This window comes from Lithobates pipiens, unplaced genomic scaffold (genome assembly GCF_037356315.1).
Source record: "Lithobates pipiens isolate NorthernLeopardFrog02 unplaced genomic scaffold, aLitPip1_a1.2 Scaffold_27, whole genome shotgun sequence".
NCBI classification, from domain to species: domain Eukaryota; kingdom Metazoa; phylum Chordata; class Amphibia; order Anura; family Ranidae; genus Lithobates; species Lithobates pipiens.
Window position 1 is genome coordinate 95,975,777 of NW_027507788.1, and position 72,089 is coordinate 96,047,865.

Below are 72,089 nucleotides of genomic sequence, written 5' to 3' on the forward strand. Positions count from 1 at the left end.
CGTCATCGCGCAAGTTTTGAGCGGACTGTCTGTTCATCGTGTGTGGTCAAGTCCGTTCATTCAAAATTTGGACGGACTGTCTGTCGGATTGTCTGACGAACTTAGTTGGGCAGACAATCCCCCCGTGTGTACGCGGCCTTAGAGTTAGGCTCTAAAATATAAAACCCATGTCTATTTAAAATATCCTAAATAAGCCCCTTCTTATTATGAACACGTGTATGTATCCTTATAACAGAAAACCACGGGGCTTTGCAAACCCCAGGACATTTATTCATTTAGAGAGAAATAAAAAAAACGTTCAGAACTTTATTTGTAACAATATATTGTCCTGCTCTTTTTTTCTTATGTTCTGTTGCTACATGCCAGGTCCTGCACTGCCATCTTCTTACCTCATCAGGAGCTGGCTGTCTCTAATGGGTTCTTGCAGCCAGCCCCCTGATGAGGCAAGTGTGCTTTTTTTTTTAAGGAAAAAACGAGTTTATTGGTAAATGGCACAGTATAAAAAAAAGGGTTACAGTTTTGGTACAGTCGGCAGCAAAGAGTAATAACAAGCAGAAGCAGCTCCTCCACATCGAAAAACACAAGACAGGTCTATTAAAACTATGTCATTATACATGTATAAGCACTGCAACTGTGCTGCATAGTAAACAGAGAAGCAGAAGAAAAACCAATATCACATGAAAACACGTCAATCACATAGGTCACCCAGGAAGGTCGCAACATGTCAGTAGATCTAGTCCACACAAGTGTCTGGGTCATTGAGCCAACGATCCCAGATCTTATTGAATTTGTTTGGGCAACCCCTGTGTGCATAAATGACTTTCTTTATCGGCAAAGTTAGATTAACCTCAGCAACCCAAGCCCTGAACGTCGGGGTTTCTGGCCGCATCCACAACCGGGCAATTAGCTTCCTAGCACTGAACAATGTTTCTTGGATGAAAATAGCACTTGAGGGTTCCGCCGGGACGTCCAGCTCCAGGCCTAGTAAACAAGTTTTGGGGTCCACCTGAAGGGGGGAGCCCATATGGTCGTGGAGGAATTGAACCACTTGCAGCCAGAAGGCCCGAACGTCCGGACAAGACCATATCAAATGGTAAAAGGAACATGGGAGACTCCCACAATGTGGACACCCCGGTTCCAGGGAGGGTTTGTATCTGCGAATTCTGGCAGGAGTAAGATAGGATTTATGTAGGATGTACAGTTGAGTCAGTCTGTCGGTTATCCTAGGGGAAACTTGCTTAACCTTATCCAAGATCTCCTCCCATTCCTCACTCTCAAGCGGGCCCACATCCTCCTCCCACCTGTATCTTGCTACCTCTGTAAGTCTGGCTACAGCACGTCTTCTAAGGGAGTCATATAGAGTAGATATTAGTTTCGTGGGCTCCTCACCAACTATAGTACCCACTACTGACAGTTCTTGGGGATCAGGGAATCCCCCCTCAAATGGAGCCCGAAGGGCATGGGATAACTGCGAAAAACGAAAAATCATATGCGGGGGGATCTTGAACTCTCTCTGTAGCGTCTGAAAACTACGTACCCCCAACGGGGTGACGACCTGATACAGGTGCACCCGGCAGCCCCCGAAGTTCCCTCAGCTGAGAGTTGTACCACAGGGGTGTATGGGAGTGCACCCAGTCCGCCCCCAACATCTTTTGTGCGATGCCCCATACCCGCCTATGCTAAATCAGCAAAGAGGCATAACTCTTCACTCTCCTATTAGACTCCCTCCCCCTAAATAGAACCTGAAGGGTAGAATGGGCACAGCTATTAGGCATTCCGCAGAGTAGTGCTTGGTACCTAGAAGCGTCTGCTTTGTGTAGGTGAAAGAAGTGGGAGAGCTGGGCAGCAATGTAATAGGCGTGGAAGTCGGGGAGTGCAGCTCCCCCCATATTGGTAGGATTCTTAAGTGTATTCCAAGCCAGCTTATGTCTGCCGGAGCCCCAGACAAAGGAATTAAGGATAGTATCTATGGTTTTAAAATATTTAAGGGGGATAAGAGTAGAAGCCTGCCAGAATTTGTATAGGAACTTGGGCAGGAGAATCATTTTGATTAAGTTTATCCTTCCCATTACACCAAGGGGGAGTCTGGCCCAGGATTGAGTCCTAGTTTTCAAATATGAGATCAGGGGTTCAATATTATGAACTATGTAATCGGAGGGATCCCTAGTAATCTGGACTCCCAGGTACTGAATGGAAGACACTCTGCACAAGGGGAGGGAGGCCGCGTCACGCTCCAGCGGAGAGAGGTCGATGGGGAGAATTAACGACTTTGCCCAGTTAATAGTAAGGCCCGAGTGTTTACCAAAGTCTTCGATGGTACTAAGAGCAGCTCTCAAGGAGGGCCCCTCATCCTCAAGATACAGGAGCATATCATCTGCGTACATGCTCACCGTCTCCGTTATGGACCCACGCTCTAAGGCCCCTAATGAGTGTATTGGACCTGAGGGATATAGCCAGCGGTTCCACCGCCAGGGCGTATAAGAGCGGGGACAGGGGGCACCCCTGCCTGGTCCCCCGCCCCAAGGGAAGAGGACCTGACAGGCAACTGTTTACCGCCACACGCGCCTCCGGAGAGAAATATAGTATCCGGACCCACTTTAAAAAATTTGGCCCAAACCCAAATCGTCTAAGGCAGTCCCACAAATATCCCCACTCCACTGAATCAAATGCCTTAGCCGCGTCCAACGCCACCACGGACCTCTCTTAGCAAGTTTAGCTTAGTTTTTAACCACTTCCCGACCGGCTCCTGTACATATACAGCGGCAGGATGGCTCTCCTGCACAAATCGCTGTGTATATATAAGGCAGCTCCTTTTAAGAGCCATAGTAGGCACGTGTGTGCACTCGCTGCACAGCGCGGGGTGGAGGGGGAACGATGTGTGTGGCCGGCAGGTGCAATCGTGGGAGCAAGAGACAGAACGAGGATTTGTTTGTGTGAACACACAAATCCCTGTTCTGATAGGGGAGGAGAAAGAGATTGTCTATTCCTACTAAGTTGGAACAACTATCTGGCTCCTCCTCTAGTCAAAAGTGAACTAAAAGGTAGGCTGAGTGCTAACACACTATTGCGCAAGATCACAACTACAACTGGCAATCAATCAAGAACTGGTAGAAAACTGAAAACAATATAAATGGTTGAAATACAAAAATGGTTCAAGTCTGTGTGTTGATACAAGTTGGCGACTTCTCCAATATATCTTATCATTAAGGCCAATCCAATAAACAATCTGTATCAGCTGTGAGGGGTTAGCTCGGCAGCGGGTGTGTGTGACCCCCTGGATGGGTTCACAACACAAAATCAGGCACAGCAGACAGCGTTGTAGGTGCAAAAAAACAAAAGATGCGGTTTATTTATGCTACATGCAGTGATACATATAAAAGCCAAACAAAAATAAAATATGAAAATAAATCCTGGTCAGCTTGACCTCTAACTACACACTTAGATTCCCTGTCTAACAACTGAGTGCAGCCCTGTGCTGCACCAGTTCCTGTCTCTGTTGTAGAGGTTTGCCACACAGGCGTTAACTCACCGCACAGAACAGATATCACACTCCCCCAGTCTATACAACACAAAACTGGTTCCAGGATGGAGCATCTCCCTAAGCATGCTGGGGTTTTTTGTAGAGGTCTTAATGAGCCCACTTACTTCAGCTGGGCTCATTAACTCTTCCCCTCTAATTGTACAAGTCTGCATAAAGCCTGAATCTAGGGCACACATATTTCCCATCCTGGATACAACCAGGTGATTTTACCTGCGTGTTGCCACATACCCCCCCTCTTGTTTCAACCTTGGGGTTGTAACACAAGCAGTCAGACACGCATGTATCCGAGACAAAGCATCCACATTCCCCATTTTAACACCAGGGCGATGCTTAACTGTAAAGTTAAATTCCTGTAGGGCCAGGAACCACCTATTTACCCTTCTATTGGTCTCCTTGTTCTGAGCCATCCACTTTAAAGGAGCGTGATCAGTCACCAGGTCAAAGTGCCTACCTAGCAGATAGTACCGAAGGGAATCTAGAGCCCACTTCACTGCTAAACATTCCTTCTCAATCATGGCGTAATTTACCTCATGGGACTTCAACTTCCTGCTGAGGTAAATGACTGGGTGCTCTTCCCCGTTCCAGACCTGGGATAACACTGCTCCTAACCCAACGTCTGATGCATCAGTTTGTACAACAAAGTCCTTAGAGAAGTCTGGTGAGTACAACACTGGCTGGCTACATAAGGCTGTTTTTAAGGACTGAAATGCTTCTTCAGCCTCTGGGGACCATTTAACCATGACAGACTCTTTCCCTTTTGTCAGGTTGGTGAGGGGCACAGCCTGAGAAGCAAAATGGGGAATGAATCGTCGATAATAGCCAGCGATTCCCAGAAAGGCTCGTACCTGTTTCTTGCTGTTGGGACGTGGCCAACTCTGTATGGCCTCGACTTTATTGACTTGGGGTTTTATCACCCCCCTCCCAATAGTGTACCCAAGATATTTGGCCTCCTCCTGTCCAATGGTACACTTCTTTGGATTGGCCGTAAACCCAGCTTCCCGGATAGAGTCTAGGACTGCTTGTACTTTCGGCAAATGTGAGACCCAGTCTGTGCTATGGATAATCACATCATCCAGGTAAGCTGCAGCATATTTCTGATGGGGCCTCAGAATCTTATCCATTTTCCGCTGGAATGTTGCCGGTGCATTCTGTAACCCAAACGGCATTCTCTTATATTGGAATGCCCCATCTGGGGTTACAAACGCAGTTTTCTCCTTGGCCGACTCGGCCAGGGGAATTTGCCAATAGCCTTTGGTGAGATCAAGAGTTGTCATATATCGGGCTGTTCCCAGCCGGTCAATCAACTCATCTATACGCGGCATGGGGTAGGTGTCAAATTTTGTAACTTTATTTAAGTGTCGAAAATCGTTACAAAACCGCCAGCTCCCATCAGGTTTGGGCACTAGTACGATAGGACTGGACCAGTCACTCTGGGACTCCTCTATCACACCCAATTCCAACATCCTTTGAACCTCCCCACGTATTGCCTCCCGTCGGGCCTCTGGTATTCTATAAGGTTTTAGTTTTACCCTTTCTCCTGGCGGGGTGATAATGTCATGCTCTACGCCAGATGTTTGTCCCGGAAGCTCAGAGAAAATCTCTTTGTTACGAAGTACAAACTCTTTAACCTCCTGTTGTTGGGGTTTCGATAAGGTGTCTGCTATTCCAACCTCAGGAACTAAGCAATCAGGCTGTACTTGTGACAAAGTCTCTGCGACTAGGGATTCCCTATCCCTCCAGGCTTTCAGCAGATTGACGTGATAGATCTGCTCCGGCTTTCGCCTTCCTGGCTGTTTAACCCTGTAGTTCACCTCACTAATTTTTTCAATTACTTCATATGGACCTTGCCATTTGGCCAGAAATTTGCTTTCAACCGTAGGGACTAGCACCAAGACCCTATCCCCCGGGGAAAAAGTACGGGTCTTGGCCCCACGGTTGTACACTCTCTGCTGTGCTAACTGGGCTTGGGTTAAATGTTCCTTTACAATTGGCATTACCTGTGCAATTCTATCTTGCATCAGGGCGACATGCTCAATCACGCTCCTGTGAGGAGAACTCTCATTTTCCCAAGTTTCCTTGGCGATATCCAGCAGCCCTCTTGGGTGTCTCCCATAGAGCAACTCGAAGGGTGAGAAACCCGTAGAGGATTGGGGTACCTCCCTAATGGCAAACATTAGATAGGGTATTAGACAGTCCCAATTCTTTCCATCTCTATCCACCACCTTCTTTAACATTTGTTTAAGGGTTTTGTTGAATCTTTCAACCAACCCATCTGTTTGGGGGTGATACACAGATGTACGCAATTGCGTCACTTTGTACAACTTGCATAATTCTTTCATAACCCGGGACATAAAGGGTGTACCTTGGTCCGTAAGCAGTTCCTTACAAATACCCACACGGCTAAAAACAAGAGATAGCTCTTTGGCTATGGTTTTGGCCGAGGTATTTCGGAGAGGAATTGCTTCCGGATAACGGGTGGCATAGTCCAATATAACCAAAATGTACTGATGCCCCCTGGCGGACTTAATTATTGGACCTACCAAATCCATTGCGATCCTTTCAAAGGGGACCTCAATGATAGGAAGAGGTACCAGCGGGTTACGGAAATGTGGCATAGGTGCCGACTTCTGACACACAGGGCAGGAGGAACAATAATTTTTGTTTCCTTCATGACCCCAGGCCAATAGAATCTCTGCAATACCCTCTCTCTGGTTTTCTCTGTCCCCAGATGACCTCCCAGAATGTGCCCATGAGCCAATTCTAACACCAACTTCCTGTAAGGTTTGGGCACTACAAGTTGCTCAATGGTTTCTTCTGCCCTTTGAGCCACTCGATACAGCAGGTCCCTTTCCATAGTGAAGTAAGGATAAGGGCAAGTCTTATCTGGGTTCACTAACTCGCCATCTATTTTCACCACATTTTCCCGTGCCTTTATTAGGGTGGGGTCTTTTAACTGTTCTGTGGCAAAATTTTCCCTGTGAACCTCAAGATCCGAAAACTCCACAGACGGCATGTTTTCATCTGAGGATGTTGGCTCCTCCCCAGTTTCTCGAGTTTCCCCCGCCAATACCGACAAGGGAAATTCAGGAGAGTCCTCACCACTCCCAGAGGAATTCTGGTCATCTTCCTGGTTTATAGGGGCACCAGTGGGGGGCTCAGGACAATCCCAGAGTTCCCAGAATTTTGGAAAATCCCTTCCCACAATAGCATCATGTGGTAAGTGAGACACTAACCCCACCTGATGAGAGAGGTTACCTTTGGGGGTCTCAAAAAACACTGAAGTTACAGGATACTCTCGGGTGTCCCCATGCACACAAATAACAGCCACCCTGTTCTTCCCAGAGACCTCTGTAGTAACTAATTCAGCTTTTATCAATGTTACCAGGCTACCTGAATCCAGCAACACATCAACATTTCTACCATTAATACACATTTTACATAAATGTTTCTCAGGTCCCCGAATGGCAGTGCATGCAACTGTCGCAAACAGCGACTGACGTCTCTCCCTTATAAAGTCACCTTGCATAGGCTCATCCACAACGGGGCAATTGGCTGCAATATGTCCCTCTTGCCGGCAGCGGTAGCAAATAATCTTTTTCGCTGTCTCTTGCAGCCTGGGCTTCCCGGGCTGCTCCCGCCAGACCTTAGGTAGAACTCCCACCCTCTCACTCTCTCCACCCTCACCCCTTGGAGTCATCTTACCCGCCACTGGGAATGATCTGGTCTTAGGGTGGAAAGTCCGTGAGTCCCTGGAAGAGGTGGTCAGGTTCTCTGTAGCCAAGTACCTCTCAACCAGATCCACAAGTTTATCTGCATTTTCTGGGTCTCCATGGCTTACCCATTTTTGGATGGCAGTAGGAAGAGCTCTCAGGAAACGATCCATAACAACACGTTCCACAATGTTTGGTGCGGTCAAAGTCTCTGGCTGCAGCCACTTCCTGCTCAGGTGAATGAGATCATACATTTGAGACCTGGGGGGTTTTCCAACCTGAAAAGTCCAATTATGCACACGCTGAGCCCAGACGGCCAGGGTGACACCCAGCCGTGCCAATATTTCTGTTTTTAGCACCACATAGTCTTTTGCTTGGTCAGGCTCTAGGTCATAATAAGCTTTCTGCGATTCCCCAGTTAACAGAGGGGCCACTAGTCCAGCCCATTGCTCCTTAGGCCACTTTTCCCTTTCAGCAGTCCTTTCAAATGTGGTCAAAAACACCTCCGGATCATCCTCTCCAGTCATTTTTGTCAATAAACGGCTCACACCAAAGGATGCGGTATTATTGTAACCACTTGCTTCATTGGTCTGCGGACGTTGCTGTATTAATGTCTCTATTTTCTGTTGAAAATTCTGCTCTTGCTTCTGCAACAGGTCTATGAAGCGGGCTTCAGATTGCTGCTGGGCTTGTTGCTGAGCTTCCAGACTCTGCAGGTGAGCTTTCTGCTGAGCTTCCAGACTCTGCAGGTGAGCTTTCTGCTGAGCTGCAAGGCTCTTTTGTAAAGCCGCATTTGTTTGCTGCTGATTTGCATTTGCTAGAGCCAGCTGTCTCAGTATCTCCTCCATGCTGGCCTTTAAAAAAATTGAAAAGAAACTGCCAAAATTCTCCACCAACTGTGAGGGGTTAGCTCGGCAGCGGGTGTGTGTGACCCCCTGGATGGGTTCACAACACAAAATCAGGCACAGCAGACAGCGTTGTAGGTGCAAAAAAACAAAAGATGCGGTTTATTTATGCTACATGCAGTGATACATATAACAGCCAAACAAAAATAAAACATGAAAATAAATCCTGGTCAGCTTGACCTCTAACTACACACTTAGATTCCCTGTCTAACAACTGAGTGCAGCCCTGTGCTGCACCAGTCCCTGTCTCTGTTAACTCACCACACAGAACAGATATCACACTCCCCCAGTCTATACAACACAAAACTGGTTCCAGGATGGAGCATCTCCCTAAGCATGCTGGGGTTTTTTGTAGAGGTCTTAATGAGCCCACTTACTTCAGCTGGGCTCATTAACTCTTCCCCTCCAATTGTACAAGTCTGCATAAAGCCTAAATCTAGGGCACACATATTTCCCATCCTGGATACAACCAGGTGATTTTACCTGCGTGTTGCCACACAGCTTACAGAACTCTCACTTCAAATCTGTATATAAACATCATCCTAATGATGTAGATAGCAATTATCCTTCCCCAAATACTATTCCACAATCCTCCACTAAGGCGTCTTCGTCTTTGTCTATATTTCAAGGTATCTAGCGCCCGGTCCAAAAGCCCAGTAATGGACATGCCGTGTCCGATCCGGTATGATGTGCTCCAATAGTGGTAGAAATTGCATAAGGAGGGGAAGGGAAAAATGTCTCCAATAGTGTAGCAAGTTAAAAAACGTAAGGTACTTTATTAAAGTGCAAAAGATCTGACGCTTACAACAATATTTAAAAAAAAAAAAGAGTAAAAGCATGGCGTTTTTTTTTTCGCCTTCTCCCTTCACTTCTGGTGTCTGGTCTATGTCCACTTCCGGCCACTCCCTACGTGTTACAACACATGATTCATCAAGGAAACCACTATTGGAGCGTACAGGATCTGACACAGCGTGTCCATTACTGGGCTTTTGGACCGGGTGCAAGATACATTGAAATATATACAAAGACTGAGACGCCCTAGTGGAGGATTGTGGAATAGTATTTGGGGAAGGATATCATTGGGATGCTGCTTATATACAGATTTGAGGTGAGAGTTCTGTGAGCTTATTTCTTACTGGATAAACATTGTCTATTGTATTAGATTTAATAATAATATATATTGGAGAAGTCACCAACTTGTATCAACACATGGACTTGAACCATTTTTGTATTTCAACCATTTATATTGTTTTTGGTTTTCTACCAGTTCTTGGGACTTTATGATTGATTGTCATCTGTAGATGTAGGCTGAGTGCTAACACACTATTGCGCAAAATCACCTTTTATTTGACTTATGTTTGTTTTGTGTATTGTGAACACGATTAGGTTTTGCAGCAGGTCTTGATTTTTTTCAGTAGTTCTTTCTTGATCACTATTTTTATTTGTGTTTATTCTTGTTCTTTGACACTATATTTTGTAGCAGCGCGAAGGCTCCTTTCACTTATTCCTCCTAGTCAGTCACATCTCCTCACAGTTAGAAACACACCTAGGGAACACACTTAACCCCTTGATCGCCCCCTAGTGTTAACCCCTTTCCTGCCAGGGACATTTATACAGTAATATGTGGCTATTTTTAGCTCTGATCACTGTATAAATGTAAATGATCCCAAAAAAGTGTCAAAAGTGTCTGATCTGTCTGCCGCAATGTCGCAGTCCCGAAATAAATCACAGATTGCTGCCATTACTAGTAAAAAAAAATAATAATAATAAAAATGCCATAAATCCATCCCCTATTTTGTAGACGCAATAACATTTGTGCAAACCAATCAATATACACTTATTTGGATTTTTTTTTTAACCAAAAATATGTAGAAGAATATATATTGGCCTAAAACGATGAAGAAATTCCTTTTTTTATTTTTTTTAATTGGGATATTATAGCAAAAAGTTAAAAATATTTTATTTTTTCAAAATTGTCACTCTTCGTTTGTTTATAGTGCAAATAAAACTGCAGAGGTGATTAAATGGAACCAAAAGAAAGCTCCATTTGTGGGGAAAAAAAGGACGTAAATTTTGTTTAGGTATAATGTCGCACAACTGCGCAATTGTTAGTTATATCGGCGCAGTGTCATATCACAGAAAATAGCCTGGTCAGGAAGGGGGTAAAATTCTTCCGGGGCTGAAGTGGTCAAATAACCTAGCAGGTGTTTTAGCCCTTCCCTACTATCCAAAATTAAACAAACAAAAAAAAAAAAAAACACTAAACATACATTTTTAAGCATAACTTGTAAAGCAGCAGAATGAAACTCAGGAACAAGGTGACTAAATTACTTTTATTCACAGCTGGAGAAAACGTACGTAAAAAAATAACAAAAACAATAATATTACATAATGTTATAGTTATCCTTGTTTTATTACAAGCATTTTCAATATGGTCACAGGGAAGATTGTCCACTACATGGAGAATTTGTTGTGTGTCAGTTCTTTAGCGCTGTGTATATGTCTTCTGACTTGAACTGTAAATTCTGTAAGATGAATAGGACCATTAAAGCGAAATTTCAATCAAGAAAAAGCAAAACAAATATTGTTTTATATCTGCTTGGTATGTATATTTTTGGGAAGCATGATCTCCAGAATGCCCCATATGGAAATTTCAGCACTTCCATTTCCCATTTCCTACACTAGAACAGACTAGGAGTTTCTTTTGGGGTTTTTATGGGAACGATGATACTCTAATAAACTGTAACAATAAACAACTTAAGGACACAAACTTATGGCTGCGTTTCACAAATATGAATATCCCACAGGATCTCTGTGCAGTTGGTAACCTGTACTTATAACAGAGTTAAAAGCTACACACAGTCACTATTTTTCAGTACTGGGGTCATCTACTATAATAGCCACAGGACCATTGGTTGCCTCCTGTAGATATCCACCAGGCTCTTCCTAGTGAGAGAGATGTAGACTCACACCACCATAGGACAACTGGGCTCTTTCCCACTAATTTCCCCCTGGCTCTTTCCAGTGAGCTTCTTTAGACCCAACCTGATTCTGGATGCAGATTTGCAAATATGCTTCCCAGCTAAGCTTAGATAGGACCCTGGTATCTTCCTGAAGACTTTCTCTAGGAACCTGCACAAGCGGTCTCCATCTACAGCAATGGACCTAGGAACACTGCATTCTACTGCCCAGGCCTCAGACTATTTATGGGCTATCTCCCCACTTACTAGACACACATTCCCAGGGATTAGCTAGAGTTCCATACATATTCAGGCTGCATGCCCCATCCTTCCTCCAACTATGATTCTAGAATCCTCTATAACACAGGGAATTAACAGAGCAACACCTTGTGAAACACTGAGCAGCCCAGCGTGCCTTGACGTGGCTCATGCATGCGTTTGCAAATGCGTGCGGACTAAACCCGTTTTTAATGCATACTGTTAGACAGGTTATTTTGGATGTCTGCGAGCTGGTGGTAAGTAGGCTTTGGTTTTTCCTGGGCATTCCCCAGACATTGTTGTTACCTGTTTCTAGCTTTCCAAAGCCGCTTACTGCGATAGCCAGCTATAGATGAGGGCGGTGGCAAGTTTTTGTTATCACGTGTGAATTTACCAAGCAGCCTGCTCTACACTAGGAGTGTGCTATAAACCATTGTTACGCTTTTGTCTGTGTTTTAACTCAGATGTCACAAAGACTGCAGAGCAAAATCTGGTAGATCCATAGATCACTTTTACCGTAAAGAACTGAGCCTGCTTTAGAAAGAGAAACAAGCTCATGGCTGCTTCTGTAGGTGTAAGCCCTCTTTGGACAGACAAGTTGAAAGAGGGGAACTATAGTGTGTGTGTATGTATATATGTATGTATATATATATATATATATATATATATATATATAATTTGTATATAAAATATGTATATAAAATATACTTTTATATATATATATATATATATATATATATATATATATATATATATATATATATATATATATATATATATATATATATATATATATATATATATATATTTTTTTTATATATATATATATATATATATATATATATATATATATATATATATACTTTAATATAATTTTTCTTTCTTGGATCCTCCTCATGTCAGCCTACCATGGGTCAGCTCTGCCCCCTCTGTCCCCTTTAGGGCAGCCGCTTAACTAGCCTATAAAGTGCAGCTGTTACCCTTAGTCAGTGTTATAATATCCCACCTCGTGACGGAATCTGTGTGTGGGGAATCCCCGGCTGACATAAGGCCGATCCAGGAAAGGAAAATGATGTTAAGTAGGCAAACAATTTTCCCTATTCCTGGACCGTCACTTGTCAACCTACTACGGGATGTAACAAGCAATGCCCATCAATAAGGAAGGAAACCACTACAAATAGGACACATAACACACACCCATAAACCCACGTTTTTTCCTTGTAGTTAAGAGGGTTGGGCTGCAAGGGAGTATAAGGGAGAGAATGAGAATCTGCTGCTGCTGGAAAGATACTGGTTTAATCAAGCTAAACCAAATAGTTGCATGCTATATATTATAACATCTTAATTTAGTATCTATTTACTGCAAAATTACTGAAGTTTGAAGTTATAACTTCAAACTTCAGTAATTTATCCGTTATGCCACCTGCTTGAGTATAGATTTTGAAAATATAGTTAATTACCTTTTATATATAGTTAATAATAATAATATAATTATTATATATTGTATATTACTTATGGTAATTAACCCTTTGCCACCCAGGCCAATTCTGACACTTCTCTTCTACATGTAAAAATATTTTTTTTGCTATAAAATTACTCAGAACCCCCAAACATTATATATTTTGTTTTTAGCAGACACCCCAAGGAATAAAATTGTGGTTGTTACAACCTTTTATGTTACACGGTATTTGCTTAGCAATTTTCAAACGCATTTTTATTTTTTTATTTTTATTTTTTGGAAAGAAACTTTCATGAATAAAAAAAAAAAACCCATTAAAGTTAGCCCGACTTTAAAATCGTGCACACTTGTGGAATGGCACTAAACTTCAGTACCTAAAAAATCTCCATAGGTGACACCTTAAACATTAAAATCTTTTACAGGTTACGAATTACAGAGGAGGTCTACTGCTAGAATTATTGCTCTTGCTCTAACATTTGCGGCGTATGTAACCTGTGAGTATCTGGCTCTGATACAAGCCAGTGCCTCACCAGCCACTGACCTCACCGTACATCCCTGATTCTAGCCCCCTTTACAGGAACTCCAAAATATTGGAAACTGTAGGGACATGGAGATACAGTTCTGCCGAGATAAACCTGAAAGCTTCTCAAACCCGACAGTAGGTCGAGTTGGTAGACTTTTTTCAGGCCTGCAACAAGGTGCCCACAATGCCCTCCAACACATTTAAGTGTTGAAGAGATCTCCTTTCAACTTCCATGTCATTAATTTCATCCTGTTGGGGTTCCGATAAAACACTCTGTTCTGAACCAACCTTCATCCTTCAAGCCAAAGGAAACCATGGCCTTCTGGGCCAAAAGGGAAGGATCACTATAGCACTAACTCTCTTGTGTTGAATCTTGTGTAGTACCTTGATAATTAATCATAGAAAACCGGATGGAAATTCCATGACTTGGACCAGGCATCCTGGCCCAAGGCTTGCAGACCCCAGTATCGGGAGAATTAGAGAGGAAGTAGAAAGTTAATTTCCCACACCATCAGCTCGATTGCAGGATTTCCCAATGTTTCAAAGATCGGGTTGAGAGCCCACTTGTTGTGGTCTATGAACTTCCTGCTTAGCCAATCTGCTAGGATGTTCTTCAACCCTGGAAGATAGAGGAGTGGGAGACTCCTGGTACCCCCCTGACAAACCATGTAAGCTACTGCTGTCCGGTTGTCTGACAGAATCTTCACTGCTTGACCACGCAGCAGAGGCTGGAATGCTTGAACTTGAAGACCGCATTCAATGACTTCCAGTTCTAACATGTTTGAACTTTGTACACAAAATGTATTTGTGTGCTTTGAATTTGATGGCCTAGGAAGTGTGCTTCCCAGCCCAGTAGGCTTGCATCTGTAGTTACCACTATTGGGTCTGGAGAGACCATAGGAATTCCACATGATAATTTGCGAGACACCATTCACCAGGTCAATGACTGGGGTATCAGGGCTGAAATGGGACCAGGAATGGAGGACAGGAGATCTAAGAACTGCATGCACTGCCTTGCTGTCTCGAAAAGACTGGCTATCTCCTGTCTTGTCAGAGGAAAGTCCAGGAAGTCCAGAGTTGGAGGAAAAAGAAACCAACTTAAAGCTGAATTGAACTGGACCCCAGGATATTCTAGGACCTGCAACAGCTGTACATGATTTTTCTGGTAATTAATCATCCATCCGAATCTTTTGAGTGTTTTGCTGGTGAGGGCCACATGCTCCTGGAGAAGAGATCTCGACAGGGCCAACAGAAGAATGTCATCAAGATAGTGAAAAATCTGGATGCCCTTGAGGCTCAGGGTTGCTACAATGGCTGACAACATCTTTGAAAATGACCTGGGGGCCGCGCAAAGCCCAAATGGCAGACACTGAAACTGGAAGTGCAATCCTACTGAAAACCTGAGGAAGCCTGAAGATAAACGTCTGCCAGGTCAATGGAGGCCATCCAATCTCCCACTTTCACAATAGAAATTATAGTTTTAATGATTCCATTTTGAAAGGGGGGACCCTCATGAAGGAGTTGTGGTAGTTTAGATCCAAAACGGGTCCGAAACCTTCCGAGGATTTTGAGACCAGAAACGGAGGGGGATTAACCACTTCTCCCTGCTTCCACCTCAGAACTATGTATATTCACAAGCACTGCAATTTTACTGGACAAACTGGAATATGGGTTTCTAAAAACTAGACTTGGGGGGGGGGGGGGGGTTTCTCACAAACTCTAAAAATGGTACCCTCTTGGGAAAATGTCCATAACCCAGGCATCATTGACTTCTTCCGCCAAAGCTTCTCTGAAAAGAACTAGCCTTGCTCCCACTTGAGAGGACTGGACGGAGACACCTTCATAAGGAGTGGGGATGAACCATCACTTTCACCTACTTCTTCCGAAAACCATGACTCCAAATCCACTACCCAAACTCTTAGGGCTGTCGCGATAGTCAAAGCTATGGATGGCCTGCAAGCTGCTCCCATCACAGAATAAATCTGATCTATGGTCCTTGGGGCCCTTAAACGATACTGAATCTTCCAGCGGAAGAGTAATCTGACGAGCCAGCCTTTATACCTAAGGTGGATGACTCCTTACAGAGTTCCACAAGTCGGTAACCTTTTCCCGGAAAAGATATACTGTAATTTAGATCTTCTATTATGAACATTTCATTTCTTATCAGGCCTAGCCCATTCATTTTCAAACAATTCTTGACCTCATCAATGAGAGGAAAGGACAGGATGGATTTTTTTTCAGATCTGGATAGTATTTCTGCTACTTCCTGGGGGGGAGCTTTCATCTTGCCACTTCATAGCCTCCTTTACTGCCTCCACTAAAGAGGGAACTAAAAGAAAAATAAAAAAAAATTTGATTCCTGATCCTCATCTAAGCTCAAAGAACACACATTACTGCGTTCAACCGGACTAACCCTGGCCAAAGCTCCAGGTTCTGAATCATCTGAGGACAAGACCACATATTGCCTCCTGGATGCTTTTTTTGACATGCTTCACATCCTCCTCTTCACAGCACTTCTATTGTAAGACTTAACCTGGTTCAGCACTATCATGTGCCAACTCTTAGTATGTGCATCTTGCCTCAAATTTGCTAGACAATGCCTGAGCCGCACAGGCCCAACAAGCCGAATCTTCATCCTGAGTGGCCCTGGAAGAGAAAGATCTTTTATGCTTGTGTGCTGATTTTATACTGCATTCACAAATCTCTGCACCTAGGAAATCCACTTAAAGGGAGATTTACAGGTCATAAGAGGCGTCCTCTGACCCAGGAGAGGCTTAATCTGGGAAGGAACATAATGCTAAAAGGTAAAAGCAAAAAATTCCTTTAAAACTTTTTGTTTTTTTTCCCCTAAAATCGGGACAAAAAAAAAAACCACTAGCCTATAAATTGTGGCTGTGATACTCAGTTAAGAGGCTGTTCTGCTCACACAGAAAATCTCACTAAGATACTACCTCACACCATCTAGAATAGCGTCCTTTGACACTCAATCCAAAAATAGCTGTTGGTGGTTTAAAACCGAAGTCGGTGACCTACTCCACATCCTCTGGGCATGCCCCAATCTAAAAGAAATTACTGGTCTGATATCTTCAACCTTATTTAATTACCAACCATAATCTACCACAGACATCCGCATTGGCCATGCTCAATCTGACCATAGAGCAGCTCCCACAAAACATGAGATGTATAACTATCCACATATTGCTAGCTGCCTGGCTCAACATAACCAGGCATTGGAAGTCTGACACCTACCTTACCGTAGCTCAAATTACAGATATCGTGGCCCTACATTGTAGCTACGAATCTATAATGGCAGTAAGTGGTGGCCAGAACTCTAAAATCCGCACACATTGGCAATCTTGGACAGAGTGGACCTCTGCTGTGACCAGCACTCTATGCTGTTAATCTTTGGTAAAAATCTATGTAGACCATTGTTCATGTTCATACTGACATCATTGAACGACGTACAATGTTAATTGTACATGTTACTTTTTGTAAAACTCAGTAAAATAATTGAAAGGAAAGAGGGGACAGAGCTGACCCGTGGTAGTCTGACACGAGTAGGTCCTGGAAACCTATCTAAATTACAGAAATGCAAATTAATTTGTTCATTACTCCTTTTTTTTTTTTTTTTTATAATTGTTCATGTGGTCAAGGAATTAACTTACTGTGTAATCCGAGTCTGTGCTTGCACCTTGATCCTGTAAATTCAATAATATGAAATGTAACTGTAATTATTGAAATGCATAACTAGCAATGGAGAAAACGCTGAGTTCAAGATGAAGCAAAGACGGGCTTTAATCATTTACCTTTCCTAAGTTTAGTTTAACTTTTTTTTTTTAAATCCTGCACAAGGGACAAAACTTACATTTAATGAGAAGTGTTTCTTGTGCTGATGTTGGCTATCCTAGTTAAAAATCTTTTGTTCCCTGACTCCAAACCCTGCAGGCAGTGCTTTGGGAGTTTACAGCTGTCGTAGACACTTGTCAAATGTGCTGACTATGCTCACCCTTTCTCCATTCATAGAAGCTATAATTATAGCTTCCATTAATTAAAAGCACTTTATGAATGGAGAATGGGCACATGAATGAAAGCTCCATCTCAACATTCATGGAAGCTATAATACATCTTCTGTGAACAAAGGAGGGGGGTAGAAAGGGCTTGCCACTCTTGATGAGTGCCTATGACCCAACTGCTGTATTAAACTGTATTAGCTGTATTAAACATGATAACATCATAAGATTAGGCAAAGGGGACGGTGGATTTCAAGTAGCACAGCTGGCACCAGCACAAGGGACACTTTTCATTTAATGTAAGTTCTCTCCCTTGTGCTTATTTAAAAAAAATTAAAAAAAATAAACTCCCTTCCCCACTTAAATGAGAGAGCACATCTTATAAAAATAAAATGTACTTGTAGATTTTATACTGTGAATATATATATAACTATGGCGTGCATTTTGTAAAGATGTTTAAAGTCCATTTCCATTTTTGTAGTTATATGCTTGTTATGTGTTTCCACTCGCACAGCATACCTAAAAATATATTTTTAAAATATTTCTTACCTTTCTAGTTGTTTCTTTGGAGCAGGTTTATATTGGACTGCAAGCTATTCTGAACAATTGCAATTAGAAAGTGCAATTAGAGGGATGAACTGAGGGAAAGTCCATTAACATACAAAGTATCACCTAAGCCGTAAAGTGGTAGTTAAGTCTCCTGACCTACATGTGAAGTCACCTACATCTAGGTTTCTTTCATGCTATTCCAATCTGCTCCATTTAAAAGGTTTTGCCTGATCGTTGTCAGCATGACGTCGCTGGCGCATGCACATTTTTGTTCCCCATTGAGGGCACGGTCATTGTGCCCTCACTCTATTCTTAGAGGTACCGTGCCTTCATCGTAGCACTTCAGGGCATTGCATAGCAATCTTGCGAGAGTTCAGACACATTATTATTATTAAATGTAGCACTAACCCCAGCACTGCAACAAACATTTTTCACACTTTCTCCAGACACAAGGAACAGTCTTTGATTATAGAAGATGCAAAAGCCCCTTTAAGTAATTGGAACTCCCAGTCCCTTGGAAAATAGTGCAAAGACTGTCAAAAACCAAGCTCAAAGTGCTTTAGGCTGCATTCCGGAGTATCTCCAACTCCTCTGTAGACGCCCATCCCAATTCTACTGCCTGCAGGAAATACCAGACCACCTGGCTGCTCTTTCACCAGCCCACCCATCTGTACCTTCACCAGCCTACCTGGCTTCTCCCAGGGCAAGAGAAAGAAAGATTAAGAACAACGCTGTCTTCCAGACAGCCCTGCTACATGTAGCAGTCTTTCCCCTTTGTCAAGTCCCTGACTGTGCTGATGTACTCACACTGTCCTCCTTGCTCCCACTGCTTCTTGGGTAAGATTCCTACCACTCCTAAGCCAACCTGAGATAGAGCCTCACACCAGACCATGGGTTCTCATCTCAGGGCCACCGACAGTCTCCTCAGCACTCCACCTTCCACATGACTCCCTTGTCAGCGTGACTCATCCATATTTAAGGGCTGGCTCAGCCATCATGTCAGGCCCACTGCCTGGAGATTGGTTAATCTCCCCTAAGTATGCAGATCAGCCCGCCTGGCCTCCGCCCTCCAGGTTCTAGAAATTTCTCCATACTTCCAGAACCAGAGGGACGCACCAGAGACCTGCCTGTATGAGTTATCCAGCCTGACCTGTAGTAAACCCATGACCCAATTAAGACTCACAAGTTAACTATGAGCCAGAACATAAATTTGCCTACACGAATACTAGTGGGACACTAGTGGGTGCTACATATTATACACTGCGCATGTGCAAGTTTATCTCGCAGACACAAGAGAAAATACGGAAACACACTGCTATATGGATTAGGATGTCGCAAATATGGCACCGGCTTCAGATGGAACACAGGGAAAAAGAAGTCAAGCAGAAGAATGCAGTAAGAAATGTGCTTGGCTAGTACTGAGGTACATGGAGAAATAGTGGCCTTAAGATTTCTGGGGATTTATGCGCCGGGGTTTACTCCCGCTTTAAGCTGTCTAACCCTTTGTTAGAGCAGATAGTGTTAGAATCTAGTTTGAACTGTGCTGGCAGATCCCTTTATCAGTTGTAAACAATGTTAAATATGGTAAACATAATTTCAAAGCCCTCTCCTTAACATTACATAAAAGGAAATGGCTAGGTAAGATGTTAAGCAAGTAAAAACAAAAGCAGTAATTTTTCAACATTTTTAAAGTTATGCTTTGTGAATGTACACATATAATAAATACAAATTTGGCTGCAAAAGTGGAAATGCAATGTAAGCTTTTTCATGTCTCCTTCACCCCCTATCATCTAAATTACAAGCTTATTCACACTTGCAGCAGCAGAACACTTTGTCTAAACAAAGCAGATGTTAGATAAGTGTAAAAATATGCCACCTTCTCACCACCTGTGTTAACTTTATTCCGCACCACCACGCTGTAGCCATGTGCATTGCATCTGGCAATGGTATTGCAGGCTAAGCGTGACAGGTGGTACAACCACCTTCAGCTACTGTGAGCTAAAGCAGAGTTCAACTTGTTTTTACGTTTATAAAAAGTAATTCACTACAAAAAGTGTATCTGCTGACTTTTAATAAACAGACACTCACCTGTCCCACGGCCCAGTGCTGCGGCCACCCGAAGCCTCGGTTCTCTCCCTTCAGGGCCAGCCTTAACATGGGAGCCGGTGGGACCATCCGTCCCGAGCGGCAGTTTCAGGGCGGCGGAAAATTGCTGCCCGCCAGCCCATACATTCTGCCCACTCCGCTGCTTATCCCACTGTGAGGCAGCCAAGTGCCAAGGTGACAGGAGTGTGCGGGCAGAACACTCGCTGCCCAGGAGGGAGCAGTCAGCAGTTGGGCGGGTCAGAGACTGAGTGAGCGGGTGGGCCAGTTGGGCTTCCTGACCAATCAGCAGCCCAGCGGGTAGGGAAGCAGATGGGTGACATCATCTCTCCCTGCCTGCATCACTGTAGTTCTGCCCTCGCTGTGCAGCCGTGGGCAGCAGAGAGATTACATCATCTCTCTGCTGCCTGCCTTCACTCTGGGACACAGCAAGTGACAATCCGCAATGTGCGGCAGGTGATTTTGGGGCAAGGGACAATCTGCAACGTGTGGCAGGTGATGTTGTGGCAAGTGACAATCCGCTACATGTGGCAGTTGACAATCCACAATGTGTGGCAGGTGACGCATGGCAAGTACTATTTACCTGCACTCTGCCAGCTGTAGTCTGGAGTAGCCATAGTCTATCCTCAGTGGGTGCCTTTTCAAACATAGGCAGTACGCATCAAGTGATCAATAATATTATTTATGACAGGTATTCATATTTATAATAAATGTATTTATATGGTAACTTACCATTGCAGTGTTCTGCCTATTTTCATAAATGGGCACCTGGATAGATGTATCAACTGAAAGCCCTGCAAGTTCAATAGAAAATGGTATAAAATGTAACAATTTTGTATTGTTTAATGGACCTAGACTCGGGCAACCTGACAGCAGAAATGAATAATAAACCAATAACGTGGGACTTTCCGGCTTATGTCACTTCCGGTCTACGAAACACAGGTCTAGCGCAAACCGGCATCCCTCATTTCTTCATTGATGCTCATTTTTTTATTACTATGTAAGTGCAATTTTTATTATTTTTTACAAAAAAATGAATTACTACACTATGAGGATAACTTTCATGTCTCCCCCTTACCAATGAGGCCACTTAAGGACCATTTAAAGACAGAGGAATATTTTGTTATGATGTGTTGATCCATAACTTCCCAAAATTACCCAGGATATTGAAGGTGGAGTAACTATATATTTCAATAGGGGACACAGTTACCTGAGATGTTATTTGACCTTCTTTGCAAAAAGAGGTCAAATAACTCTGGTAAGTGCGGAGTGTTGTCACTTGGGAGGGGATTTTTGGAGTCTTCTAATCGCTGAATCACTATTTTGTTATTGCATCACAGCAAGCACTATATTAGGCCTGATTTACACCCATTTTTTAGTGCTTTTTGCATTTTGCAGCTTTGCACTACAATCTGCAAAATGCAAAAAGCACTAAAAATGCATAGGTGTGAATGAGGCCTAAAAGGACTTTAAAGATCTTCTTCTGTGAACTTTTATATGTGATTCGCACCAAGCACATTTTTTGGATCATCACACATTACTTTATTGGCTGTCACAAATTTTATTATTAATTATTATTAATTATTGATAGTGCATTTTATTTTGGTTTCCAGTTTAGCACTTTATATATAGATTTTTTTTTTTATTCAGAGTGGTTTTGAGGAGTGAGGTTTGTCTTTGAGCTTTGTAGCTGTAAGACTCGCAGCTCTTCTCAATGGTGGTTTGCGCAGTTATTTATTATTATTGTATATAACCTTCTAGCAGACCTTGCAGTACAAAGCATGGTCTGTATATACTGTCCAGTCCCCTCCTCTTGTAAAAATCACCTGCTGTTGGTTTGTGTTAGGACTAAAAATCACCTCCCTCTTGCCTCACCTTTAAAACAAGGGACTTGTAGTCCACAGAGGTGAGATAATACTACAAAGTGCACCAGACACAAGACAACACTGCCATATCTGTTGGACAGTTAAAAAAATACCTGTTCGTCATGTCAGAAATCCAAAGTGCTTTCAATGGTATGTTTACCAGATCAAAAGGGAGTCTAAAGTATATGAGAAATTACATTTACAGTGAATATAAAGCCGAACAATTAATTTGTGTACAAGCAATGATTACCATTGTTCCGGTTCCTTGTTTTATAGGTATAGTATATCAGGAAACCTGCAACAATCAACACGAAAACAACAACCAAAACTGTCCCAACAATAGATCCGATGCTACATCCAGCTGGCTTATTAAAGTTAGCGCTATCAGGAGGCACATCTACAGAAAAAGGGAGAAAAAGTTGGAAGAATAGTTTTAGTTTGAATTTTAGAGGTACTGTATGTAACACAATTATAAAGTGAACTGAAGGCAACTGGCAGATGATTAACAGTCACACTTGTTCTATGTGTCACTTTGGGTGAGCTGTCAACATAGGAGGTTGTGATCTGGTAAGTTCTTGCTGTTTGGTTCATATTGCCAAAAGGCTACCGAGTTCTGATTTCTGTCAGGATTGTATGTTTGTATAAGACTCTGGGCCTATTTCCTGTAACTATCTCTGCTCTGTACTACTCGGAGGACACCTTGCTAAAGCTTGCCATAAACCAGTAGAATTCTGTCCAAAATGTTTCATTTTTATAGCATAGTTACATAGTTAGGTTGAAAAAAGAGAAAAAAATACAATACCATATACACAAACCTATACCCACAGTTGATCCAGAGGAAGGCAAAAAACCCCAGCAAAGCATTCTCCAATTTGCTACAGCAGAGGAAAAAATTCCTTCCTGATCCCCCAAGAGGCAATCGGATTTTCCCTGGATCATCTTTACCTATTTAAGTTAGTACCCAGTTATATTATGTACATTTAGGAAAGAATTCAGGCCTTTCTTAAAGCAATCCACTGAGCTGGATAGAACCACCTCTGGAGACTCTTACTGTGAAGAAACTTTTCTGTATTTGGAGATGAAATATTTTTTCCTCTAGACGTAATCCTCTGTGATGACCTTAAAGTGAATAACTCAACACCAACTTCCCTATATGGATCACTTATATATGTGTACATGTCGATCATATCCCCCCTTAATCTCCTCTGCTCAAATAAATTCAGTTGCTCTAATCTTACTTCATAGCTGAGCTCCTCCATGCCTCTTATCAGTTTGGTTGCTCCTCTCTGCACTTTCTCCAGTTTCCCAATATCCTTTTTGAGAACTGGTTCCCAAAACTGAACTTCACATTTGTTAGATTTTTTAATGGTTAGTGGGCACAAATCGACATTCAACATTTAATTGCATTGTTAAGAGAAAAATGCTAACTGTTAATGTGGTTTCCATCTGGCTAAAAATCATGCATATTGTAATGAAACCTATTTCATATATCTAGGATTCCATTTGTATATACAGGTGTGGACAACATTTAAGAAACATTATACAATGTAACATCACTGCTTCCTTTAAGGAAGCGGGGGTGAGTATACAAAATCACAAAAAAAGGAGAAAGAGATCTGCATCATGTTATGTCGCTTAGGATTGGGAATGTGAGAGAATGTAAGATCCAAAAAAATGGCCAGCAAACCCCCCACCTTTGTGTCCATGAGGGGCTTAGAGCAGTAGTTCTCAACCTCAGTCCTCAAGTACCCCCAACGGGCCATGTTTTGGGAACTTACCTTAGATAAAATAGCTCTTATCAATAACATGTCATTAATATTGATTTAAAGCAACTGTGTAAAGTAAAGGAAAACCTAACATATTTTCTCTTGTGTTCGTGGCTCTGTTTGGCACCTAGCTTTTGGTAACTCTTCATCTGCCCTGGCAATGTTCTATTCCTGACCCTTATAGCTGTGTTCCATTGACATCCTGGCCTATGAATTTAAGGGCTGGCCAAACATTATTATGAATTCTGTTTTGGCCTTTATTTTTTGGCTTGTCTAGGAACAGGTCCTGGTTAGTCCTCCTGGCATTATGTTTGCCTATTTGGTACCAAGAAAGACACCTTACTAAAACCACTTAAACCAGCCTTATTAAAATTACTTAAACCCGCCCTTAAAGGTGAACTTAAAGAGGAACTGCAGTTCCTCACATAATTTGTAATAAAAACATATTTTCCATTATGAAGCTGCCCTCCAACAACTTTGCATATTATTTTATATATACTGTGATTCTATCCTTGCCAAATATGTTGCTGAAATCTCCCTCCACTAAGTCTGTGTAAATCCAGGAAGTGAACAGTTAGAATAAATGCAGCCAGAGGCACACCTCCAGCTCTGCAGCCCTGCAGCTTTCATTGGCCCTCGTATGACTAATCCACCCCCTCTTCCTAGCAAACTCTCACGAGAGTGAGAGAGAGTTGTGCATGATGTCATAAGTCTAGGCTTTTTACCAAGAAACAGGAAACAAGAAACAGGAAGTGGGCTGTATAAGGTATTTACTGGCAGAAAAAAAGTTTAACTATCCAAAGTTAAAACAACAAGGGCAGAGATTTAATAGATGGAACGTTGAAAACCAGACTGAAAGTCCACTTTAACATGCTAATAAAAACAACATATAATACAGTACTGCATTAAAAAAATATACTTATAAAAAATACACATGAACAAATGTAAATTATAGGATGTTCATGACCTTTAACCTATCCTTAACTTTTAACCTTGCCTTAGGAGACCTAATGTTCACCCTAAGGGAAGTCAAGTTTTCATTATCTAATAAAGTATCGACTTTCAATTTGAACCCTAAATCCCTGTGCCCCCAGTGCCACCAACATCTCTTTAAAGTGAGATTAAGATCTGCCCTCTCTAAGCCACCAACCTATTTATTTATTTGTCAAACAGCATAGGTTCTACTGCCCACTGAGGCTCTACTCTTTGATAAATTTATGGCATGAGATGAGACTTAATGTGGGAGGGGATGGAGCTTAATATTGACTGGAAGAGAAGTCATAATGCTGTTTTCTAATATGAAGAACCTACAAACGTACTTGTCTGCACAAAGATTAAGATCATGCCCCCTCCCAAGACTAAATCATGCTCCCATTCATTTATCCATCAAATTACAGAGGTTCTACTGCCCACTGAGGTGCTACCATTTGATACATTATGTCCCACCCCCTGTCATTAAGTTAAGATGGGATGGAGATTAATCTTGACTTGAAGAGAAGCCATAATACCGTCTACCAATACGAAGGATTTGCAAAGGTACTTGAAGACACAGCGATTTAGACTTGCCTCCTTCTGGGGCTAAGCCATGGTTCTATTCAATTACCTTCAAACCGTAGATGTTCTACTGCCCACTGAGGGTCTACCATTTGATACCTTAATGACAGTGGATGAAACTTAATGTGGTCACATGATCACCACTCTTGCAGCCAGTGGTGGCTGCAATAAAAAAGAGAGCGCTCTGCAACGTTTGGAATACCTGGAAGCGGTGATGTACCCACACGCTCAATGGTCCATTGACTGTCAGCACTCCCTCCTCTCCCTTGAAGCCTCCACTGGCTGACACAGAGGAGTCTAATCAAATGACTAGAGCAGTGTGGCCTAAAAATAGGTAAGTGTATACATCTTTTCTTACACAGGTTAGTCAGCATAGACATTTTTAAGATTAGTTAGGTAAAGCCTGGAATTCCACTTTTACCTTGACTTGAAAAGTCATAGTGCTGGTTACTAAGGTACAGTACTTCTAGGCACAGAAATTAAGGCCTGTCCCCTTCTGGGGGTAAGCCATGCTGCCATTCATTTAGCTGTCAAACTGCAGAGGTTCTACTGCCTACTGATGTTCTACCATTTGATAACATGTCAGAGGATGGGACTTGTGGGAGTAGATGGAGCTTAATTGTAAATTATATTGGTAAACAGCACTTTGGTTTCTCTTCAAAGGACTTGCAAAGATACTTAAAGGCAGAGATTGAAGTGGTTGCAAAGTCGGAAGGTTTTTTATTTTAACGCTTTCTATGTATTAAGATATAAAAAACTTTGTGTGAAGCAGCTCCCTCAATATTTACCTTAGCCCACCTTATAGTTGCAGAAGAGTCTTGGCTGCCTAGACCTCCCCCTACTGATTGGCTGAGGTGGCAGCGTGCCGTCATTGGCACCACTGCTGCCAATCAAAGTCAGTGAGTCAATGAGGAGAGAGAGGGCAGGGCTGAACCACAGTGCTGTGTCTGAATATACACACATAACAGCGGCTCTGCTCAAGTGCCCCCATAGCAAGCTGCTTTCTGTGGGGCACTCAGCAGGAGGGAGGGGCCAGGAGCGCCAGTGGGGGACCCGAAAAGAGGAGGATCTAGGCTGCTCTGTGCAAAACCACTGTTCAGAGCAGGTACGTATAACATGTTATTTTTAAAGAAGAAAAATTAGACATTAGTATTACTTTAAGACCTGCCCCCTTCTGAGGTTAAGCCATGCTCCCATTAATTTACAGTAGTTAAAAAGTTCTCTAGTTTTACAAAGGTATTTTGTAGGCACCACAAAATTCTTGTACTTCAGACCTGTTGCTATTTAGGAACATTTTGGGCCATACCTAGTTCCCTTTAATCAACCCTTTAAAGGAATGTATGGATGCTTTTCTTTCTAACTGTATTATGGCCATGATTAAAAATATGTTGAAAAATGTTTATTTTTGATTAGGTGTGTATATATGAAACATATATTACTACATTACTATATTAATATGTAGTATTTTCATTTCAAGTAAGTAAGTGGAGCTCTCATCTCCTCCTTTTTACGTTTTACAGACTATTCTTAACTGATTTTGTGAAAAAAACAAAAGCTGCTGTTTGCAAAGCTCAGTAGCTCAGGCTACTATTAACTCAAGCTTGTATATAGATGTTACAGCTGAACTTATAATTATGAAGTTTCTACAGAGAGAAAAAACCCATCTAACCCTTCAAATTATTTTCCCTAACGCTTTGTAAATCTTGTCATGGGTGCACCCTATACAGGGCCATCTTTAATGTAGGGCAAAAGGGGCACCTGCCCAGGGCTCTGTCAAAGTTGTGGGGCCCAAAACCCTAACAATCCATCCCTGCCACATAGTGCAGCTGCAGGTAATCGGTAAGTGGCGGTGCCCATGCCTGACAGCAGACAGGGCCGAATAGAGAGACACACTGACGAGCAGTGACAGGGGCCGGAGGAGTGAGGGAGGATTGCTATGAGGAGGCAATGACATAGATGGCATGAATAAACAGAAAGCCAGTGGGCGGCAGGAGTTACAGCTGAATGAAAACTTGTGCTTGGCTTTTCATTTTCCTTCTCTGCCCCTCTGCTTGCTATGCTTATTGACAGTACTTTTTTCAATGTACTCCTGGTCGGCTTCATTAACCCCATATTTCCTGTCACATGGTAAATTCTGTTGCAAGAGAACACTTTTACTTTGGAAAGGGGACTCTTTGGTTGCTAGATTGATGTGTTTTTATAGCATAATCTATCAGTTAGCAGTAATTATTTGCAGTAACCTGTAGCAACTAATTAGTTACCAGTAATGATGAGCAGTAACCGCTAGCAACCAATCGGTGAGTGGATGCTAGAGATTACTGCATATTATTACCACTCACTGATTGGTTGCTAGAGATTACTGCAAATCATTACTGCAAACTGGTTGCTAGAGTTTACTGCAAATTATTACCAATCAGTTTGCAGTAATGATGTGCAGGAACCTTTAGCAACCAATCAGCGAGCAGTAATGATGTGCACTAACCTCTAGCAACCAGTTTGTAGTAATGATGTGAACTAACGTCTAGCAACCAATCAGTGAGCAGTAATAATTTGAAGTAACCTCTAGCAACTAATGGGTGAGCGGCAATGGTGCCCAGTAACCTCTAGCAACCAATCAGTGAGCAGTAAGGATGTGCAGTAACATAACAATCAATGGGGGAGTGTTAATGATATGCAGTAATCTCTAGCAACCAATGGGTAAGCGGTAATGATATGCAGTAACCTCTAGCAGCCAACAGGTGAGTAGTAATGATGTACTGTAACCTTTAGCAACTAATCAGTGAGTGGTAATGATATTCCATAACCTTTGGCAACCGATGACAATCACTGCCTTATCTGCTGTAGTAAGCTGATTTTGAGTTTAGTTGCTATTTATTGTATGTCTCAGAGCAGGTGGAGAGGGAAATTGCATGGTGGGGGGGGGGGGAAGTCAGCTCATGGGGGGCAATAAAATGCTTGCCTGGGGTCCAATCAATGTTAAAGATGGGCCTGACCCTATACAATACAAATTTTACATATATGAAAACATAAATCTAAAATTTCTGTTTAAATGTTTATAAACTTTAATGAAAAAAAAATAACAAAAATAACTCATTCAAATCAGGTGATCTGTGGAGATAGCCATCTGTGGTGACCAACTCCTCCACAGGAAATGCTGCTACAAGAATAGTTACCAAACAGCATTTCCTGATGACCTGATGCAGAAATAAGACAGAGTTTAAGAAAAGAAGCCTAAGCTTGGGGCACAACCTTATCACTACACATATTCCTGCTCTGTTTCTTTTAAAATACTGTAGGTACAAAAAAATATGAGTTTTTCTGCCATAAAGAAGAAGCAAATTTCCCCCAGCTGACAACATTGCCTCTGCATGCACTAAGTAGTGTCTGTGAGTTTTTTTTTCCATGTTCTTTAAAACCCTTCCCACGCTTCTTATCATCATGGAAGGTGTTCTGTAGTAAAGGGGAAACTCTGTTCTTGGAGACAAAACATGGGGAAATGTGTGTTTATTGCAGTGATGCAAAAAATATGTTTTTCATTGCGTCCATATGTACATTTTAAATGTTGCTCACAAGTGTTGAGACTGATTGAAGTAGAAATGTTACCCACCATAGACATGCAGCAATATAAAGGCTTCATCTACCATTTTCTCCAAATCAGCTTTCACTACATAATGACCTTGGTCTGTGGATGTTAGATTGGAGATCAGTAGTGATCCATTGGGAAAAGCTGTAAGTCGATGGTTGTACATCTGTCCGGTAGTTAGGGGTATTTCTTTATGGGGTGAATATGAAAGAATATGACATGGAGAAGACGTTTCTGATCCTTTATACTAGAAGAAAGACTGAATTGTCCCAGTATTCCCAATAACACTCAGAGTGACAGATCCCTGGATGACTGGATAGTGAGGGATCAGCTGAATACTCATCATTCCCTTGGACACATCCACCAACACACTGAGAAGAACTGCAAGAGTGAGATCCACGTTAGAACTAATGTTACGACAGGAAAGAATGTATAAGTCATTTGGTTAAAGCGGATACAAACAGTGCGAATGCGAACCCCCCCCCCCCCCCCATGTGCTCTCTGTACGTCCTGAGATATGAACATCACATATGCTCAGAGGCATAGCCCTTCTTTCACAAAAAAGCAGGGGGGCATGCCCAGTACCGCATCATCAGGAGTCATGCCAACTGAACCGGGAACAGCTGGTGAACCTCTCAATGATGGTCCCACGATGCCATGGCATTTAAGACGAGTGGTGGCAGAAGATGAGAGGATCTCAGTGGGACAACCCTGGATACTCTGGATGGGTGAGTATCTGAAATGGACTTGACACACCACTCTGTAAGTCGGCGAAGAAGAAAAAAATGGCAAAACAAAAACAATGTACCTAATAGAATGTCTATTTGCTGAGAGGCATGGTGAGTATTTTGCAGCTCTCATTTGTTTTTGATAATGAAGAAAGAAAATACTTTATTTTTTTTTTCAATTTTCAAAACTTTGTGACAAAAAGCGAGGTCTGCAAAATACTCACCATACCTCTCAGCAAATAGCTTGGGGTGTTGAACTGTCCTGGCATTTTATGCACAACATTTAGACGCTTATGTCACACGTGACCCACCCTTCTAAACCACTTGAAGACAAAGCTCTTACTGACACTTTTTGTTTACATGAAGAATTCATTTCTTTTTGCAAGAAAATGACTTTGAACCCCCAAACATTATATATTTTTTTAAAGCAAAGGCCCTACAGATTAAAATGGTGGGTGTTTAATTTTTTGTTTTCACACCGTATGTGCGCAGAGATTTTTCAAGCAAATTTTTTTGGAAAAAACACACTTTTTAAAATTTGAATGCACTAAAACACACTATATTGCCCAAATGTTTGATGAAATAAAAAAGATGATCTTAAGCCGAGTACCAAACACAACATGCTTTAAAATTGCACACAAACATGCAGTAGCGACAAACTACATACATTTTTAAAAGTCTTTACAGGTTACCACTTTTTAACGCAATCTGTGCCTATAAATATATATATATATATATATATATATATATATATATATATATATATATATATATATATATATATATATATATATATATATGCCAAAGCATGTGGGCATCCGCCCGCAAAAGTTAGGAGCAAATCACTCCTCCACCCCTGCTGCCCCCATGCTCTGGCATATATGTTCTTTTTTTTTTTTTTAACTGTGGTGGTGAAATCGCCTCCTACAGCGCTGGAGTGATCTTGCTGTCAAGATAAATAAATCCGCATTGCAGCTGAATGTTTTACCTGAAAACAAAAAAATGGTTAACAGTAAAACACAGTGTAGTGGTGGCTCCTGAAGAGCAGGCGCTATGCGTTTTTCAAAGTTAAACTTTGCCTAAACTGCAGTTTGGTTTGGGTTTATTTGTCTAAATTGGACCTCTGCATCAGTCTGACTGGACTGTGAGATGTTCAGCCTGGCCACAGGGGGCACTGTCTCTGGTGGCAGGCGTGGAACTATGGTCTGGTCAGGTGCTTAAGTTACTCTTTTTCAGAGCCAGGTCAGTGGTAGTGGTCCTCTCGCTGTGCCCTCTGGAAGAGGGTATTAAAGATGTGGACGTCACGTGGTTCGGGGTTCCGGTCCAGTATGATGTGCTGACTTCATGGTCCTAGTCCTCCTGACCAGCCCCCAAGAAGGCTATGGCCTGGGGTGCGGATCCACACAACTTTAATGTCTTGGGGCCAGCTAGCCCAAGCCAAAGAAACTAAAGGAGGATACTGAGGTGGTTGGGTGCCGTCTCCGGTTCGGGAGAGACCCAGTGTACTTCAAGCATTCCAGGGGAGGACTCTTTAGAAGAACACCACGTACGGGTTGGTTTTCTTAACAAGAGCCTGGAAGGGCTGAAGTAACCAAGAGAATCCGGTCTTGTGGTTATCGCCAAGCAGGCTGAAAGATCCAGGTATCCTACAAGTGTTTCAAGTTTAGTTTCCCTACATGTTCTACAACAACGTCTGTGGCAGAGACTTGAGTAAGCACCTTGTTGGCTGCTAGGCCTTGTGAGAGAGGGACTGTCCAACCTGAGTGACCATCCAGCTGCAAATGGCTATTCTCTGAATGCAGTCAAAGTAAGCAAGTTCTTCAACGTTTTTGACTTTGACACTCATGCCGCGTACACACGATCGGAATTCTCATCGGAAAAAGCTATGATGGTTTTCCCAACAGAATTACAATGGAATGCCACTTGAGCTGTCTTGCCTACACACGGTCACACCAAACTCTGATTGTTTAGAACGCAGTGACATACAACACGTACGACGGGACTCTAAAAAGGAAGTTCAATAGCCAGTAGCCAATAGCTTCCATCCCGGTAGTTTAATCTGAGCATGCGTGATTTTTGGCGTGTAGGAATTGCATAGACACGATCGGAATTTCCGATATAGAAAGTTTTTCCGTCTGGAAAATTGAGAACATGTTATCAATTTTTGGCTGGCAGAAATTCGGACAGCTAAATTCCCATGGAGCATTTTAAGATGAAAAGCTCTCATCAGTCTTTTTCTGGCCAGAATTCCGAACGTGTGTACGCGGCATAAGAGTACCTGAACTTCCTTTCCAACTTTTTTATCCCAAGTTGAAAGACTGTTTAATTGACTGCGTTTTGCAAATAAAATCCATTCAAGTGGATCTGTTGCCAGTTTCGAGTTACTGGGCTATTTACCACGGGACATCCCCTAGGCGTGCCACAAGGAGAACAGAAGGTAACGGTAAGCCCAAAAATAACCAGCAGCTCCTTCGGGGGTTAGTGCTACACAGTAAACAGTAAAGTATAAAAAAAATTACATACCTGAAAAGCAAACATGATAAAACATAATAACAATAAAACATTGCAGACTAGAATACAGTAAAAAAGAGCAGAACAATAGAGAGAATAGAAAGAGAGAACAATAAAATAACAACTATTTTTTTTTTTTTATTTCATATATATATTTTTGTAACTTTAACGGTTCCAGGTTCAAGTCTCTCAAAATGAAATGGCATCTTGGGAGACCTTGTGAAAGTGTGTCCTAGTCTGTGCAGTGCTGTACCCTACGCTAATATTTAACTAGTGTATGGTAGCGTTCAAAACATTCACAAATGCAAAGACTAGGATTGTCAGGACAGGAGGGACAATAATAGCGAGTGTCACGCCTATATCCGGCTTGCTGCAGACACGACATCTTCTTTGGGGGGGCTCGTTGGGTAGGGGTACTTGGGAGGACAAACAAAAAATACCTCTCATGCAGCCGGCTTGCTGCATTTGGATAAATACCTACCTGGCTAACTAGCGTCACCTGTGACACTAATACAGCGATCAGAAAAAAGATTGCTTAGTGACACTGGCGACAGGGGGTGAAAGGGTTAACTGTGGGGTGAATAAGGGGTTAAACCTTTATTGGGGGTTGAGTAACATACCCATACGTTACTCTGCCTGCCCGTGCCATTCTGCTGCAGTATATCTGCGTGAGGCAGTCGGCAAGTGGAAAAAGTGATTTCAACACTGAAATAAAATTCTATTAAAAGTCTCAGTTTTTGTAAAACTAGGTGCCAACACAACTGAGCATGCTGAGACCTTCAAATAGCTCTCATTTTAGCTCAAGTGTCTTTTTTACAGGGCGCTATAGTAATTACCACAACAAGCGCTGTGTTAAAGAGCATTTTTTGGAAGTCAAAAGCGGCGTTATTTTAGTCTAATGCAAATTTTAGCCATTGATTCTAATACAATTCACGGATCAAGGCTGCTGATAGCAGCCGTTTACCACGTAATCACTCCGTCAAATGACGTGACGCTGGTTCCTCCCTTCCCTCTCTGTATCGATCGGTACAGTGAGAGGGGAGAGGAGGAGAGATGGCAGCAGCGCTGTGGGCTGGATGTGTAGTGCCCACAGCGCTGATCAGTGACAATAATCTGCAGTACTCTGCCCATACTCTGCAACACTGTGCAATACTCTGCCAATACTCTGCAACACTGCGCAATACTTTGCAACACTGCAATACTCGCCAATAAATTTTAAAACAAACAAAAATTATAATTTTTTTACTGAATTTTCAGTCTTTTTTGATAGCGCAAAAAAAAAACAGCGGTGATTAAATACCACCAAAAGAAAGGTCTATTTGTGTGAAAAAAGGACAAAAATTTCATTTGGGTACAGTGTTGCATGACTGAGTAATTGTCATTCAAATTGTGAGAGCACCGAAAGCTGAAAATTGGTCTGGTAGGGAGGGAGTTTAAGTGCCCAGTTGTCAAGTGGTTAAAATGAGTCAATGTTTTTGTGCTTTTTATTATTTCCAAATAATCATAATCTGAGCCCAAAAATTGTGAAAATGTGCACGAACATCAGAAATCAAAATGTTATACCCAAAAATTTGAGGGTAATATCACTATTCTACACTGACCCACAAAGAACCAGAAAATATCACAGAATAAATCAAGAAGAACTCTTGAGTAATGTAATTCAATCACCTGTATGTCCAAAGAAATGCAGTATTTATGTGTAGGAGGTTCTCACATGTGGCAGCTCAGTGGCTTAGCGGTTAGAACTTCTGCTTAACATCCCTGAGCGTCATGTAGAGAAGTTGTCTCATCTTGCAGGTCCTAAAACTATGTCTAAATGGAGTATTTATGTGTAGGAGGGTTCCACCACCATTGTAAATCTTGCCAAATACACTATCTAGTCAAAAGTATTGGGCCGCTTGCCTTTACGCACAAACATATAAACTTTAATGGCAGCCCAGACTTAGTGCGTAGGGTTAAAAATTTATTTGGTCCACCCTTTGCAGCTAGAACAGTTTCTAGGAAGGCTGTCTATATGGTTTAGTGTGTCTATGGGAATGTTTGACCATTCTTCCAGAAGTGCATTTGTGAGGCCAGGTACTGATGTTGGATGAGAAAGCCTGGCTTGCAGTCTCTGCTGTAATTCAGCCAAAAGGTATTCTATCTGGTTCAGGTCAGGACTGACAGCCAGTCAAGTTCCTCCACCCCAAACTCGCTCATCCATGTCTTTATGGACCTTGCATTGTGCAGTCGTGCTCCCAACTGTTCCCACAAAGTTGGGAGCATGAAATTTGCCAAAAAGTCTTGGCGTGCTGATGCTTTAAGAGTTCCCTTCACTGGAACTAAGAGGCCAAGCCCAACCCCTGAAAAACAACTCCACATCATAATTCCCCCTTCCCTAAATGATTTTGACCAGTGCAAAAAGCAAGGTCCATAAAGACATGGAGGAACTTGACTGGCCTGGATAGAGTCCTGACCTCAACACAACAGAACCACTTGGGGATGAATTAGAGTGGAGATTGTAAGCCAGGCCTTCTCATCCAACATCGGTGCCTGACCTCACAAATGCACTTAAAAGAATGGTCAAACAGTCCCATAGACACACTCCTAAACCTTGTGGAAAGCCTTCCCAGAAGAGTTGAAGCTGTTATAGCTGCAAAGTATGGGCCAAATTAACCCCATGGACTAAGACTGGCATGCCATTACAGTTCATGTGAGTTTAAAGGCAGGCGTCCCAATACTTAGGCCAATATATTGTATATTGCTTGTGACACTGAGCATGGCTATGGATTTGGGGCTGGTTCACACCACAGAGATGTGAAGCTGCCTGCTGGCTAAGTGGGTAACAATTCTGTCTAACAGCACTGGGGTTTCTGGTTCAAATCCCCAACATGCTAATGCTTGTGTTGAAGTTTATATGTTCTCCCTGTGTGGGTTTCTCACCACTGTCCAAACACATGCTGGCATCTTATTTGTCTCCTGTCAAAATAGTCTCTAATCTAAGAAAGTTAGTTTTGGTCTTTATATTGGAAGCTCATTGCAGCCAGGGACTGATGTTAATGTTTTTTAGCACTAGGGATGGGCTTTCTGTTTGGGTTGAACATGAGTTTGACTCAAACATTGGCTGTTCGCCCATTCGTCAAAAATGTAATATTATGGGCCGTTCGTGCCAAATTAGAACGGCGTGTAATGGCCCATAATGCACTGCAGGAGAGCAGTGCATTGCTGTATGATGATTGGCCAGAGCATGCACCATGTCCTGCATGCTTTTGGCCATTCACAGCACCTCAGCTAAGGGAGGCATAATTAGCCAAAGGCAGGGTGACTTTCACCAATCATGGCTCAGGGGGACTAAGTCCACGCCCACACTATATAAGGCTGACTGCACGTCGTCCTCGAGTAGTGTGTTGTTTATTCCCCGCCGTGGATGGAGAGAGAGTGTCATTTAGTTTGAGCAGGCAGGCAGATTATTCTGTTAGCGGCACTGTATTTCATATATAAATATATATACAGTCAGTCTCGTGTGTGTGTGTGTGTATAATACATACTGCATACAGTTTAGCTAGATCTCACTGTGGTTTGTTCCTAGTGTACTGTTTCTAATACACTTTCAGGCAGGCGGTTGATTCAGTGATTTGCAGTGCATAAAATATGTATACAGTTTCCTACATATATATATCCACTGCATTCTAGTCTAACAAAGTTTATATCTGACTGTAGCCCGTTCCTGGTGTACTTTTTCTAGTAAACTTCAGGTGGTGTTTTGCTAATAAAATTTTACAGCATGTCTGGAAGGCCACCAAGGAGAGGCAGACGCTCACAGGCCATTAAAAGAGGCCAAGCAGGCTCTGTGTCTACAGTCAACAGTGCTGGTCGTGGACACGGTGCACCTTCAGCACCTGGCCGTGGGGCAAGCTTGTCCTTTTTCTCTGCAGCTGGCCGTGTTGATCCACAACATGCAGAAGAGTTGGTAGAGTGGATAACTAAGCCATCCTCGTCCTCCTTATCCTCTGTCACCCAGGCTCAGAGCAGTTTGCCTGCCAATGCAGCTGCCAAAGCAGCCTATTTCATCGGCTCAATGCCCCACCATCATGCACAGAGGAGTCCTCCGAACTGTTCAACCACAGTGACAGGTACATGCTGAAGGAGGATGCACAGTGTTTTGAAGGCTCTGATGATAGTACCCAGGTTGAGAAAGGCAGTAACGTGAGCCCAGAGAGAGGGGGTGCCCAAGAAGGACAAGAAACTAGCAGTCATGTTCCCCCAGCTGCAGCATACTGCCAGGTTTGCTCCAGTGACGAGGGAGGGGATGATGAGGTCACTGACTCTATGTGGGTGCCTGATAGGAGAGAGGAGAAAGAGGAGGAGGCATATCTCTAACGAGGCAGGATGCCCACCAGGGGCCAGCTTAAGGGCAGCCACCCGACTGCATTACACCGCAGAACTCTGCATGTGCAGGGCGCTGCTGACTCCCTGACTATTTTGAAAAGTTCTTTGGTGTGGACCTTTTTTGACACGTGTGCAGCAGATCTTACCATTGCTGTTTGCAACATATGTCTGAAGTGTATCCAGCGTGGCCAAAACAGCAGCCGCTTTGGCACCACATGATTGATCAGACATATGTTAAGTACTGTTGCCAATGGACTGCATGGGAGCTCAAGAGACCCACACCAAAGAACAAGACGGACCTCTCCTTGCTCCTCATCAACTGGGATTTCCAACCCCACTATACCTTCAGTCCTCTTAGAAACCTTCACTGAGAGGAATGAAGGTGTAGAATTAGGTGTGCCAAGTACTTGCGGGCAATCTGCTATCGCTACACCAACATCCGATTGTAGCAGGCAAATTTCCCTACCCCAGTTGCTAAACTGTCTAAAGAAATTCAGTCCTAGCCATCCACATGCTCAGCGGCTGAATGCTAGCTTGGCTAAATTGCTAGCACTCCAACTGCTGCCTTTTCAGTTAATAGACTTGGCCCCCTTTCGTGAATTTGTGGAATGTGCAGTACCTCAGTGGCAGGTTCCCAAATGCCATTTTTTTTTCATGGAAGGCCATTCCGGTTCTCTACTGGCATGTGGAAGGCAATGTCTTGGCCTCGTTGGACAGGGTGGTAAGCGGTAAGGTGCATATTACCGCTGATGGTCCAGCAGGGATGTTACCTTTCTTTCACGGCGCACTGGGTAAGTCTGCTGGCAGATGGGAAGGGGTCAGGACAGGGTGCAGTATTGTTGGAGCTTGTTCTGTCACCACGCCTCCAAAATGCTAGTAGTGGTGATTCTGTCACACCTCTCTCCTCCACCCCCTCCTCTTCTACTTCCTCTATGGTCTCTTCCTCCGCAGATTTCTCCTCTGAACCAGCGGTGCTCCATAGGTGTTCAAGGACCTACGCAAGCACTCAAGCAAAAAGATGCCATGCCGTGCTTGAGTTTGTCTGCTTAGGGGACAGGAGCCACACTGGGGCAGAGTTTCTGTCAGCTCGGCAGGGGCAGACTCAGAGATGGTTGATGCCACGCCAGCTTCAGGCAGGAATGGTGGTTTGCGACAATGGCACCAACCTCCTCTCTGCCCTCCGACAAGGACACTTGACCCTTGTTCCCTGTTTGGCTCACATCTTTAATTTGATGGTGCAGCGGCTCTTGTGCAGGTACCTGGGCTTACAGGATCTCCTGAGGCAGGCCAGGAAAGTCTGTGGGCATTTCCGCCGGTCATATAATGCCAGTGCTCAGCTGGCTGACCTTCAAAAGGAATGCAACCTGCCCAAGAACTGCTTCATTTGTGACATGCCCACCAGGGGGAACTCAATGTTGCCAATGCTGCAGCAGCTGCACATGCAGCAGAGGGCCATCAATGAGTACCTATGTGAGTATTGCACCAGGACAGGGTCAGGGGAGCTTGGTTTTTTTCGTCATGCCAGTGGCTATTTATCAAGGATGCATGCACTGTCCAGTCACCATTTGAGGAGGCCACAAGGATGGTGAGCAGTGACAGTGCATGCATCAGTGTTGTGCCACCACCACCGCCTAAGGCCCAATATTTATGCCCCTGTTTAACAGGGGCATGAAATTACAATTCTTGATATAATATTTTGCAGCAAGGCTCATTACAGCACCCACCAAGAGTAACTTTGTGAAAATTGGGCCTTAGGTGTTAGTGGTACCAGAACACTGTAAGCCCTCTGAAAATAGAGGACCACCTGTATATACTATACAGCCTGCCCTATACACTCTAAGATTGAAATTACACATGACTCCTACAAACGCAGGGAGACAACAGGAAGTGAGAGGAAATCTACCCCTAGGAACAGAAATTCTCTCCTGTAAGAGTTAATATGGGAAAAAAGGTGCCTCCACTGATGCTTTATCATTAATCCTTGTTTCTACAATGACATTTTCAAAATCCAATTCTTATTGGGACAGAAAGTGAGGTGAAATCTTCTGAACAGGGGCACAGACAGCAAAACAAAGGTTACAGGGGTGATGATAACCCTTCCCCATGTTATCCAAAAAGCTTTAACACATTTTTTGGCTGGAGCTACACTCTGTAATTTGGAATAGGTAAATTTTCTAACAGATTCAACTTAAGAACAAACCTACAGTCCCCATCTTGTTTGTAACCCAGGGACCGCCTGTATACTGCAGAGTATATAGGGCCAGGGGGGCCCCCGTGCTTTTTTTTTTTTTTTTTTATTTGGGTGCAAGGTTCACCTTAATATCCCATACCAGACCCAAAGGGCCCATTAATGGGCTGGGAGAAGGGGATGGGGCAACATTACATTGCAGCCCCAAGCAGTTTTATATGACTTTTTTTCTTTTAGAAATGTCCCTGCACAAAATAACATTTATAAACACTGGAAACATGAGACACTTTACAGGCGTTCTAAAGACGCTCCCAGGTACGATATTTAAAGGAATGTTTCACTTTTATTTTTTCACAAGCATTATTAAAATCACTGCTCCCGAGAAAACGTCGGTTTTTAAAACTTTTATTTGCATTGATACATGCCCCCTGGGGCAGGACCCGGGTCCCCAAGCACTTTTTAGAAAAATAATTTGCATATTAGCCTTTAAAATTCACACTTTTGATTTTTCACATTCGAGTCCTATAGACTTTAGCGGGGTTCACATTGTTAGCACAAATTTTTGGTCTGTTCGCATGTTATGCCGTCACCCGAAACTGGTAGTGTTTGGCTCATCCCTAGTTAGCACTAATCATGCCCAGGGACTTGGATATGTAAAAGTAGGGTTTACACAGTATAGGTACATATGCTTAGAAAACTGTTGCTTTGTTTATGTGCATGCAAATGAACTTCAATCTTTGGCATGTAGTTGGAGATTTGGTGCACATAGCCAAGGGCTAACACAGTTGCAAATAGTATTATGTGTTCCTGCCCATCACTTTAGACATACACAAAAATACAGATTGATAGATACTGGTGGACGTGTACTTCTATTGGGCATGTGTTAGTGTGCTAACAATACAACCTACCTTATATAAAGGGCTGCAGTAGAGGGGGTTAATTTGGCCTGAGAAGGTCAGATTTTTTTGCTGTGATTTGTGGGGGAGAAGGCATATGCTATTGTGCATATTGACCAACGCCCAACTAGGGCTGTTTGAAACAAATGCACAAGAATTTCAGCAATCAAAAATGGGTTTATGTGGCCATGCTGTCAATGTTGTGTGTATATTGTTCCTGTCTGATCATGCAAACATGGTTTGGGAGCATGTGCTGACCTTCTACTCTTTGATCTCATTGCTTAATCACGTACACAGAAATGCAGCTTCCAGCAGAACATACTCACCAATGTATGTATGTGTGTGGATTTGTGGGGTGATGGCTTATGTTAATATTAAAAAAGCCACATGTTCAAATATACGTTGGAATGCTTTGTAAGAAAAATGACTTAAGTATGTTTCTATAATCTTGCAGCTAAAAATGTGATGTGTTGCCCATTATACACTGAAAGTAAAGCTGTCCCCACTCTAAGGTTTAGACAAATTTTAGATTGTAAGCTCCTATGAGCAGGGCCCTTAAAACCCAATTGCTAACTGCTTTGCTAAAAGTAGCACCATATATCCTGTAGAAATTTTGAAGCTAGTAAATGAATGTACATAATTTTTGTTTTTGCTGGCAAAATAAAAGTACGTTATTGAGCTTGTGATTTTTTTTTTTTTTCTCTTTTCTTTTTTTTCACTTAGTTTTGGGGGTGGTGGTTTTGGGGAAGTGCAATATCTTTTATATCAAGATTCTACCTTTATCATTTACTTGCAGGTGTCCTGAAGAGATTTGTTTGTTTTTTTTTGGTTCACAAATACATAGAGAAATTATCAGACTCCTTTCACACTGAGGCATTTTTCAAGCGCTTTTGGGCTATAAAAAAGGTTCCTCAGCAGTCTCAGTGTGAAAGCCCGAGTGCTTTCACATAGAGGTGATGTGCTGGCAGGACGTTAAAAAACTCCTGTAAACAGCATCTTTGGAGCGGTGTTTACACTGTTACTAAACCGCTCCTACTTTTTTAAAATGAATGGGCAGCGCGGGCAAAGCGGCGCTTTGCAGGTCATTTTAACCCTTTTTCGGCCACTAGCAGGGGTTGAAAGCGATGGTAAAGCATCGCTAAAAATAGCATTATTCTGCTCATGTAAATCAGTAAGGACTATATAAATATAAATGAGAGCTCCTTTCTATTAAAATATGTATGACTTGTTTCACAGTTGGGCGACTTTTCCAGCAAATTTGGACCTCCGAGTTGCATGACAAGTTGTACCCCATGATTCTCAATGATCACCATTCATATCTGTGCTACTTCAAGTAGCAACAACTTCAAAGTAGTCTCTGTACTACTTTTGGTGTGACTTTCATGTGACTTGAGGTACATAGGGTGCAATATTGCACAGGCATTTTCAGAAGTTGGGGCCAAGTGGCAGCAAAATAGTGTGACTTTCAGGTCGCAGCAGTGTGAATGAGATTCATGGATAATACCTTTTGAATTGGGCACTATTCTCACTTGTGCATCCTGCAAGTAGGTTAGATTCATCCCTGAACTACTTTGGTTTGAATTTGATGCAACTTGAGGCCCATATACAGCAAGATTACACAGACATTGGTCACGCAAATGTGCAAATGGCGCCTAATTCAAAGGTGTTATCAATTAATCTCATTCGATTCCTTTCACGCTTGGCCAACTTTTCATACCACTTGAGGTCCATAAGGACCCTTTCAAATTTGTGTGACCTGAAAGTGCCGCTATTTTGCAACACTTTTTGCCGCAAAGTTGATGTGATTTGAAGCAATACTAGTGTAATCTTGAGGTCTATGGACGCAGGATTCGCAGGACAAGTTGCACAAGCATGAAACGTGCCTTAGGGCCTGTTCACACTGCTGTGCTGTCCAACATCGGATGTGATTTTCCCCGCACTGCAAATTACATGCGATGTCTGTGTGATGCAAACTTGCATAAAATTTAAATCGCCACTTCCGTTATTGCTTTACTGTGTTTGCCCTAAGATGCCCTAAGATGCTCTGATGCTAATTACTAATCCTGTCCCTTGGTTTATGGGACTGGGTGCTGTATGTGGATTTAACAGTATATGTTTGTTGTTTATCTTTAATAAACATTTATTAAACAAAAAAAAAATTTAAATCGCATTTGGACTAAACTCACATAGGACCCTTTTTTTGGTCCACAGCAGAATTGAATCGCATGGGTGTTTGCGTATCGCAGAGCAAACTGCAAATTCAGACAACTGATTTGGGGTGTCATTAGCTTTCTACCAACACTCCCAGCAGTTCTCATATGGCAGTGTGAACTGCCTGTGAGTTGTATGCGAATTCGCACTGGATTTGCAGAGTTCCCGCATCGCTCCAGTGTGAACTGGTCCTGACCTTAGGGTCACACCTATACAATTTTTTGTTTTGCAGTTTTCAGAAACACTCTACACTACAGTCCATTCAACATGGTTTCCTATGGTACTAGTTTTTGGAAATGGTCGGGGACTTTTCATGTGATTTGCGGGTAATAGATTTCAATAGAACCACACCAGAAACACAACTGTTGCGTTTGTGATGTGATTTTTGATGTGTTTTGCGGTTATTACTTTAACACTGTATAATAGCTGGTTGCTAACGTGGGGGGGGGGGGGGGGGGGGGGGGGGGCTGGGAAGCTAGCCGCCACGTCCTTGACAACCAATGAATCTTCAGCTATCAGCGGCTCCCCCACTGAAAGTAAAAAAAAATGCCAGCCAAAAAAAAATTGCTAAAAAACTGCATGGGGTCGCCCCTTCGCCAAATTTTAACAAAAATGGTGTGGGGTTCCCCCCAGTCCATTACCAGGCTCTTTGGGTTTGATATGAATATTAAGGGGAACCCTGGATCAAAATTTTAAAAAGGGTCTGGTATGGATTTTGGGGGGACCCCTACGCCATTTAAAAAAAAAAAATTGCCATGGAGTTCCCCTATATATCCATACCAGACTCTAAGGTCCTGGTATGGACTGGTTGGGGGGAACCTACGCCGTTTTTTTTTCTTTGATCTTTAACTCTATATTTCCAGGAACCAGCAATTCATTACAGCCGCAAGCAATTTTGAATTAAATGTTTTCCTTTAGAAATTTAATTTTGCTGCAGTACTGTAATAAACACAGGAAAGGTGTGCTACTTTACAGACATACTATAGACAACCCCCAGGCAAGATATTTAAAGGAATTTTTATTGTTTCACTTTAAGCATTATTAAAATCACTGCTCCTGAAAAAAAATTCATTTTAAAAAATTTTTTTTTTCCAATTGATACATGTCCCTGGAGGCAGGACCCGGGTCACCAAACACTTTTTATGGCAAAGAACTTGCATATAAGCCTTCAGTGAGAACTTTGGATTTTGCAGGTTCGAGCCTCATTGACTTCCACTATTCCTGCATATATGATCTGACGGGCATTTTTTTGTCGGCAATAGCGCTGCTTTCCATTTGCATTAGCGTTCAGTTTCTGAGAGTTGAAGTCTTAATTGGACGCTATTTTCTGGCACTGCAGGATAATTTTTTGGTGCTATAGTAAATGACATCCATTGTGAATTACTACTACTACTACTCCTCAAATTACTATATACAACTCTACATTAGTGTGATGGTCAGTGGGAATAAAACTTCTTACACTAGTATTCATTGGGAAGAATTACACCCTTAAAGAGAGCTAGAAAGATCAATGGTGTCAGTGGGAAGAGAGAAATTGCTCAAGGAACCCCTAACAACCTCTGGAGGAACCCAAGGGTTTCATGGAACCCTGGTTGAGAAACCCTGTTTTAGGTTAATTTGTTTTTTTAACTCTATTTTAGGGAAAAGACTTTGGACTAGCAGGAAGATCATTCAAGAGTAATGGTAAAAAATATTTTACCAAAAGAGCAGTGAATGCTTAAAAACAGACTTCAGCAGAAGTCATAAGTCTATCAACTGTATGTGAAATTAAATATACTTCAGATAGCATGTTAATTAAAATAAATAAATCACCTTCCAAAAAATAAAAGAAGGAGCAGACTTAATGGACTAGCCTTTCTTAACCTTTTTAACAGAGAGGGACCTTTGAAATCTCTTTAGCAGAGGTTCCCTGAGATTGGAAAGTTAACTATATCTACCACTCATGACATAGTGTACTGGTCAGTGGGAAGAATTACCCCCATACAAATAGTTAAAAAGATCAATGGTGTCAGTGGGAACTTATCTGAGAGGCAGAAATTGCTCAAGGAGCCCTACGACTCCATGGAATCCTAGTCAATAAACCCTGGACTAGCTTGTCTGTTCCCCACAAGTATCACCAAGAAACAAAGTGTGATGCTGTAGGGCTGAAAAAATAATACACATGAATCAGTGGTATGTAAACATGAAAAAAAATAATAAAAAAGGATTGAACCAAAGGGGCCTAGAAAAGATTACCATAGATTGGAAATCCCATTTAAAAAGGGTATGGTATGCTTTTTTTTCTTAGGCATGTATTGTATTTCAAGTTCTGAGAAAAAGGAACTCACCTGTAACAGTCAAATCCGTCATTGTAGTTTACTGTCTGGTTATTTCTCTCCCGGAAACGACATACATATAAACTATAGCAGCACAAAGGGGTGTCACATAGGTGGACGTGGTTACAAAGCTGTACAAAGCTCTGTACTCATTATTTCCTATGAGTCATTAAATTAGTTTGCTGGCTTCAAAGTATATCTTTGCTTTGCCAACCCCATCCCAGGCAGCACATACTTCACTTTCTATCACTCTCTAACCCCTCCCTTCAGCATGGGAGCCATAGAAAATACTTGGACTCTGTATTCACTGCCCGCTGCACCTATAACCAGAAGTACCAAGTTTTCCAATAGCAATTTATTGTGGAAATGTTCAGAAACTACAAACAGGCCCAATGGGGAATCTAGACCGTCCAGAGCCATTTACAATTGTAACAGTAGAACAGCGGTTTGAAGACTGAAAGATGCCTACACCATCTGGCCGGTCCACAACCAAAGGGAATGCTTCCTGGAAGAGGTAGATATAGCCCCTGCACTGTCTTTACTCTTCTGGAACCTTTTCCATCTTTAATCACTGTCCCTGACAGACGGGGAATCTGCTCCAATGCTAGCCACTAGACTCTGCCTGGACTAAGATGGCCACCAAAATCACATGTCCCACCCAGTGTCTGAGGAAATCATAGAATGCTACCTGCAGTGAAGAATACAGACTGCACTTACCTACAACCATGTAACTCAGTCTGTGTGCTAATGCTGGGCCATAGGAGTCCATAACTGGACTTTTGGCTTACACAGGGCTTCCATTTCCCTCCTGGAGGCTGAATGGTGGGACTTGAGAAAAAAACAAAGATATGTACTTTAAAATTGAACTCCAGGAATCACAAAAATAAATAATTAAAAATAACCTTGTAATGGGTCCCCCTTTATTGCAAGGGTTAAATGCTCACTCAGGCTAGTGGACAGAGGATAACTTACCTTATTCATTGTTCCTCCTACCACTGGTGATCTTCTCTTTTCTCCAGCACTCTGCGTTGTATGCAGGCCTTTAGCGTCCCCACATACAGTACATATTGGTTCTGCATTGTACTTGGAGTGCCTTAGAGATGAGGGTTCGTTGGAGCAGTCTCACAAATGAAGGGAGCCTGCTGGACTGAGGAATACGTCAAATATTACACCTTATTCTTCTATGCCTACTCTTCTCAAACTTTTTACCCTAGAGGAACCCTTGAAATAAGTTTCAGGTCTTAGCAAACCTCTGCAAAAAACAATTAATTGGAGGTTACGGGGAGGAATTTTCCTTACATTGGTGACCGTTGGGAAGAATGCTCCTTACCTTGGTGGTCAGTGAGAAGAATGGTCCCTAAATTGGTGGTCAGTAGAAAAATGTTCCTTACGTTGGCGGTCAGTGGAAAAAATGCTCCTTACCTTGGTGGTCAGTGAGAAGAATGCTCCTTACCTTGGTAGTCAGTGGGAAGAATTCCACCCTTAGAGACATCTAAAAAGATCACTCGATATCACTGGTGTCATGTGGCTGACTATGCCAACTGGCACTGGCTGCGGAATTCTGCAAACACTGTCAAATGGGAGGACAATTAGCCATTCCTCAAGAATCCCCTAGCAACCCTGTTTAAAAATGGTTGCTCAACTACTAGACTCCGTCAGCATTTCAACCATGCAGTGTGTTTGGGGAAGGGGAGCATTGCAAGGGTAATGTTTTTTTACCCTCTTTTGGATCAAGAAATAAAATCAATCACTTAACATAATATCGTTATAGTATATTTATAGTACATACTATATACTGTAAGTATCCAAATGTAAGCTCCAAAAATGCCTATAGTGTAAAACCCCAGCATGTCCAAATCCTAGCTCCCATCTTGACTGATGAATTTAAAGCGGTTATATACTGCTGTTTTTTTTTTTTGTTCCCCGGCAAGGTAAAGTCATAATATGCTAATATGCACCACATACTAGCACATTATGTGAAACTTACCTTAAAAGGAAGCTGTTCCAACACCGTGATGTCAAGGCTACAGGGTCTCCCATCTTCACCCATCTTGCTTCAGGGTTCGTGGGCTCCAGCTTTGTGACTGGCCAGAGCTGCGATGGCATACACACAGTCACACAAACGTTGGCCAACAATTATGAACATAGTGACGTACGTTATATCTCCATTAGGAATGCTAGTTTTACAAGACCAATCGCTTCCGGCTCGTACTTGATTCCGAGCATGCATGGACTTTTGTGCGACTGACTTGTGTACACACAATTGGAAAGTCTGACAGCAATAATTTCTTGGCTGAAAATTTGAAAACCTGCTAGCCAACATTTGTTGGTGGAGTCCGAAAACAAATGTTTGATGGAGCATACACACGGTCAGACTTTCCGCCAACAAGCACACATCCAACATTTGTTGTCGGAAAATCCGATTGTGTGCACGGTGCATAAGTGTATTTTATGTGTGGCCCAAAGCAACTCCCCTTCTTCCAACATGGCCCGGGAAAGTCAAAAAAGGTTAGACACCCCTGATTTACATTATTGTTATCATCCACTTATAAGGTGCTGGTGCATATATAGAGAATTTGAATACTGGGCTGCCAGCATACCGAAGGGTTCCTGTGATCACCTATTGTTGTACTAGTCAGTGTGGTGCTGCAATTGTAGATTCACTTATCTCTATCACAACACACATACAAAATTTATTCCAATGTCACGCTAGCTTTAAAAGCCAACACAATTCAGGGGCTATAACTCAACACCCTTCATCAGTGAGGGAAAAGCCAACATTTTGAGTTGTTACCAGAATCAAAAAAGAAGGAAAATAATCCAATAGGGAAACATGTTCTAGTGACATCTTTTTAAAGGGAGATTTTCCTCACTTGGGCATCTGGGCACCACTGGGAGTTTTTACCAAATTTTTACCAAAATGTACATGGTATGCATACAATAACAAACCTACCTCTTAGTTTGCATTCTCTGGTGATGTTCCATCATCCCCACATTCTCCCAGATCCTACTTCCAGCATGATCTCTTGGTTTCTTCAACCATTGATGATATAACACTGTTGCCACCACCACCACTGACATTTTCTCAGATCCTACTTCTGGCATGGTCTCTTGTTTCTTCAACCATCAGGGAGCCATTGATGATATGCTGGTGCAGATCCTTGATTCTTCTCTCAGAATCTTAAAGATGCTAGGAGTGTATAGTGCACTGGCATTACGAAACGTTCAATTTGCAGAACTAGGTTGTTTTGGCAGAAGAGACATACAACATGTTGATTATAAACAAATAGGCTGTTTACGTTGCAAAGGAATGTGGTGAAAATGTAATTTACAAAGAATATTCAAATGCAAGGGAAATTAACAAAAAAGTATTTTTGCTTGCACCCCGATTGGATGATAGAAGTCAGCAGAGCTAAGTGAACAGTCTATTTGCTTTTAGAAAACAAAACACCATGGTGTTCTCTACCAAAAAAACATTGTTAATCTGGTTTAAATTGGCAACATAGGGGTGTGCACGGGGTATGCTGGATGTGCCTGGGCACACCCTAATCCCCCTATGCGCATTAGCATTATCACCACCAGGGGTGAACTGACAACTCATGGGGCCCCCAGGCAATCCAAGATAATGGGGCCACACAGTATACACACACACACACAATATACAATCACACAGCATAAACATACATGTACACACAGTATACACACACGTTTCTATTGGCTGAGGAGGTACTGGAGAGAGGTGGGGAAGCTATAATCTTGGGATTTTTAGACCAAAAGGATGTCAGTAAGGGACATTTGAGAGACAGATGTAAAAAAAACGTAGATTTTTACATACTGTCCCTGGTTTTACTGAGGCTGGCAACACTGATGGGGCCCCCTAGTGGCTCAGGCCCCTCGGGCAGTGCCTGAATGGCCCAATGGTCAGTCCGCCACTGATCACCACTGGCAGAGCTTCAGTGGTCACAATGGTCTGAAGGGGCCCGTGATGACTCCCTTTGAAATTGGAGGGCAGGCCATTACAAGAATTGACCCTCTATATGGATCTTCATGCAATAGATTTAACCAGGCTTCTGCTCTCTCCCCTCCTGCGGCTTTCAGTTGCTGCATAGGGAACCATACTGAGGATTGGTTCTTGTAATTGCACCCCCTCAGATTCCCCTCTGCTTTCCAGGCCTCCCATGTGCCCCCTCTCCCCTCAAAGCACTACCATCTTCTCTCCTTTCCTCTCCCGCCAGCTGTTCTTCACAGGAGGATCTTCAGAATGGAGACTGGAGAAGGGCCCAGTAGATATTTCATTTACTGGCGAGTTTCTATTCTGAATGAACCCAGTGGCTGGTCGGTACCATTCAGTTACTATGTTCACTCATAACTGAAGCGTAGTAAGCTGTTCTTACTATGCTTCAGTTTATAAATGAATAGGCTGTGCAGAGCTCTCCCTGTCCATTTACTCTGTGCAGCTAAGGCTACAGAAAGAAACTGGGGAATGTGTTTCCTCAATTCCTTTCTCAGTTTCAAAAGTGAGACCCCAGATATTTCACCAACCCCCCCCCCCCCCCCCCAAAAAAAAAACTGTAAAAAAATAAAAATCATAAATGTAAAAAAAAAATAATTAAAGGCTCATTCACAGGGGTTGTGTGTGTGTGTGTGTATATAATTATATTACTGTACCTATGCGTGCTTGAGCTTTGGGGTGCATACCCTAATGCAATAGGCTGCATGCACCTATGATTGTGTAAAATTTGTAATCCTTTTCTTTGAATAGCATGACATCCTCCAATAACAACAACCCCAGCATATGTATATACATTCCTTGAAGGGGTTCTTTGGAATGGTAAATAGCAGGAGACACAATAGACAGAGGAAGCTGCTACAATTTCTACACGTGTCGGAAATTTCAACAAATGTGACACATCTAAAAATAGCAAACAGCCTTTAAAGCTGCATTTAAATGGGGACTGACTTTCATGTAATGTTAGGTACAGAAGTATTCAATATGAAGTTTGATCAATGTCTGTTTTAAGGTGGAATTTTTAGTAACTTTACAAGTTTGCATGATTGAAGACCAGGGACACTGAAATACGTGACTTTGCCTAAGCTGAGATAATGTCATCGGTTTTCTACAGGCAAGCATTGCCTCATTCTCTACTCCCCTAGTAATCAGATAGCCCTGTATCATTGTAGCAATACACAAGGTGTTTATGCCTAAATCCCCAATGTGAATGTAGCCTAACAGGGCTGCCTATGGGAAGTTCCCAAAAAGGCCAACGTGTGGCAGCATAATACAGAATAACAATTTCTCAGCACTTTCACACTGCCTTGGTGCAGTTTTCCCGCTCTACACGTGCAGCATAGCTTACCTGTGTGTTTGGAGAGAATTTGGAGAGAGTTAGCCATGCTTTCCCATAGAGTAATATTGTTTCACACTTGTTTAGTGTGCTTTTTGAAAGCGCACCAAAACTCCTGCATACTGCATCTTTGATGTGGGTGATGGAAGAAGAACCTGTATTTTGCAAGCATTTTCCGTCTAGGCTGTCATCAAAATTAAATTAAAGTTGAACTTTAAAGCAAGCCTTGCAGTGGGGCTCTCTGCACACTCCAAGGGTTAAATGCATATTATTTTTTTCCCTAGGATACCAATAAAATACGCTTTTAACTTATTTCTCACCTCCATAAGCTCTTCTTTCTGCTTTCCTGAAGACTCTCTCTGCAGCATGCCATGCGCCGGTCACAACTGTGACATCATCACATATAGTGCATGACTGTTGGTCTTGCATTATAAGTGAGGACTTTGAGGACCCATCTTGGTACCCTAGGCAGAAACAAGCAAGTACCCCTTCAATGCAGGGGAGCCCCTCTGCAAGTGTAGTTTTTTGTTTTCAGTTCCCTGAAGTTCAGCAGGTGAGCATTAGAACTGGACCACAGAGCAATGGAAGAAGGTGGCCTGGTTTGAGGAATCATGTGGATGGCTGAGTGCATGCACACGGTTTACTTGGGCAAGAGATGGCACCAGCATGTAGTATGGAGAAACCAAGCTGGCGGAAGTGATGGCACTAGGATGTAGTATGGGAAGAAGCTAAGCTGGCAGAAGAGATGGCACCAGAATGTAGTATGGGAAGAAGCCAAGCCAGTGGAGGCTGGAGGCTCTGTTGGGAAATCTTGGCTCCTGCCATTCATATGGATGTTACTTAAAATGGACCACTGACCTAAACATTGTTCCTGACCAACTACACCCCTTTCTAAAAATGCTATTCTCCCATAGCAGTGGCCTCTTTCAGCAGGATATTGCACCACACTGCAAAAATGGTTCAGAAATGGTTTGAGGAATTCAAGGTGTTGACTTGGCCTCCAGATCTCAATCCAATCAAGCATTTGTGGGATGTCCTGTAAAAACAAGTCCAATCCATGGAGACCCCACCTGGCAACTTACAGGACTTAGGCTCCATGCACTAGACGCTAGATGCTCAAAACACACACACAGTGTTTAGCAGTGTTTTCAAAAGAATTTTGGAGCGGCAGCATCTTAGTTATTCATTGGTTAAGGATATCGGCAGCTGCCCGCTTCTTAATAAACAATTGGCAGCAATAAAAGATTGGATAAAGGATTGGTATGGATCTGGGGGGGGGGGGGGAGCAGCTTTTTGTGGGGGTGACTTATCCTAATCTGGACCATAGATCCCGACGATCCCCCCCCCCCCCCATGGGTATTTGGAAACAGATGGCAGAAGAGTTTTCTAGGAAAACTACGTTTCCACAATTGTATTGGAGCTCTGGAAACCCGGCAAACACATTAGACTCAAAATTCCCCCAAGGTCAGGATCAAAGTATTTTAATTGTACAAAATACTTTTCAGTTGTTCTTTTGGGGTTTGCTGGATGCAAACCTGTGTTTCATCTCCGTTGACATTGGAGTTTATGGGAGTCATGGAGATTTCAGAATCTCTAGAGAACCTGTGTTGGGTTGTCCACTGTATGAAAAACTTCTTAGAATTGTTCCTTCTAGAAGGTCTTTCCCATTCCCCACTGCCTTTTGTATTCATGGTAGATGAGGCTTATGGTCTTGCAGAGAACATTATGCGGCCCTATGGTGGCCATGGACTAAACCATCAGCAAAAATATTTAATTATGCAAAAGATCAATTTGCAGATTACATTGTTTCCCTAGATGGTCGAGTTTATTTAAAAAAATTAAGTTTTCTTAATGTGGGTTGTAAACCAAAATTGTCTAGAACAATTGGCTAAAGAAAAAAAAACAGCAATTGGCCACAGCAGGTGTTTTTGCTATTTTTAGACCAATTTTTATATATTTGGCCAAAGTCATACACAGGAAATTGCTGTGGTCAACTGTTGTACTTTTGACCATTTTTTTCCGGCCAGATTTTGTGGACAGTTTGTATAGTTTCAATGAATTGACAGTATTTTCTTAAACAACTTGCTCTCCGTAAGATTTACCCCCACCCGCATTGTTTTTGCAAAATGGCACTGTGTTACTTTAACTGGCAATTGCACGGTCATGCAAAACTGTACCCAAAAAATGTTGTAATTTTTTTCCCACAAATAGAGCTTTCTTTTGGTGGTATTGGATCATCTCTGTGTTTTTTTTTTTTTTTTTTTTGCACTATAAACAACTAAATATTGACAAATTCTACAATGAAACATAGCCATTTTTTTTATTTTTTACTGTAAAACATAAAAAAAAATTCTTCATAAATTTAAACCAATATGTTTTCTGCTACATATTTTGGTAAAAAGAAATCTCAATAAGCGTATATCAATTGTAGACGCTATAACTTTTGCGCAAACCAAACTATGGTATACTGGAATTTTTTTTACACTAGTAATGTCAGCGATCAGCAACTTATAGTGGGACTACAATATTGCAAAACAGTGCTAAACATTTGCTAGAGATGCTAATTCAAAAATATTCATTTATTTATATTACCATACATTTGATATATAATGTATAGATATATTATGCATAGTTTTATACTTATACAAGCATTTTGGGGCATCATTTATAACTTATTCATATCATATTTATTTTTTAATTATTGTTGTTTTTTTTTAGATTGATAGAATCTAACCAAATCATTTTGTATTTGCATATAATAGTTATTGGTAAAATAGGCGAGGGTATTGAGCATAAAAAACATACATTAGTTATGTATACATATCAGAATTTCTAAACTGTTATTGTCCAGAACGAATATTTATTTACAGTTATTTATGTATCAAATGTGTTCTTTATTGTTTTATTATTTGCAGGCATATAAAATTTACTATGTCATGTACACAAAAAAAAATACAAAAAGAAAAGAAAGGAAAAAAGGGTGCACCAACCTTGTGCATTAAATTCCTTGGATATATTTTATTATATTAAAGATTAAGTAAAAAAACTACTCACAAACGTATGGAAGAAAACTTGCAATACAAATAATCTCCAGATGACAGCAATTGGTTTAAATGAGAAGAGACTCCAGATGGTAACAGAAAAGATTTCAGGGTCACTCCTGGCTGACGCGTTTCGAAGGCGTACCCTCTTCCTCAGAGCCCAGCCCACACAAAAGACTACAGTGGAGTTGTCTTATGGACGAGTTTCATTGTATTGACTCTTCTGGTTATTGACCATGGTGTTGGATATACACAATATACATCATTGGGGTGGTTATTATCACTGAGGTTGTTGGTATATATCTATCAATTAACCACCTCAATACAGTGCACTTCCTGTCCAGACCGATTTTCTGCTTTCAGGGCTCTTACAGTTTGAATGACAGTTACTCAGTTATGCAACACTGTACCCATATGAAACTTGTATCCTTTTTTCCACACAAATTGAGCTTTCTTATAGTCGTATTTAATCACTAGTGGGTTTTTTATTTTTTGTGCTATAAATTAAAAAAACTTACATTTTATGAAAAAAAAGCAAAATTTTATGACAGAAACAAAGAAAAAGGCAAAAATGTATACTACTGCATATCTTTGGTAAAAATAACCAACATTAGTGTATATTATTTGGTCTTTGTGAAAGTTATAGAGTCTACAAACTATGGTGCCAATCATTGAAAATTGATCACATCTGATCAGGCCTTCAGTACATCAGGTGTATCTCATTTCTTGAGACACTAACAAGTCAGGAAAGTACAAATAGTACAAGTAGCATGGTGAGTTGTCCTTTTATAATAATAATTGTCATATTATCAGGTTATTTGTCACACACAGCACATATGCATACAACAAATTACACCCCAAAATACATTCTGCTACTCTTCCCGAGTATGGTGATACCACATGTGTGAGACTTTTACACAGCCTGACCACATACAGAGGCCCAACATTCAAGTAGCACCTTCAGGCGTTCCACGAGCATAAATGACACATCTCATTTCACAACCACCTATTATAATTTTGAAGGCCCTGGAGTACCAGGACAATAAAATTGCCCACAAAATTACCCCATTTTGGAACGCAAACACGCCAACTTATAATCTATGAGGCAGAATGAGTCTTTTGAACAGTTAATTTTTTTTTTCTAGAAGTTTTTGGAAAATGTGGAAAAAAAATGAAAACTTTACAAAATGTCCAACAGGGCATCAATTGGCACGTCTAGACGTCTGCACCTGATTGGCAGATTCATCTGCTAATACATGGGAGGACTATAAATATCTCAGCATGAAGGTGGCTTAAAGCGGGAGTCCGCCGGGACTCCGCATTTTTTTTTTTTTTTAAAAGCCAGCAGCTACAAATACTGCAGCTGCTGACTTTTAAAATAGTGACACTTACCTGTCCAGCGCGCCCGCGATGTTGGCACCCGAAACCGATCTCTAGATCGTCTTGTCGGGTGCTGCCGCCGCCATCTTGGGTATGGGAATCAGGAAATGGAGCCTTTCGGCTTCATTTCCCGGTTCCCTACTGCGCATGCGCGAATCGCACTGTGCAATAAGGATGGTCCCCGCTGCCTCTGGGATCTGTGTGTTTCCCAGCAGGCAGCGGGGCACTTGCGGAAAGGGGCAGGCACTTGCGGAAAGGGGCGTAATCTACGCCCCTTTCCGCAGAGTGCTATCCCGGAAGTGGGTGCAGAATACCTGTACTTTACAGGTATCAGCACCCCCCTCCCCCCTGAAAGGTGCCAATTGTGGCGCCGGAGGGGGGGAGGGTTCCGATGAGCGGAGGTCCACTTTAGGGTGGACCTCCGCTTTAATTTGCAAAGATGACCTTCCATGTGTACATCCAGAAGCTCTGTACTAACCTGTGCAGTCTCCATAGTAATGAATTGAGGCTTTATATGTTGTATTGTATCATTTTTCTTGGCCATTTTTTTGTGCTAACTACTCTGGCAAACTTTCTTATCCCTTGCAGACCTATTGAATTTGGAGCCATTAAAATCTGATGCCTTTGATGATGAACACCACATGATTTCTCTCTGTGGGCTGTCTGGTTTCTTTTGGCTTCATTTAGCTAGAAGGTAAGAGCCAGTATGTAATGTTGCATATTGTTACTAATAGATTGGATGCAGGTGTGAGCCACAACACTTAATAAAGTGTTTTCTTTTGTTATACGCTCAGCTTTGTTGTCTTCACAATGTCTTGGCTCCCTCTAGTGGTTGAGAAAGGTAATTACCTAAATTGCATACAAAACTGATTTTAAAGACTTGAAAACTGTTAATCACCGTTTAACTAATTTGTTCACATGGTAGATGTCAGTGGACGTGTATTTTGGGGTTCTTTTCAATGAGCATATGTTAAAGTTTATATTTTGACATTTCTAAATGATCAAAATGGGGCTAAAGGTTATCCTATGACACACCGATATCCTAGTATTTGGAAGTGCGGTTGTCCTTCCTAGTGTTTTCATATACTCACCTGCAATTTTTTTTGAGGTAATAAGTAGCTATGGCCGATCTGAAACTTTTTTTTTTTTGTTGTTGTTCTTTCACATCTTGTTTGTATTAGTAGGTTCTATGCAGGACATGTTATTTTTTTTGTCTTATGTTTATTTTTTAGGTATTGCAGTGATTACTCTGTACACCAATAATTATGAAACTCCTGAAGCAGCTATATACTCTAGCAAAACATGTCAAGAATAATGTTTTTGTACAGTAATGCATTATATCCTTGAATAATTTGGTCTGATCTTAATGTTTATCACTAGGATTGTTATACCTTTTTAACCTATGTACAATAAAACCTTTTTCTTATACATGTTTTCATTTGTTTTGGCACCTTTAAAAGTCCCCTCTCTCCCAATTCCATTTCTTCCTATTCCATGTACGCATATGATTATTTTTGTGTTATAGTAGATTAAAAAAAAAAAAGTTTTTCTTTTTGGGTTCCCATACAAATAATAATGAAACTTAGGGAACAAATCTATTATTATATTGCATATGATAGATGGCTTGGCAACATAAGAAAAGGTACAGATTGTATAAAGGTATACATAATAGATCTATACATATGATTTCCCTTTTGTGGTATAATATATTCTAAGATCAGATTCTATTAACCCCAAAAACAAATACAGATTTGTTCTGTTAAACAATAATTAAACTAATAGATTTTAGCAAAATAAAAAAAGCTATAAAAATATAAAATTTATATAAATTTATACACATGATGCCCGTCTGTGGTACAATTTATAATACAATTAGATACCATCATACTATCATCCCCCAAAAAAAAAAATTTAATGAACTATCAGAAGAAATCTGCATACGTAGTGCAGACCCCAATCAGCTATCGCTGTTTGTCCCAGGTTCTATTCCCTATTGTGTGCACAGCAGCCAGGCCCACATCATGTTTCAGTCTCTCCACACAATAACAAGGCAGACATTTTTGGGGGGGTGTTTATTGTTTGAAGAACTTGGGATAGGGTAAGCTTTGGGATACCCCAGAACCAGCGCAACATAAACTGAGGACACTCTCTAGTAAGGTTTAAAGTGTTACTAAACCAACACCAGCAAAATCAGTCTGTATAAACAGTAAAGCATACTGGTTATACTAACATATGGTCTGAGGAAATGTGAATACTGCTATATACCGATCCAGTGTGGGTATTCCACGAACGTGTCAGTTCATTTGACTCTGAATGGGAGAAAGCTGTGTTTTCATTTGTGAACCGGTCGGATATTGTCTGAGAGGAGTACATCGATTGGACGAGTTGATAAGCATTCGTTGATATATAAGTGCATACGACCATCTGTAATTTAACCACTTTCAGACCGGACCATTTTGCTGGTCAATGACCAGAGGTCTTTTTACAATTTGGCACTGCGCTGCTTTAACTGGTAATTGCGCGGTCATGCAATGTTGTACCCAAACAAAAGTTGCGTCCTTTTTTTCCCACAAATAGAGCTTTCTTTTAAAGGTATTTGACTGACTCTGCGATTTTTATTTTTTGCGATATAAACGTAAAAAGACCGCAAATTTTGAAAAAAAATGATATTTTCTACTTTTTGTTATTAGAAAAATCCAATAAACTCAATTTTAGTCATACATTTAGGCCAAAATGTATTCAGCCACATGTCTTTGGTAAAAAAAAAGTCAATAACTGTATATTTATTGGTTTGCGCAAAAGTTGTCACATCTACAAACTAAGGTACGTTTTCTGGAATTTACGCAGCTTTTAGTTTATGACTGCCTATCTCATTTCTTGAGGTGCTAAAATGGCAGGGCAGTACAAAACCCCCCCAAATGACACCATTTTGGAAAGTAGACACCCTAAGGAAATTGATAAGAGGCATGTTGAGCCCATTGAATATTTTATTTTTTTGCCTCAAGCAATTGAATAATGACAAAAAAATATATATTTTTTTTTTTACACAAAGTTGTCACTAAATGATATATTGCTCACACATGCCATGGTTATATGTGGAATTGTACCCCAAAATACATTCTGCTGCTTCTCCTGAGTACAGGGATACCACATGTGGTCGACTTTTTGGAAGCCTAGCCGCGTACGGGGCCCCGAAAACCAAGCACCGCCTTCAGGATTTCTAAGGGCATACATTTGTAATTTCACTCCTCACTACCTATCACAGTTTTGAAGGCCATAAAATGCCAAGATGGCACAAAACACCCACAAATGTCCCCATTTTAGAAAGTAGACACCCCAAGCTATTTGCTGAGAGGCATGTTGAGTCCATGGCTTATTTTATATTTTGCCACAAGTTGCGGGAAAATTACAAACTTTTATTTATTTTATTTATTTTTTTCACAAAGTTGTCACTAAATGATATATTGCTCACACATGCTATGGGCATATGTGAAATGACACCCCAAAATATATTCTGCTGCTTCTCCTGAGTACGGAGATACCACATATGTGGGACTTTTTGGGAGCCTAGCCGCGTACGGGGCCCCGAAAACCAAGCACCACCTTCAGGCTTTCTAAGGGCGTACATTTTTGATTTCACTCCTCACTACCTATTACAGTTTTGATGGCCATAAAATGCCAAGATGGCACAAAACCCCCACAAATGACCCCATTTTAGAAAGTAGACACCCCAAGCTATTTGCTGAGAGGCATGTTGAGTCCATGGAATATTTTATATTTTGCCACAAGTTGCGGGAAAATCACAAACTTTTATTTTATTTTTTATTACAAAGTTTTCACTAAATGATATATTGCTCACACATGCCATGGGCATATGTGAAATGACACCCCAAAATATATTCTGCTGCTTCTCCTGAGTACGGGGATACCACATGTGTGGGATTTTTTGGGAGCTTAGCCGCATACGGGGCCCCGAAAGCCAAGCACTGCCTTCAGGATTTCTAAGGGTGTAAATTTTTGATTTCACTCCTCACTACCTATCGCAGTTTTGAAGGCCATAAAATGCCAAGATGGCACAAACCCCCCCCCCCAAATGACCCCATTTTGGAAAGTAGACACCCCTAAATTTAGGGGTACACTAGTGAGACTCACAGGCTGTCAGCGACTGTATCAAAACGCTACAAAAAAACTGTTAGCGATCGCAGGGATCAGGCCTGACTCTGCGAACGCTGCAGTTATGTGTGTTGTGTTTTGTAAGTGACAGTGATCGATCGATACTGCACTTGGGTGGGCTGGGCTGGGCTTGGCGGAGGGGCTAAACGCAGGTGCTAGCAGGTATCTGGGCTGATCCCGCTAACAATGCGTTTTGGGAAACCTAAACTGCTGGCGACGCTAATATAGATCTGATCAGATACTATATTACTAAGGGAGGTGTATGCTTTGCGCGTGGGTGTTAGCGGTACTGGCACTAACCTGACGCTGCCTGGGGCGACGCAGACCCTATCTGACCCTCAAACTTATATCACCCGCCGGGTGATCAGGGGGTTAAACCTTTATTAGGTAATAAATGGCGGGTGCCCTGAAACTATAAAAAAATAACTAACCAACCAGCGTCACCTGTAACAGTTATATGGTGATCACTGGTGAAAGGGTTAACTAGGGGGCAATCAGGGGGCTTTATGCGGTAGTATATGGGGGTCCCTGGCGCTATAAAAAGCTGCGGCGAACCTAAATACCTACCTGCCTAACTAGCGTCACCTGTGACACTAATACAGCGATCATAAAAACGATCGCTTATTAGGCTGGGTTCACACTGGAGCGATGCGGGAACGCAACGAATCCGCGGCGGGTTCCCCCATCACACTGCCCTATGCGAACTGCTGGGAGTGTCAGTGAAATGTTAATGACACCCCCAGATCAGTTCGCATATCGCAGTGCGATCTGCAAACTCAGACAGGAATCGGATCGCATGGTGTGAACACCCATGCGATCCGATTCTGCTGCGGACCAAAAAAAGGGTCCCGTGCGAGTTTGCGGCGGGTGCGTTGCGAATTCAGCCATACTATCTGTATGGCTGAACTCGCATCGCACAGAGATCGAATGTGATTTGCACTGCAGTGCAGTGCGAATCACATCCGTTCTCATAAACCGCTGCAATGTGAACCCAGCCTTAGTGACACTGGCGACGGGGGGTGATCACGGGGTTAAACCTTTATTGGGGGGTTAGGGGGGTACTCTAGAACTAAAGGGGGCTAACCCTAACTGCCCTAACAGTTATTACAGTCACAAATGACACCAATGCAATTGGTGTCACTGTGATTGGGGGGGTGATCGGGGGGTGAAGGGGGGGTGAGAGTGTGCCTGGCATGTTCTAATGTGTAGTGTAGTGTTGGTGCAACTCAGCGATCCTCTCTCCTCGGTGCCGGAACTAAAAATACCGACACGGAGGAGAGATTACATCACTTCCTCTGCCTGTGTTTACATTACAGGAGAGGAAGTGATGTCATGCTGCACTTCCATTCGTCAGGAGCGATCGCGAGGGGGTGGCCATTAATGAATGGCCGCCCCCTCATCCCGGATCTCTCCTGAAAGGATTCCGACCGCCGCTGGCACCGGGGGGGGCCCGATCGGGCCCCCCACCCGCGGGAAGGCAGGGACGTACAGGTACGCCCATATGCCTGCCCGTGCCATTCTGTCAACGTACATCGTCGTGCGGCGGTCGGCAACTGGTTAAAGGGTCCATATGATGAGGTGAGCAAGCAATTTTACCATTGGTGGTGGTCCCCCTCTTGGCACTAAGTCACTTTATGCATGAACTGACTGTATACCACTGAAGATTCCTCACGTGGACTTTTTGACTCAAAAGCTATCTTTGGACTTTTAATTAATTTTAATATGTTAGTAATCATTTTATTTTAGTTAGAGAGCTGTACCATCTGTTTGATATATTGTATTTTGGGATTTGGTAATTGATCCTTGGTGTTCAGCAGCTTTTCGTAAAGGGGTTGTACTGCACTGATTTTTTCTGTATTTATACTGGTTATACTCACTGTGGAGCCTAAGGGGTTAATCCTCTGCATTGTGTTTGATTCTGTCTTCTCTGATCCTCCCCTTCTTCTTCCACTGACTCCAATATAGTTCCTGATATTTACAGAGCCAGGGAACACTCTGCACATGCTCAGTTTGGTGTGTATTTTCTTGAGAGAGTGTATGCTATCAGCACAGGACCAATCAGTACTGTCCAGATAGAGGGTCAGGGGTCCTGCAGACTCATAGGACAATCATGGGAGCATGAAAACTCATCCTACAAGATTTAACCACACACTGATATTAAAAATCTTTTCCCATCAGCAGTATATACATGTCTTGTGACTTCTAAGTTTATATTTACTAAAATAATTGCATTTCCATGTTCTGTGTGCTTTGAGAGACCAGATATAGTGAATGCAGGGTCCTGGGTTTAGTGACACTTTAACTCCTTCTAAGCAGGCCTCTAGGATAAGTGGTTGTGGACATGCATCACAGGGGGATCTCACACTGGAAACAATCCCTGAGACAGCAAATCTGGAATAGCCTCCTCGCCAGAGAGGACAAAGAAAAAAAGATAAAAGCAACAATCCCGCCAGCATCTTTCTCGGCCCTTCACTCACTGTTACTATCATCGTTTAAATGTTACAAATAATAGAACAGAATATGTAAAAAGCAAATCAAGGGTGCAAAAATTCAAAACGAACGACACTGCAAAAAATAGTAGGACAAACCCAAGTCAGGTCTGAGCATGTAGAGTGAGTGACTGGGGACAAAGAGAAGGCAAACATATTAAATACTTACTTCAGCTCTGTGTATACTAAGGAGCATGGGGGAGCTCAAAGGCTCAAAAGTGATATGGTCCAGAAAAATTTATTTAGACAGAATAAAGGTTGAGAGCACCTGGATCAGATGGCATCCACCCACGGATCCTAAAAGAATTGAGCTCTGTCATTTCAAAGCCATTGTATCTAATTTTTAGAGACTAATTAATGACTGGAATCTGACTGGTGTAACTAGAACTTTCAGGGCCCTGATGGAAGAAACCATGAAGGGCTCCCCTCCAAGCCCAGTTCTACCACTGGTGTCAGTAGATTGTTTTTGTTTTTTTATTGTTTTTTTTTTTGTTTTTTTGTTATTTTGCGACCATTTGTTTGTTTTTTGTTTTTTTTTGTTTTTTTTACAAAACATGTTTTTTGTTTTTACTTTTTTTTAAGAGCCCCATTGGAGGCTTTGGTGAGATATCAGGGGGTCTAAACAGATGTCTGATATTTCACCTTTGAGAAAGAGAAGGGAGATTAAGGACACAGCTTGCATGAATATTCTTCCCAAAGTCCGACTCTCCCAACCCACTATTTTCCAGAACTTACTGGAAAGCAGGGGGAACTAGTCAAATCTGCAGCCAGAAGAATTCTGAACAGCCAGCAACAATCATTTCCTACTCCACTGGCAACAGAAACTAACTAAACTAACTTTACCTAAACCTATTAGCAATCCAAAAAGCAGAGTGATACACATATAGTAGATTATATAGGCAAAAAAAAAAGTAAATGTAGAGGGTATAAAAATAAATATAATACATCTTTACATATGATGTTCATCTTGTGTTATACTTTAATTTGCATTAAAATTATTTAAACTTAAAAAAACAAAACAAAAAAACAATAATTGAACAGAAAAAGTAAATGACATTAGCAAAATAGGTGAAGGTACAGTACATCCGGAAAGTATTCAGCGCTTCACTTTATCCACATTTTGTTATGTTATGTAGCAATGACTCCCGAAGGAGCGGCTGGTTTGATTAGGCTTACTGTTACCTTCTTTACCTCGTGTGTGTTTAGGGGTTTCCTGAGGTAGATGGCCCAAAAAATGCAGAGACTGACGACAGATCCACTTAAATGGATTTTTATTTGCAAAAAAGTAGTTAAACAGTCTCTCAGCATAGGATCAGAGGGTTTAGGTGAAAAGTCCAGGTACTCTTAGCATCAAAGTCAGAATGAAGAATAACTCTCTTACTTTGAATAAATCCAGAGAATAGCCATTCACAGATGGATCCTCACCCTAATTGGGCAGTCCTTCTCTCACCAGGCCTAGCAGCCAACAAGGTGCTTGAGTCAGGAACAAGTTTCTGCCACAGACTTTGTTATAGAACATGTAAAGGAAACTTGAAAACTTGTAGAACACTCGTGTGGTACCAGTATCTTGCAGCCAGTCCGGCAATACCTCACGAAATTGGATTCACTTGGGTCCTTCAGCTTGTCCAGGCTCTTGTTGAGAAGCCAACCCTTGCGTGGCCTTCTCCTGAAGAGTCCTCCCCTGGAAACCTTAACAGTTGCTGGGCCTCTCCACTAACCGAGACATCACCAGACCACCTCCAAATCCTTTTTCAGTTTCCTTGCCTCGGGCTAGCCAGCCCCGAGACATAAAGTCGGGTGTATCCACACCCCAGGCCATGAAAGTCCTGGGGGCTGGTCAGGAGGACCAGGACCATGCAGTCAGAACATACTTCTGGACCGGAACCCCCGAAACATATGACATCCTCATTTTAAGTACCCCCTCCCAGAAAAAAACAGCAAGAGTGACACTCTACCACTGGGCTGGTTCTGAGAGAAAGTAACCTTAAAGCACCCAACTAGACTGTGTTTCCATACCTGCCAGAAGTGACAGCGTCCCCCATGGCCAGGCAGTATACCCTTCAATCCAGTCAGACTGATGCTGAGGTCAAAATTTAGAGTAATCAAACCCAAACCAAACTGCGGTTTAAGGGCAACGTTCAATTTCAAAAACACATAGCTTGTGCTCTTCAGGAGCCGGCGCTACAGTTACAATGTCATACAACTGAGAGGGCTTGGGGCGCAGTACTCTGTGCCCCAAGCCCACCCTTGTTTTAAACCAATTGGAGCCTCAGGCTCTAATCATGTGCATAAAAAATAAATCCCATTGTTGGAATCCATGCGTCTGGTGCTCTGCATGTAGATTAATGTAGATTAAGGCCTGGGTACATTGGTTAGGGGAGCTGCGCCCCTAATGGAGCAGCCGCCACTGCTATGTGGGGAGACTTTTGTTATTTATATATATATATATATATATATATATATATATATATATATATATATATATATATGTATATATATATATATATATATATATATATATATAATAAGATCTATAAAAAAAAACTATGGTTTGCTTGGTACATAGGTTAAGGCTACAGAAAATAAAAACACATTGTAAATGCAGAGTATAACCTGGACGATAATTGATATGACTCGTAGGAAGGAAGAGAATTAGGGAGGACAGATATTTCATGATTAATTGCTGGAGGAAGAAAGAAGAAGAATGTTTATGATTAATTGATGAGGGAGGAAATATGAAAGTAAGTAGGAGAAACTAGTAGAAGCAAATGGCAGTCTGTATTTACAGTGGCAAGAAAAAGCATCATTTAAAGTGTTTGTATTGGAACTAAAAGAATGTGATTTGATAGAGGGTACTATGTGCATGCTGTAGGTGTGTCAGGCACTTACCATTTCTTCTTTGGAAACTGTATGCTCATTGCAAACTGAATTGCAGTGAATAAAGAGAAGCTGTGTTGAGTCTGGGGTATTACCTGTGCTCATTAGAGGAGTGCGTTCCTCGGAGATTTGGGGTCCTGAGCTTTCCAAGGATTCCACTGGAGTGACGTCACGTCACTGGTGCCTAGGTGACTTGATGCTGGGGTGCAAGGTTACTATATTTTTCTTTTCCCGATGTATTCTTTTACATTTTTTACTAGCATTTTTACATGGTGGGATGGGCAATGCTAAATATCAGTACCTTGCATTTTGATGATAAGTTAAACCACCCGATAGCTATCAGAGACCTTACACTCTGTGGTTCAAATATGTAGTTCAGCAAAGTCATTCAAAAAGCAAGCAGTTCTTATTTGCATACACATTCTAGGATAGTGATTTAAAGAGGAACTGCAGTCTGCTCACATCATTTGTATTCAAAATATCTTTGCTATTCTGAAGTTTTCCTTCAACCACTTTGCATATTATTTTATATATACATAGTTACATGGTAGGTGAGGTTGAAAAAAGTCCATCAAGTCCAACCTGTGTGTGATTATATGTCAGCATTACATTGTATATCCCTGTACGTTGCGGTCGTTCAGGTGCTTATCTAATAGTTTCTTGAAACTATTGATGCTCCCCGCTGAGACCACCGCCTGTGGAAGGGAATTCCACATCCTTGCCACTCTAATGCCCCATACACACTATCAGATTTTCTGCAGATTTTTTCCTTCAGATTTACCAAAACCATGTAGTGCAAGGGCCTGCCTGATTGCATACACATTGAAACTCCTAAGGTTTGACCTCATATTATATGGTTTTGGTAAAGGAAAAAGAAAATCTGATAGTGTGCATGGGGCTTTACAGTAAAGAGCCCTCTACATAGTTTAAGGTTAAACCTCTTTTCTTATTAAAATGAATAAAATAATTAAAATTATGAGTGGCCACGTGTCTTGTTAACCACTTCAGCCCCGAAACAATTTACCCTCTTCCTGACTTTTTTCAATTTGGCACTGCGTCGTTTTAACTGGCAATGGCGTGGTCGTGCGACCTGGCTCCCAAACAAAATTGATGTCCTTTTTTTCTCCACAAAGAGAGATTTATTTTGGTGGTATTTGATCACCCCTGCGATTTTTTTTTTTTTGCACTATAAACAAAAAAAGAGCGACAATTTTGAAAGAAACGCATTCTTTTTTTACATTTTTCTATAATAAATATCCCCCAAAAACATATAAAAAACAGTTTTCCTCAGTTTAGGCCGATACATATTTTTCTACATGTTTTTGGTAAAAAAAAATCTCAATAAATGTTTATTGATTGGTTTGCGCTAAAGTTATAGCGTTTACAAAATAGGGGTTTTATGGCATTTTTATCAATTTTTTTTTTTACTAGTAATGGCGGCGATCAGTGATTTTTTTGTTTATTTTTTATCGTGACTGCGACATTATGGCGGACACATCAGACATTTTTGGGACCATTGTCATTTATACAGCAATCAGTGCTAAATAAATGCACTGATTCCTATGTAGATGACACTGGCAGTGAAAGTGTTAACCACTAGTGGGCAGTGTATGGGGTTAAGTGTGTCCTGGGGCATGGCTACGTGTGATACGTCACTGATCTCTGCTCCCGATCACAGGGAGCAGAGATCAGTGACGCTGTCACTAGGCAGAATGGGGAGATGCTTGTTTACATGAGTGTCTCCCCATTCTTCCTCTCTGTGAGATGATCACGGGTATCCCTGCAGCGATCGAGTCCGCCGGACCCGCAACCCGACTCACGGAGCTTGCCCGCAGGCCACCTCTTAAAGGGCGACGTACAGGTACGTTAGTTTGTCTATATGAGCCCTTCTGCCGGTGTATATCGGCGTGCAGCGGACGGCAAGCAGTTAAACTCCCTTTCGCGAAAAAGTTTTATCCCTATTTTGGGGTCACCAGTACAGTATTTATAAATTGAAATCATATCCCCTTCTCAAGCGTGTCTCGTCTCCAGAGAGAATAAGTTCAGCCCTCCCAACCTTTCCTCATAACCAATATCCTCCAAACCCTCTATTAGCTTTGTTGCCCTTCTATGTACTCGCTAGAGATGGATGAACTTCCAGCGGGACATTTCGCGAATGCGGCCAAAAGTTTGCGAACCGCAAAGTTCGCGGCGGGCCCCATTGACTTCAATGGCAGGCGAAATTTAAAAACCTACAGGTCATATTTTCAGCCACAAAATAATTACTAGCTGTGCACACATAGTCCCACCACATGGCCACTGACATAACACATGTATAAAGTGAATCTGGGATCGACAACTACAAGCATTCTTTTTTTATATGTGAATTTTTGACAATTCAGGACTCAGGAGCGCATGAAGGCAATGGAGGAGAGGAAAAGTCAGGGTAGGCTATGAAGAGGGTGCAGGAGATCATCACCACACCGTGATATAGAGCACTGACACCAGCACCGTGATAGAGTGCACTGACACCAGCATCGTGATAGAGTGCACTGACACCAGCACCGTGATATAGAGCACTGACACCAGCACCGTGATATAGAGCACTGACACCAGCACCGTGATAGAGTGCACTGACACCAGCACCGTGATAGAGTGCACTGACACCAGCACCGAGATAGAGAGCACTGAGACCAGCACCGAGATAGAGAGGACTGACAGCAGCACTGATACCAGCAACTTGCTGCTGGGTCCCAAAAATATGACACCGCTCAACCTCTTCAAACAGGAGGGTATGGGCATATAGTACGGTGTGCTTTTTTTGTACAAGGAAGTGAGCCAAATGTAGAAAAAAGGTCTGTGTGCTCGATTAAATAAGTTGTTTATAGAGATATATATGGTCTACCAGTCACATTTGTTGAATTCCTTTTGAGATCCATGCCTCATTCATTTTTAAAAATGTGAGGTAGTCAACACTGTTGTGAGCTAGGCGAGTGCGCTTATTGGTCACGATCCCCCCCTGCTGCTCTGAACGTTCTTTCGGACAGGACACTGGACGAGGGGCAAGCCAACAGTTCCATTGCAAATTGGGCAAGCTCTGGCCAGAGGTTAAGCCTGCCCACTCTGTAGTCCAGGGGTTCATTACTCCTCAGAGCATCCACATCGGCCGTTAACCCGATGTAGTCGGACACCTGACGGTCTAGGCGTTCCCTGATGCTGGATCCGGATGAGACCGGTCGATGGGTCAGCTGAAGGAATGACCTCATATCAGAAGTCACCAACACATCTTCAAACCGGCCTCTTCTTGCAGGTGCTGTTGGATTGGTACCCGCAACTCTTTCTCTGGGAGTGGGAATTCCTCCTCTGCCAGAGCCCGCAAAAGCAGAATGCAGCATTTCTCGAAGCAAGGCCTTGAAGTGTTCCATTCTGACAGCCCTCTGTGACGGTGGTAACATTTCCGCCATTTTGTGTTTATACGGGGGTCTCTGTTAAAACACTGGAGCATGAAGGCCCCCATTTGCACTAAACTGGAAGCAGTGTGGTGGCCTGGCTCCTGCTCATCATCCAGGATAATGTCGTCCTCTTCGTTCTCCTCTCCCCATCCACGCACAACAGGGATCCCTGAAAGGTTTAAAGAATGCTATTCTTGCTCCTCCTCATCCGCCCCGGCACCATCCTCCTCTGACTCCTCTTCAGACTCCTGTTGTTGACTTGTCTCAGATAGAGTAGCCCCCCGGGAATTCATCCAGCATTGCGACTTCCTCATCTTCCTGCTCCTGCTCCTCCACGGCTTGATCAATGACACAACGCAATGCACGCTCCATAAAGAAGGCATAAGGTACCATGTCACTGATGGTGGCATGGCTGCGACTGACCAGTTTGGCGATCTCATCAAATGGCTGCAGAAGTCTGCATGCGTCGCGCATGAGCAGCCACTGGCGTGGTGAAGAAACACCCAGCTCCCCAGAACCTGTTCTGCCGCATACAGGTATACGTTAACTGCACATTTCTGCTGGAGTAGCCTATCATGCATATAGAAGGTTGAGTTCCATCGTGTCGGGCAATCGCAAATAAGACGTCTGACTGGCAGATTGTGTCGCCGCTGAATGTCAGCAAGGCGAGCCATGGCCGTGTAAGATCTTCTGAAATGGGCTGAGATTTTCCTTGCCTGCCGCAAGATGTCCTGGACCCCAGGGTATATGACAACAAATCGCTGCACGACCAAGTTTAAGACGTGTGCCATGCATGGCAGGTGCGTAATTTTGCCCTGTTTCAATGCACTAAGCAGATTGGCACCGTTGTCACACACCACTTTATCAACTGTCAAATTGAGCGGTGTTAGCCACTGATCTGCCTGTGAACGCAAAGCTGAAAGGAGTGCAGGGCCAGTGTGGCTCTTGGCTTCCAGGCACAACAGACGCAGCACAACATGGCAACGTCTCACCTGGCATGTCGAATAGGTTCTGGGGAGCTTGGGCAGCGCAGCTGAAGAGACTCTAGAAGCGGAAAAGGAGGAGTCAGCCGAGGAGGAGAGGGAGGAGGATGGAGTAGGAGGAGGAGAAGAAGAGCCAGGCCTGCATGCAATCCGTGGTGGTAAAACCAAATCTACACGGGTGCCATGGGTTACATGCTTGACAGCCGTCAGAAGGTTCACCCAGTGGGCAGTAAAAGTTATATACCTTCCCTGCCCGTGTTTGCTAGACCACGTGTCTGTGGTCAGATGTATCTTGGCACCAACACTGTGTGCCAGAGATACATTCACTTGCCGCTGAACATGGCCATATAGCTCTGGGATGCCCTTCTGTGAGAAATACTTCCTTCCTGGGACCTTTCATTGTGGTGTTCCAATGGCCACAAATTTTCAAAAGGCCTCAGAGTCCACCAGTTTATATGGCAGTAGTTGGCGGGCTATCAGTTCTGACAAGCCAGCCGTCAACCGTTGGGCAAGAGGGTTATCCGGCGTCATCATTTTTTTACGCTAGAACATTTGGCCCACGGAAGCCTGCCTTTTTGCAGAAAAACGTGAGCTTGGCATGATGGAAGGTGGAGTGGAGGACAATTGTGAGGAGAGAGGAGAAGGAGAAGACGAGGCTGGACGGTGAGAGCCTGGAGTGTGGCTTTGTGTGTTCCGTTGCTCCCACTGGGCTCAGTGATGGCAGCTCATGTGCCTTCTTAAGACGGTCGTCCCTAGGTGAGTGTTGGGCTTACCGCGACTTATGCGTTGACTGCAAAGATTGCAGATGGCAACACTATTGTCAGCAGTAGACACTGTAAAAAAAGCCCACACTGCGGAGCCATGTGTCGGCGTCCTGGGAGAGCCAGATGTTACCGTACATGGTTGATGCCTCGCTCCTGATACATTAGCAGTCTGCTTTGTCCCTCCTGTGCAATCTAAGTTCTTCCTGCTTCTCCTCCCTATCTGCTGGTCCATATCTTCCTCTGAACTCCCCTCCTCTTCCTCTCTTGTGGTCACCCACGTGACATCACTAGACACGTCATCATTGATGTCACCTTCCCTGCCGCTATAATTAGAGATCTCGGAGTAGGCAGCAACAGCGGGGACCAACCTCCTCCTTGGGCTGATCTGGGTATTGTCATCAGACTGCTGAGTGGCGGTTGTTGCTACCTCCTCTTCCTGATCCAATGCCAAGAGTGGCTGCGCATTGGAAATGTCTTGATATGGATCGGAAAATAATTCCTATGACTCAAGCGGAAGGTATATGGTGGTGGTGGTGGTGTTGGTGGTAGTGTCTTTGGGGGTGCACATAGCAGAGAGTGAAGAAGAGGGTGCAGATCTAAAGGATGTGGAGGGTGCAGAAGAGTAAGGCTGAGTGAGCCACTCAACCAAGTCTGGTGTGTCCTTTGACGTAATCGCACGCACCTTCTGCAATTTGCCACTTTGGTTCAAGCCTGTTGCTCCTGCCCTACCCCTACCACCCCTGCGGAAGGGCCTGCCTCTTCCTCTGCCTGTCATTTTTTAAATGACCCTGTGACAAAAGTCTCTAGAGAAGTTCGGTATGTATGTGGAAGAAGGTGTATATAACACCCCGCTTCAATCTGTCGTTTTTGGGGGCCACTGGTCTATCACACCAGTTATAATACTTTTTTTTTATTGCGTTTGTCACTCTTTGTAGTATAGCTGCAGAACCGCTCAGCAGTCACAATGCTGCACAGTGGAATTGCACTATACTATGCCTTCTATATGTGCAAGTATGTTATATGTGTATTACACACCTATATACTGCACAGCAAATACTACACCTATACCAGTCCTTACAAGGACCTTTGTGGACCTAGTAGCTAGTGATTTGCAGACTGTCCCTCAGTCCCTACACTGATAAAAGACAGCTGCAGAATCGGGCAGCAGTCAAGTATAATATTCTTTCTATATTTGGAAGAAAGTATATTATCTGTGTACAACCCCATATACTGTACACCTATACCAGTCCTTAAAAGGACCTTTGTGGACCTAATAGTAATAGCTAGCTAGTGATTAAACTGACTGTCCCTGCTGCACACAGCATCCTGTCCCTCCCTACACTGACAAAAGACAGGCTGCTGCAATCACTAGCACAGCAGTGTACTGAACCCTATATACTGTACTACACCTATACCAGTCCTTAAAAGGACTTTTGTGGACCTAATAGCTAGCGATTTGTGTCACTACAGTCTCTCCCTACTCCACACTGCGTACTGTCCCTAAACTGACATAAGACAGAATGTAAAATGGCTGCCAGATCAGGTCTCTTTATAAGGTAGGGGGAATGTCCAATTGTCCATGTGCTGAAATGTCTCAATTGGCTGTCCTGTACCCCATGATGGATGTGTCATCATGGGTCAAAGTTCTTTCACACTGTAAACACATATGTAGCTGCGAACTGACTGCCGGGCGAACAGTTCGGCCATCCCTAGTACTCGCTCCATTTCCAGTACATCCTTCCTAAAGACTGGTGCCCAGAACTAGACAGCATACTCCAGGTGCGGCCGGACCAGAGTCTTGTAGAGCAGGAGAATTATCGTTTTATCTCTGGAGTTGATCCCCTATTTAATGCATGCCAATATTCTGTTTGCATTGTTAGCAGCAGCTTGGCATTGCATGCCATTTAGGGTTGCCACCTGTCCAGGATTCACCCGGACAGTTCGGGTTTGGAATCATGCGTTCGGGTTTCAGACTGCCTGAAACCCGGACACATTATTTAGACTGGACTATGGCTTCCCAGCAGGGTTACTGGCTTCAGTTGTTTAAGCTGAGAGTGTCTGTTACATTCTTTCACACTGCCCAAAGCCAGCACTAACAATCCACCCCCAAACACACACACAGATGGGAGAAGAGAGAGAGCTCGATCAGCACCTCATCCTCCCACCCCTACCTCTCTGTGTCTGCTCACACACCAATCCCCAGTGCTGTGCCTCAGAAAAGGAAAGTTGGGGCCGGAAATTTCAATTCAGCAGCCTCGGATACATCTGGATGAGAGGTGCTGACTGCCAAGGGGTGAGTGAGCTCACCATCAATCCCTGTCTGTCACTGAAGTCTCCCCCCCTTCTCTCTCCTGCCTCTGAGTGAGTACACTAAGGTAAAGTTCCCCTTTACACCAGAAGCCACAGTGTTCTCCCTTACATTAGAGTCCTCTCTGTACATCAGAGTTCTCAGTGTTCCCCCTTAAATCAGGGTTCTCAGAGAATTGCTTATGTTAGAGACCCCAGAGTACTCCCTTACATCAGAGTCTGCAGAGTCCCCCCTTACAGTGAAAGTGAACTCTGCGAGTTCAGATGTAAAAGGGGAACTCTGTGGACTCTGATGTAAAGGGGGACTCTTGTTATTAACTTCATATGATTAGAAATGTTATTTATTTTTTTTTTTAAATATGTTTTTTATTGAAGAAAAATTTTCCATACAACAGGTGAATTCGTACACAGCGATACAAATAGTCACTTATTGATAATGTAACATCACCAAAGAAAACCGCCGCAGGCGGGAAATGGACTGTGAACATTTCAATACAGCACATCAAAAAAGAAAAAGAAAAAAGGACACACCACGAGTCTACCAGTAAGAACACATAGAAAAACCAAAGGATATATATATCATTGTGGAAGGGGTTGTGGAGTAGAAGTCCCAGGGCCAAACCTGAGAAAACCATTCCCTAGAGTAAATGGTCAAAAGAGTTAAGGTACAGTCTCAGGGTTAACCATGGAAATATCCCACCTGTCCCATATTTTAGAAAACTTGGGTAGAGTATCTTGCACCAACGCAGTCATATGTTCCATTCTGCGTATATATGCAATAGCCGAGATTAGCTGCGATTGGGACGGAGGGGAGGTGGATAACCAAAGAGTGGGAATCGTTCTCTTAGCAGCTAGAAGAATATAGGCTGTCAATTTCTTGGCGTGTTTAGATAACGCCGCGACAGGCAGGCCTAACAAATAATGTTTAGGGTCTAATGGAATATCTACCTCCAGAACAGATTGTATTAAGGATTGGACCATGGACCAAAAAGGCACAATCAAAGGGCAGCTCCAGAAAATATGGTAATGGGTGCCCTCATCTCGTTGGCATCTCCAACACAACTTAGATACAGAGTGATCATATTTATGTAACATTTCAGGGGTTTTGTACCAGAACATTAGTATCTTGTAGGCCGTCTCTCTCTGCTCCACACATCTGGAGACTCTAGAGGTAGAGGTCCAGATGTCCTGCCATTGGGAAATGGTTAAGGGGGAAGGTAAAACCGTAGCCCATCTTCTCATATAGAGATGTGTGTCCGTAGTGGGTGAGGTCGAATTGTGGAGGACACTATAAAT

At 42.5% G+C, this 72,089-nt stretch overlaps 1 protein-coding gene across 4 annotated transcripts; it reads right to left on the bottom strand.

The window, feature by feature from the left end:
* Nucleotides 1-10,470: 10,470 nt before the first annotated feature.
* Nucleotides 10,471-44,185, bottom strand: LOC143934012 (uncharacterized). Of its 4 annotated transcripts, XM_077457240.1 has the most exons (7): nucleotides 44,016-44,174; nucleotides 28,811-29,167; nucleotides 22,134-22,280; nucleotides 20,751-20,812; nucleotides 17,916-17,964; nucleotides 17,022-17,054; nucleotides 10,471-10,681 (listed from the first exon to the last, which is right to left on the bottom strand). In XM_077457240.1, the coding sequence occupies exons 2-5, from the start codon at nucleotides 28,950-28,952 to the stop codon at nucleotides 17,920-17,922; spliced, it is 396 nt and encodes a 131-aa protein (XP_077313366.1). In that variant the 5' UTR covers nucleotides 28,953-29,167; nucleotides 44,016-44,174; the 3' UTR covers nucleotides 10,471-10,681; nucleotides 17,022-17,054; nucleotides 17,916-17,919. The 4 variants fall into 4 exon arrangements, with proteins under 4 accessions (XP_077313366.1, XP_077313364.1, XP_077313365.1 ...); XM_077457238.1 differs by lacking the exon at nucleotides 17,916-17,964 and having other exon boundaries at nucleotides 44,016-44,173; XM_077457239.1 differs by lacking the exons at nucleotides 17,022-17,054; nucleotides 17,916-17,964 and having other exon boundaries at nucleotides 44,016-44,185.
* Nucleotides 44,186-72,089: the final 27,904 nt, after the last annotated feature.

Coding starts and splice junctions, on each gene's coding strand:
- LOC143934012 (XM_077457238.1), bottom strand. CDS start 28,952: ATGTACAACCATCGACTTACAGCTTTTCCCAATGGATCACTACTGATC. Junction 22,281..28,810: donor TATATTGCTGCATGTCTATG/GTGGGTAACATT, acceptor CTTTTTCTGTAG/ATGTGCCTCCTGATAGCGCT. Junction 17,055..20,750: donor ATAGGCAGAACACTGCAATG/GTAAGTTACCAT, acceptor TTGAATTTACAG/GATCAAGGTGCAAGCACAGA.